Source organism: Cetorhinus maximus, unplaced genomic scaffold, assembly GCF_964194155.1.
Source record: "Cetorhinus maximus unplaced genomic scaffold, sCetMax3.hap1.1 HAP1_SCAFFOLD_969, whole genome shotgun sequence".
NCBI lineage: Eukaryota > Metazoa > Chordata > Chondrichthyes > Lamniformes > Cetorhinidae > Cetorhinus > Cetorhinus maximus.
Window position 1 is genome coordinate 7,875 of NW_027596911.1, and position 72,089 is coordinate 79,963.

At 50.0% G+C, this 72,089-nt stretch overlaps 1 long non-coding RNA gene and 1 pseudogene across 1 annotated transcript; one reads left to right on the forward strand and one right to left on the reverse strand.

Moving 5' to 3' along the window:
* Positions 1-3,647: 3,647 nt before the first annotated feature.
* Positions 3,648-28,403, forward strand: LOC144675359 (CD209 antigen-like protein D; annotated as a pseudogene).
* A 35,954-nt stretch (positions 28,404-64,357) lies between these two features.
* LOC144675358 (uncharacterized) lies at positions 64,358-67,017 on the reverse strand. Its single transcript, XR_013574942.1, has 3 exons — positions 66,998-67,017; positions 65,861-66,003; positions 64,358-64,385 (listed from the first exon to the last, which is right to left on the reverse strand). It is a non-coding gene; the product is annotated as an uncharacterized LOC144675358 (long non-coding RNA).
* Between the last annotated feature and the right edge of the window lie 5,072 nt (positions 67,018-72,089).

Here is a 72,089-nt window from a genome sequence, read left to right on the forward strand (position 1 = left end):
TGCCCTTGGAGTCAGTACAACCAGCCTCTCATTCTGATCTCAGGGGAAGTGTCTTTGTGAAATGGAACCAAGAGGCAGAAATAGTTTTGAGGAAGTTTTCACCCTGACATCGAGTCTGAGGAAAGACTGAGACACATCTGAGAGAGAGAGAGAAGCAGACAGGACAGGGACGGAGGAGAGAGACCCCCTCAGACACAAACCATGGAGCCTGCGGTGTGACCACCTCTCTATACGTCCCTATCCACGATACTCTCCACCTCGCAGATGCTCCACCGTGTCCCCAGCCGCCGCTCCAGCTCCAAATCCCCGGCTTCCAGGAGCTGCAGCTGGAGACACTTCCCGCACACAGGCTGGTCCCGGGCACTGGAAACGTGCCCGGCTTCCCACATAGAGCAGGATGAGCACACCACGGCTTTGAGCTCTCCTGCCATGATTGACCCCTTTAAATTAAATTAAACCTTTTGGAAGATACTTAATATCAAATAATATCAATTACTCTCGGGCCCTTCTTCCCTGCTCCTCGCTGTTACAGAATATAGTCCTTACAAACGATGAACCACAAAATAAGACATTAAAAACGATCAGTAATAAGAGTAGTAAACGCTGCCCCGGCCGCACTCACAGGATCACCTCGTTCCCGCCTCACCGACTCCCTCAGTCACCCCTGTTCACCCGGCTCCTCTCGCGCTTCCCTTCAACTGCCGGCTCCTCTCGAGCGCGCAGGGGGCGGGGTCACACAGAGAGCGCAGGGGGCGGGGCCACCCAGAGAGCGCAGGGGGCGGGGCCACCCAGAGCGCACAGGGGGCGGGGCCACACAAAGCGCGCAGGGGGCGGGGTCACACAGAGCGGGCAGGGGGTTGTTGAATTTGTTGGTGTTTTCTATGTTGAGGTTGTTATTGAATTTGGTGTTTTCAATGTTGAGGTTATTGAGGTTGTTGGTGTTTCTCAATGTTGAGATTGTTGTTGAATCTGTTGGTGTTTTTCAATGTGGAGGTTGTTGAATTTGTTGGTGTTTTTCAATGTTGAGGTTGTTGTTGAATTTGTTGGTGTTTCTCAATGTTGAGGTTGTTGTTGAATTTGTTGGTGTTTCTCAATGTTGAGGTTGTTGTTGAATTTGTTGGTGTTTCTCAATGTTGAGGTTGTTGTTGAAGTTGTTGGTGTTTCTCAATGTTGAGGTTGTTGTTGAATTTGTTGGTGTTTCTCAATACTGGTGTTGTTGTTGAATTTGTTGGTGTTTTACAATGTTGATGTTGAATTTGTTGGTGCTTCTCAATGTTGGGGTTGTTGTTGAAATTGTGGGTCCTTTCCAATGTTGGGGTTGTTGAATTTGAAAAGCACCAACGATGATGGGGTTGTTGTTGAATTTGTTGCTGTTTTTCAAGGTTGAAGTTGTTGTTGAAGTTATCGTTGTTTTGTGATCTTGATGTTTTACAACCTCGCCTCGCACACTGGAAAGGTTGATCTGAAATAAGATCATCTTTCTTCTGCAGAATGTTGGAGAGTTTTTCATCCTGGACACCCAGGACTCTGTGATCACGGATTCGCTCACCAATCCCTGTTTCTGCAAGGACTCACCTGACTGTATAGGTCGGCTTGGAATTATCCAAACGATTCCCCAGGTTGCTACGAGGGCTGGTTAGAATGTGTTCATTGAATTACTAAGTTTCGCTTCGGGATTAAGTGAGTGTCAAAGGTGTTAGAAATGGGCTCAAACCCGCTGTCGACTCCTCTGCCCTTTGACAACGCCATCTGCCACTGGACCTACTGCATCCAGAAGGGTCCTGACCTGAAGCTTCTGCTCTTTCACGTGAAGGCCTGACGCTGCTCAATACTGGAGACAATGGTGTTTCCATAACTCCCACTGCTGGCCTCTCTGCAGGCACTCGGGGCGGTTAAATGGACCAGGTAGGGGCAGGGACTGGTAACCAGGGATGGTCATCCTTTCCTCCCTCCAGATTTCTTCCGTCTTCCATCAATGTGTTACAAGCTGCTATCTAGCTGTTGTCACCCTGAGGTTCCTTCGAGGGCAACCATGTGTTTTACGCATCAATGTCTCCACGGCTGCCACCATGTTATATAATGGTCCTTCCATCTTGGCCTCTAGGCATGGGACTTGGCTATTGGGCACCCTGTAGATTCGCTTTGGTATCTGCTCAACAGTTGTTTACTATTGCGACTTGTGAACAGGTTACAGAGTAGGCACATTACACCTAGGCATGTTTCCAATCCCTCACTCTCTTTCAAGAGTCTAACTCATGACTGATTGAGGTTGTTGATATATCATCATCTATGTCATATATGAGCATATCACACCTGTTAACCATTTATGCTCCAGAGCAGACTACATGGGCACAATCTCTAAAAATATTACTCTGGGGTTGTTCCAGAGGACTGGAGAATTGCGTTACCACCTTGCTCAACACAGGGTGAAAAGATAAACCCAGCAACTACAAGCCAGTTAGTTTAACCTTGACGGTGAGGAAGCTTCTGGAAACAATAATCCAGGAGAAAATTAAATCGTCACAAGGACAAATGCAGGTGAATTAAGGAAAACCAGCACGGATGTGTTCTGGGAAAATACTGTTTAATGAACTTGCTGGAGTTTTATTGATGAGGGAACAGAGAGGGTCGATGAGGGTACCACTGTAGATGTAGTGTACATGGACTTCCAGAAGGCATTCGATACAGTGCCACACAACAGGCTTGTGAGCAAAGTTATAGCTCACGGGATGAAAGGGATAGCAACAATGTGAATAGAGAGGGAGAAACTGTCCCACTGGGGGAAGGAGCGAGGAAGAGAGGGACACAGATTTCAGTTAATCGGTAAAAGAAGCAATTGTGTTTTCCAGCTCGTTGTGGGCACTTTCTGGGTAAATGTCAGGACACCAAACACACCTAAGGGATTGGTCACAGCAAAAGTGCGTAGGTTGGTGTATGAAGGAATTGAGAAGTTAGGAGCAGTATTACAAAGTTGGAGATCTTGTACACATGTCTGAGTTGGTAGGTTCCTCAGAATGAACTATTCCAGACAGGAAAGGGAAAGGCAAACTGTACTTCTGTCTCTCACCAACTGTCCGTATGCAGAAGGTGTTTTGAATTCTTTGTGAAGTATGTTGTGGTGTGTTTTCCCAAACCCTCAGTGTGTCTGATCCGCTTTACTAATCACTCACAACAAACTCAGATTATGATCTACTCGGGCTCGTTTATTTACATTTAAAACCCGGGGCGGGAATGTTCACAATGTCACACTCTCACTCGCACTCACACAACTCACACACCACATGTACACAACACATACACTCACACACAGACACACACAACATATACACAGGAATTCACACAAACACCCACACACACACTCACACGTGGACACATACAGACACTCACACACTCACACAAGCAAACACTCACACACACAAACACACAGACACACAGACATACACACACAAACATATACATACAAAAATACATACACATACAAACACACAAAAAAACAAGCACCCACATACACTCTCTCTCACACACACACACACACACACACAGATGCACACATACACAGACACACATACGCATACACACACACACACACACACACACTCTCACACCGATACAGTAATGGAAGATAGACAAAGGAAAATTTTACAACTATGGATAGTAACAGTACAAGAACCACGGAGATGAAAATGAGTTCACATGATTTCCAGAGTCTGAGAAGAAAAAGTCCAAAGGGTATTTCCGATGTGACCGGGTTCAGTCCCGAGTACAGTGAGAGCTTACTGCATGCAAATTGAATGCCTCTTTTCTGACATGACAACTATGAAAACATTCTAAGGAGTTGCTTCATTGGCTGCAAAAGTACATTGGGGATCTCCTGAATTAGTGAAAGGTGCTAGTGAAATGCAGCGCTTCTCTCCTGTAACATTTCGTCGGATTCCAGCCTGCATTTATAATGGGGTTTTCCAATGTCAACCATCACACTGTCATTCCCCCCATAGCCCTGTACAAATCCCCAACTAATCCCACTGTCCCGCTCTTTCCCCAAAGCCCTGTATCAATCCCCAAACTAATCCCACTGTCCCGCTCTCACCCCATAGCCCTGTATCAATCCCAAACTAATCCCACTGTCCCGCTCTCTCCCCATAGCCCTGTACAAATCCCCAACTAATCACCCTGTCCCGCTCTCTCCCCATATCCCTGTATCAATCCCCAACTAATCCCACTGTCCCGCTCTCTCTCTCCATGCGACGCTGGGACTCACCTCACTGGGGTCCCATCCACCCGTTTCCAGTTTCCTTCACTCTCTCGATCTGTTAGTCCGATCCAGTAATCCCCATGAGTGTTCTCGACAGATTTCTTTATGAAATTCTGCAGCGGATACAATGATGGGGTGTGAACAGTTAGTTTTACGTCCTTAATTCACACTGACACAGACAGACACACACACACACGGACACACTCACTCACTCTCACACACACACACAACTGATACACAAAATGCCCCAAACTCAGGAAATTCTCCCTCATTCCCTCTGATTAAATATCGGGAAGACTGAAGCCGTTGTTTTCCGTCTCTGTTCCAAACTCCATTCCCGAGTTACCGACTCCATCCTGGGAACTCTCTGAGTCTGAACCAGACAGTTCACAACCCTGGGGTTGTGTTTAATCTGGAGATGCGATTCCCACCCCATATCCGCATCATCACCAAGACGGCCTCTTCCCAACTCTGTAACATCGCCGAGAACCACCCCGGTCTCAGCTCATCGACTGTGAAAACCATCGTTCATGTAGTGTAGAGGGAGCTTTACTCTGTACCTAACCCCGTGCTGTATTTGTCCTGGGAGTGTTTGATGGGGACGGTGTAGAGGGAGATTTACTCTGTATCTAACCCCGTGCTGTACTTGTCCTGGGAGTATTTGATGGGGACAGTGTAGAGGGAGCATTACTCTGTATCTCACCCCGTGCTGTACCTGTCCTAGGAGTGTTTGATGGAGACAGTGTAGAGGGAGCTTTATTCTGTATCTAACCCCGTGCTGTCCCTGTCCTGGGAGTGTTTGATTGGGACGGTGTAGAGGGAGCTTTACTCTGTATCTAACCCTGTGCTGTCCCTGTCCTGGGAGTGTTTGATGGGGACAGTGTAGAGGGAGCTTTACTCTGTATCTAACCCCGTGCTGTACCTGTCCTGGGTGTGTTTGATGGGGACGGTGTAGAGGGGAATTTACTCTGTATCTAACCCCATGCTGTACCTGTCCTGGGAGTGTTTGATGGGGACGGTGTAGAGGGAGCTTTATTCTGTATCTAACCCCGTGCTGTCCCTGTCCTGGGAGTGTTTGATGGGGACAGTGTAGAGGGAGCTTTACTCTGTATCTAACCCCGTGCTGTACCTGTCCTGGGAGTGTTTGATGGGGACAGTGTAGAGGGAGCTTTACTCTGTATCTAACCCTGTGCTGTCCCTGTCCTGGGAGTGTTTGATGGGGACAGTGTAGAGGGAGCTTTACTCTGTATCTAACCCCGTGCTGTACCTGTCCTGGAAGTGTTTGATGGGGACGGTGTAGAGGGAGCTTTACTCTGTATCTAACCCCGTGCTGTACCTGTCCTGGGAGTGTTTGATGGGGACGGTGTAGAGGGAGCTTTACTCTGTATCTAACCCCGTGCTGTACCTGCCCTGGGAGTGTTTGATGGGGACGGTGTAGAGGGAGCTTTACTCTGTATCTAACCCCGTGCTGTATCTGTCCTGGGAGTGTTTGATGGGGACGGTGTAGAGGGAGCTTTACTCTGTATCTAACTCTCATCCATTGTATAGTTTCTCTTCCCTTTTCCAGACGATCCGGAGATCTTGTACGTGGAGCTGAATCTTCTTCCTGCCTCAGGGACAACTAAGGTCCGTACAACAGGTCAGTTACAGATATCGTATGTCAGTCGTAAGATACTGATTTGTGCCCAACCTGCTGCACTTTAGTTGTTTTTCAGGTGTGTTGTACATGAGGCATTAGGTAGACCTTGATTCTTTTAGTTTCATCTTAAGTTACACCTGAGTCAATATCGTACCTGATCCATCTCCTCTCTGTTTGTTACACCTTACTTATGTATCTGTTAGACCTTAATTATGGATCTGCTAATCTCTGTTTGAAAATCGAATACCCTCTTCCTAACACAACTGAGCGACACGTCTCTTCCCTGTCATTTACATCTGAGTTACGTTTCCATTGCATCGTAGTTACGTCACAGTTAAGCATGAGTCCTGTCCCTGTTGTACTGTAGTGTGTCACGTGCTGCTTAGTTCCGTGTGTGTTACATCTCAATTGCAGTTAGCTTGCACCACAATCGCACATCCGTTGCATTTTAGCTGCATTTCTGTTGGACCTCAGCCACGTGACGATCGCACCGTATCTATGTGCCTGTTGTTCCTCGGTTTCCATGCCTGCTCGTTTTGTGTTGCACTTGTTGGAGGAGTAAGTTACATGTCATCTGCCTGGAGCTGGTGAAGGAAGCATTTGAGATGCACCTGGCTATGTTCTAGTTAATCTTGGCGTTCTCCAGAGCTGATTGACATGTCGGTGTGTGTGTTGTTGCTCTGTCGTTGTCCTCTGCTTCCCACCTACGTCACACGTACTGACCAAACTGTCCTCACGTTCATCATCCCTCCTCACTCCCTCTTTCCGTCTCTCTCCGACACTTGTAGGTGAACAGGAACCAAGTTACGCCCAAGTCAACTTCACTCCACGGAGTCCGCAGCAGAACCAAGGTGACCCTGGATAAAGGTCAGGCATCCTGGGAGTGTGGGGTCAGAGGTCACAATGGTTCAGGGTAGTCGAGGGGAGGGACGTGGTGAAGGGATTCACCTCCCTATTTCTGCAACCTCCTCCAGCCCCTACAACCCTCCCTAACTCTGTAACCTCCTCCAGCCCCTACAACCCTCCCTATCTCTGTAACCTCTTCCAGCCCCTACACCCCTCCCTATCCCTGCAACCTCCTCCAGCCCCTACAACCCTCCCTATCTCTGTAACCTCCTCCAGTGCCTACACCCCTCCCTATCTGTGTAACCTCCTCCAGCCCCTACACTCCTCCCTATCTCTGTAACCTCCTCCAGAGCCGACAACCCTCCCTATCTCTGTAACCGCCTCCAGCCCCTACAACACTCTCTATCTCTGTAACCTCCTCCAGCCCCTACAACACTCCCTATCTCTGTAACCTCCTCCAGTGCCTACACCCCTCCCTATCTCTGTAACCTCCTCCAGTGCCTACACCCCTCCCTATCTCTGTAACCTCCTTCAGCCCCCTACACCTCTCCCTATCTTTGTAACCACCTCCAGCCCCTACAACACTCCCTATCTCTGTAACCTCCTCCAGTGCCTACACCCCTTCCTACCTCTGTAACCTCCTCCAGACCCGACACTCCTCCCTATCTCTGTAACCTCCTCCAGCTCCTACAACCCTCCCTATCTCTGTAACCACCTCCAGCCTCTACACCCCTCCCAATCTCTGTAACCTCCTCCAGCCCCTACACCCCTCCCTATCTCTGTAACCTCCTGCAGCCCCTATAATGCTCCCTATCCCTGTAACCGCCTCCAGCCCCTACAACACTCGCTCTCTGCCTCGGTCCCGCTCTCTGCCTCGGTCCCGCTCTCTGCCTCGGTCCCGCTCTCTGTCTGTCTCTCCATTTTTCTGTCCCTCTCTCCACTCCTTTAAGACGCTCCTTATACCAATCTCCGTGACTGACCTTTTGGTTACCTGTCCCTAATATCTCCCTGTGTGACTCGGTGTTCGATTCTCTTTGACAACTGTCCTGTACCATGCGCTGGGATGTGAAACGAGGGATATAAACGAGTAACGTGGTTGTTGATAAAAACAAAAAACTGTGGATGCTGGAAATCCAAAACAACAACATAAATACCTGAAAAAACTCAGCAGGTCTTGCAGCATCGGCGGAGAAGAGCAAAGTTGACGTTTCGAGTCGTCATGACCCTTCATCAGAACTTAGTAGAAATAGGATAGGGGTGAAATATAAGCTGGTTTAAGGGTCGGTGGAGGGGGGCGTGGGGAAGAAGGGGGGGTGGGGAGGGGGTTGTTGGGACAAGCAAGCAGTGAAAGGAGGAGATAACCAAAAGATGTCACAGACAAAAGGAAAATGTGGTGCAAAATGTGGTTGTTGTTTCTCTCGATAAGGGAGGTAGATACGTCACCATTGTCTGTTCCATGCAGTTACACAGGCTGCTCAACATGGGTCAATCTTCACTTCTCAATTCCAGATAAAACTGGACTGGAAACACCTGGAGGAAGAAGCTCAAAAAAATCTAGACGTCTCATCGTGGTCGGCCTCATTGTCTTAATCTGCAACTTCACAATTATTACAGGTCTCACAGTCCACGGTACGGGGAGGAACATCTCACTGTAACACCACGATACATCCCACATCCCTCACTGTAACACTCTGATACATCCCACACCCCTCACTGTAACACTCTGATATATCCCACACCCCTCACTGTAACACTCTGATATATCCCACACCCCTCACTGTAACACCCTGATACATCCCACACCCCTCACTGTAACACTCTGATACATTCCACACCCCTCACTGTAACACTCTGATATATCCCACACCCCTCACTGTAACACTCTGATATATCCCACACCCCTCACTGTAACACTCTGATATATCCCACACACCCCTCACTGTAACACCCTGATACATCCCACACCCCTCACTGTAACACTCTGATATATCCCTTAACCCTCACTGTAACACTCTGATACATCCCACACCCCTCAATGTAACACTCTGATATAACCCACACCCCTCACTGTAACACCCTGATATATCCCACACCCCTCACTGAAACACTGATACATCCCACACCCCTCACTGTAACACTCGGATATATCCCACACCCCTCACTGTAAAACTCCGATATATCCCAAACCCCTCACTGTAACACTCCGATATATCCCACACCCCTCACTGTAACACTCCGATTTTTCCCACACCCCTCACTGTAACACTCTGATATATCCCACACCCCTCACTCTAACATTCTGATATATACCACACCCCTCACTGTAACACTCTGATAGATCCCACACCCCTCACTGTAACACTCTGATATATCCCACACCCCTCACTGTAACACTCTGAAACATCCCACACCCCTCAATGTAACACTCTGATATAACCCACACCCCTCACTGTAACACCCTGATACATCACACACCCCTCACTGAAACACTGATACATCCCACACCCCTCACTGTAACACTCAGATATATCCCACACCCCTCACTGTAACACTCCGATGTATCCCAAACCCCTCACTGTAACACTCCGATATATCCCACACCCCTCACTGTAACACTCCGATTTTTCCCACACCCCTCACTGTAACACTCTGATACATCCCACACCCCTCACTCTAACACTCTGATATATCCCACACCCCTCACTGTAACACTCTGATATATCCCACACCCTTCACTGTAACACTCCGAAATACCCCACACCCCTCACTGAAACACTCTGATATATCCCACACCCCTCACTGTAACAGTCTGATATATCCCACACCCCTCACTGTAACACTCTGATATATCTCACACCCCTCACTGTAACACTCTGATATATCTCACACCCCTCACTGTAACACTCTGATATATCCCACACCCCTCACTGTAACACCCTGATATATCTCACACCCCTCACTGTAACACTCTGATATATCCCAAACCCCTCACTGTAACACCCTGATATATCCCACACCCCTCACTGTAACACTCTGATATATCCCACACCTCTCACTGTAACACCCTGAAACATCCCACACCCCTCACTGTAACACCCTGATATATCCCACACCCCTCACTGTAACACTCTGATATATCCCACACCTCTCACTGTAACACTCCGATATAACCCACACCCCTCACTGTAACACTGTTATATCCCACACCCCTCACTGTAACACTCCGATATAACCCACACCCCTCACTGTAACACTGTTATATCCCACGCTCCTCACTGTAACACCCTGATATATCCCACACCCCTCACTGTAACACTCTGATATACCCCACGCTCCTCACTGTTGCACTCTGATATACCCCACACCCCTCGCTGTAGCACTCTGATATACCCCACACCCCTCACTGTAGCACTCTGATATACCCCACACCCCTCACTGTAACACTCTGATATATCCCACACCCCTCACTGTAACACTCTGATATATGCCACACCCCTCACTGTAACACCCTGATATATCCCACACCCCTCACTGTAACACTCTGATATATCCCACACCTCTCACTGTAACACTCCGATATAACCCACACCCCTCACTGTAACACTGTTATATCCCACACCCCTCACTGTAACACTCCGATATAACCCACACCCCTCACTGTAACACTGTTATATCCCACGCTCCTCACTGTAACACCCTGATATATCCCACACCCCTCACTGTAACACTCTGATATACCCCACGCTCCTCACTGTTGCACTCTGATATACCCCACACCCCTCGCTGTAGCACTCTGATATACCCCACACCCCTCACTGTAGCACTCTGATATACCCCACACCCCTCACTGTAACACTCTGATATACCCCACACCCCTCACTGTAACACTCTGATATATCCCACACCCCTCACTGTAACACTCTGATATATCCCACACCCCTCACTGTAACACTCTGATATATGCCACACCCCTCACTGTAACACTCTGATATATCCCACACCCCTCACTGTAGCACTCTGATATATCCCACACTATCTCTCACTCCGGCTCTATCTCTCAGTTCTACAGATGAACAAGGAGTGCGGTGATGCTGACCCCCTGAACCGGATCTTGGCTGTTGCCCCATGGAACGTTGCAGAGCTGAATGGAACGTTCCAGAAATTGTCCGAGACAGCGCGATTGCTCTGCCCAATGCTCCGAATCTGTTCAGGTGAGTGGGAGCTGCCGGCCGTACTCCTGCCCCCTCCCGCAACATCCCACGCTCTGTCCCATTGGGATCACCCCCACCCCTTCTCTCCCCCGCCCCCCACCCGCTGTCTCCCCACCCCCACCCCCACCCCCACCCCCTGTCTCCACACCCCCACCCCCTGTCTCCCCACCCCCACCCCCTGTCTCCCCACCCCCACGCCCACCCCCTGTCTCCCCACCCCCGCCCTCCCCATCCTTCAGTCAAGGCCTCAATCTCCAAGCGGTGGAAGTCCGCACTATCCCGGCCTCTGCCTCCCGGAGTTTGGGACAGGCGAGGGGATGAATCGATCGGGGGGGTGGGGTCTGTCCGACAGATTGAAGGGATTGGATAAGGTGCAGGCGGGCCATCCAAGCTCGAAGCCTGAGGCCTACAGGTGAAACCACGGCGACCGGACCCGAGGCATTGAAAGCAATAAAGAGATTCGATTGGGTCGATGGGGAGAAACTATTTCCTCTGATCCGGTGGGTTGTGGGGGAGCCGGGGAGGGGGAGTCGAGAACAAAGGGGAAGGAGGTTAAAATTCGAGCCAGGACGTTCAGGGGGGACATCAGGAAACACCTCTTCACACAAAGGGGAGCGGAAATCAGGAACTCTCCCCCCACCCCCGCAATAAACTGTGGGGGCCGGAGGTCAAAGGGAATCGTCAAAACTGAGAACGAGGGATCGTTGTTGGGGATGGAGGGTCACGGAACCGAGGGAGTTAAGGTACAGAGCAGATCCAAAAGAATGGTGTAAAATACCCGAGAGGGGCTGAATGGCCTCCTCCTGTTCCTGTGTTCCAGGCTCGAGAGGGGCTGAATGGCCTCCTCCTGTTCCTGTGTAACAGGCTCGAGAAGGACTGAATGGCCTCCTCCTGTTCCTGTGTAACAGACTCGAGAGGGGCTGAATGACCTCCTCCTGTTCCTTATGCCCCGATATATTTCCCTGAATTAAGTCTGTATAATTTTGCAGAGTCTCCCTGTCCGAACAGCTGGAAAGTTCATAATCATCATTGCTATAGATTCTCAACGAAGAGCAAGGATTGGAACTCGGCAAAACGACATTGTGAATCCCTAAGTTCACACCTCATCATCATAAATACAGAACAGGAACAGGTGAGAATGACAGACGCATCTGTCAGAATGAGATAGAGAGAAAATCTCCCTCTGCACCGTCCCCATCAAACACTCCCAGGACAGGGACAGCACGGGGTTAGATACAGAGTAAAGCTCACTCTACAGTGTCCCCATTAAACACTCCCAGGACAGGGACAGCACGGGGTTAGATACAGAGTAAAGCTCCCTATACACCATCCCCATCAAACACTCCCAGGACAGGTACAGCACGGGGTTAGATACAGAGTAATGCTCCCTCTACACTACATGAACGAGGGTTTCAGTAGTCGATGAGCTGAGCCCGGGGTGGTTCTGGGTGATGTTACGGAGTTGGGAAGAGGCCGTCATGGTGACGATGTGGATATGAGGTGGGAAGCCCATCTCCAAGTTAAACACAACCCCAGGGTTGTGAACAGTCTGGTTCAGACGCAGGGAGTTCCCAGGATGGAGTCGGTAACTTGGGAATGGAGTTTGGAACAGAGACGGAAAACAACAGCTTCAGTCTTCCCGATATTGAATCAGAGGGAATGAGGGAGAATTTCCTGAGGAAGGGTTTGGTGTATTTTGGGGATCAGTTGTGTGTGCGTGTTTGTGTGAGTTAAGGCAGTCATACTAACTGATCACATTCCATCATTGTATCTGCTGCAGAATTTCATAGAGAAATCTATCGAGAACAATCCTGGGGATCACTGGATCGGACTAACAGATCGAGAGAGTGAAGGAAACTGGACATGGGTGGATGGGAGCCCAGTGAGGTGAGTCCCAGCATCGCATGGAGAGAGAGAGAGCGGGACAAGGGGATTAGATTGGGATTGATACAGGGCTATGGGGAGAGTGCGGGGCAGTGGGATTAGTTTGGGATTAATACAGGGCTATGGGGAGAGAGTGGGGCAGTGGGATTAGTTTGGGATTGATACAGGGCTATGGGGAGAGAGCGGGACAGTGGGATTAGTTTGGGGATTGATGCAGGGCTATGGGGAGAGAGCGGGATAGTGGGATTAGTTTGGGGATTTGTACAGGGCTATGGGGAGAGTGCGGGATAGTGGGATTAGTTTGAAATTGATACAGGGCTATGGGGAGAGAGCGGGACAGTGGGATTAGTTTGGGATTGATACAGGGCTATGGGGAGAGAGCAGGACAGTGGGATTAGTTTGGGATTGATACAGGGCTATGGGGAGAGAGTGAGACAGTGGGAGTAGTTTGGGATTGATACAGGGCTATGGGGAGAGAGCGGGACAGTGGGATTAGTTTGGGATTGGTACAGGGCTATGGGGAGAGAGCGGGACAGTGGGATTAGTTTGGGATTGATACAGGGCTATGGGGAGAGAGCGGGACAGTGGGATTAGTTTGGGATTGATACAGGGCTATGGGGAGAGAGCGGGGCAGTAGGATTAGTTTGGGATTGATACAGGGCTATGGGGAGAGAGCGGGGCAGTGGGATTAGTTTGGGATTGATACAGGGCTATGGGGAGAGAGTGGGGCAGTGGGATTAGTTGGGGATTGATACATGGCTATGGGGTGAGAGCGGGAAAGTGGGATTAGTTTGGGATTTGTACAGGGCTGCCGGCAATTTGTTGAGTCTGTACAGGAATGTGTTGGATTTTTATCGGTATTTTTTATTTCCTCATTTCCCAGTTTTACCCGATGGGAGCAGGGTCAAGCGAATAATCTATTATTATGAAGACTGCGCTATTTTCAGAACCAATGACTGGAATGATGTCCGTTGCACCCATTACTTCCCTTTCATCTGTGAGAAAAGGGCACTGCCCTGCGTCGAGGCAGCTGATATTGAGAAATATTGTTCCTGAAGAGAGACTGGGACACAGAACGAGAATGTCAGGATTGTCCAAAGATCCCCAGCCCCTCCTCCCTTCCCCACAATCCCCGACTGCCCGAGGCCATGTCCGAAAGGTGAAAGTTCATCTGTTCCTCCTCTCCCCCAGGAGGAGCCCCCTACAGCGCCACCAGTGGTAGGAGGCAGGAATGACAGTGTGACGGTTGACATTGGAAAACCCCATTATAAGTCCAGACAGGAATCCGGTGAAATGTTACAGGCCGGAAGTCCTGCATTTCTCTAGCACCTTTCACGAACTCAGGAGATCCCCAATGTGCTATTGCAGCCAATGAACTTTGCAGCCAAAAACTTTGTTTTCATAGTTGTCATGTCCAAAACGAGGCATTGAATTTGCGTGCAGTAAGCTCCCACTGGACTCAGGATTGAAATCGTTCACATCGGAAATAACCTTTGGACATTTTCTTCTCCGACTTTGGAAATCATGTGAACTAATTTTCATCTCCGTGGTTCTTGTACTGTTACTATCCATAGTTGTAAAAGTTTCCTTTTTCTGTCCTCCATTACTCTGTGTTTGAGTGTGTGTGTGTGTGTGTGTGTGTATGTGTGTGTGTGCATGCACGCACGGGGGGTGGGGGTGTGCGTATGTGCATCTGTGTGTGTGTATGTCTGTGCATGTACATCTGTGTTTCTTTGTCTCTGTGTGTGCGCATTTGGGCTTTTGGGCATGTGTGTGTGCAAGTGTGTGTGCATGTGTTTGTGTGTGTGAATGTGTGTGTGTGTGCATGTGTTTGTGTGTGTGAATGTGTGTGTGTGTGAATGTGTGTGTGTGTATGCGTGTGAGTTTGTGAGTGTTTGTGTGTGTGAGAGAGAGCTTTAGAGTGTGTGTGTGGTCCAGAGTGTGACATTATGAACACTCCTTCCCCGGGTTTTAAATGTAAATAAACTAACCCAAGTTGATCACAATGTAAATTTGCTGTGAGTGATTAGTAAAGTGGATCAGACACACTGAGGGTTTGGGAAAACACACCACAACATTCTTCACAAAGAATTCAAAACACCTTCTGCGTACGAACAGTTGGTGAGAGACAGAAGTACAGTTTGCCTGTCCCTCTCCTGTCCAGAACAGTTCGTTCTGAGGAACCTACCAACTCAGACACATGTACAAGATCTCTAACTTTATAATACTGCTCCTAAATTCTCAATTCCTTCATACACCAGCCTACGTACTTTTGCTGTAACCATTCCTCTCCCGACGCTCTGTTATGACACAGCAGATGATGTGTGCCAGGCGGATCAAATCCACGAGGGAATCCTGATCATGTGGTCACAACTGTTTTGCAATTTATATTTTAATTCGAGATGCCTGCCCTGAATTCAGTAATAATAAGTCCACCAAGACTCTAGAGATTTTTTTACTAACCTAAATTAAACATTCATTAACAAAAGAAATGATTATAAGCACATACACGGGTCGACAAATTACTACTATAATAACTCCAAAAAGCCCCTAATTAATCGAGCTTCCAGCTACACCCCCATTAAGGCAACAGGAAAAATCAATTAGACTTTCAAACAGATCCAGGCAAATCATGACAATACGGTGTACAGTAGAATCCAAAGTGTGTTTTTCCCAGCTTCAGTTTCTGTGGACAGCAGCTTAATGCTGGAGGCTTTTCACACTTCTGGGAGATCTTGCAATGCCTTTCCCTCTGACACACAGCTTCTTCTCCTTTATACACGTTTATCCCTTTTAATGTCAATCCCATTGTTCCCAAAAGTCTTTGGATCTTTACCTTTCTCATAATATAAATCTCTTTATGGTGCTAATACTATCAGTAACCATTGGGAAAAATAAACACACTGCTTGGCCTCGCTTCTCTGGCAAGGCGTGCACGTCTCTTTGAAATTCAAACTACTCTGATTTATCTAAAAATGCAAATTCTCCTCACCGCACATTCTAAAACTTCAGCCATGTTTACCTATTGAGCATTTCAAACTGAGCTTCTTTTCATGAATCTCAGCCTCCAGACCAGCTGTCTCCAAGCCGATTAAACACAGAGAAACTATCCAAACCCCACTATTCACCTACTTTTACAATAAATCACAATAACATTCTGAGAATGATTATATTTCCATTACAGCTCTTTGCCGGTGTCTCCGAGTTTTTATTTATTGGTTCATGGATTGTGGACATCCCTGGCTTGGCCAGCATTTATGCCCATCCCTAATCGCACTTGCTCAGAGGGCATTTAAGGGTCAACCCCATTGCTCTGGGTTTGATGGGGGTGGTCTGCATCTCGAAACTTACAAATTACAAAAATGGGTTGTAACAGTTGTTTCAAGTTTCCGTCTGGGATTTGAATTTGAAGCCCTCGGCCTTTACCCTTGGCTGTGACATAATAAGGTTACATTCAGATCGGACATGGTCTTACTGAATGGTGGGGCAGGTACAACGGGCTGAATGGCCTCCTGCTGCTCCTGGTTCCTATGTTCACATGTTCGTATGGACGTACCTACACTCACTGCCTGGTCGGTGAAGGCAAGGCCTGACCTCAATGCTCACTGGGAGGACCAATGGGAAGAAAAACCTTCCACTTTGGAATAAAATGACAAGTGATATTTGCTGCCAGGTTATTGGTTAGTGTTTCCAGGAGGTTTCAGAGGATCATTCAGTCTGTGTGTGTGTCAGTGTCTGTTTGTGTGAGTGTGTGTCTGTATGTGTGTCAGTGTCTGAGTGTGTGTCAGTGTCTGAGTGTGTGTGTCTGAGTGTGTGTCAGTGTGTGTGTCAGTGTGTGTGTGTGAGTGTCTGTGTGTGTCAGTGTGAGTGTGTATCAGTGTGTGTGTGTGTGTCAGTGTGTGTGTGAATGTGTGGGTGTGTGAGTGTGTGTCAGTGTCTGTGTGTGTGAGTGTCTGAGTGTGTGTCAGTTTGTGTGTATGTCAGTGTGTGCGTGTGAGTCTGTGTGTGTTTGAATGTGAGAGTGTGAGTGTGTGTCAGTGTCTGAGTGTGTGTGTGTGTGCGTGTGAGTGTGTGTCAGTGTCTGAGTGTGTCTGTGTGTGTGTCAGTGTCTGAGTGTGTGAGTGTCTGTGTGTGTGTCAGTGTCTGTGTGTGTGAGTGTGTGTCAGTGTGTGTTGGTGTGTGAGTGTGTGTCAGTGTCTGTGTGTGTGTGTGTGTGAGTGTATGAGTGTGAGTGTGTCAGTGTGTGTGGGTGTGTGTGAGTGTGTGTCAGTGTCTGTGTGTATGAGTGTGAGTGTGTGTGTGTGTGTGTGTGTGTGGGTGTGTGCGCGTGTGAGTGTGTATCAGTGTCTGTGTGTGTTGGTGTGTGAGTGTATAGACCTTTTCCAGTTACAACAAGCAGTCGAGATGCTTGTGAAATGATTTTGAATTCTGCCGATGTTCCCTGAAGCCAGGTTGGCTCTCCCTGTGCTTGGCAAAAATGTAAAGCCTTCGGCAGCTGCTGTACATGGTTAACTGAACCACTTTGTCACACAGGTCTAAGGGGAAGTGGCATTACAAAAATGAAGAAAATAGAAACAGTTTTGAGGAAGTTTACGCCCTGACATTGAGTCTGAGGAAAGATTGAGACACATCTGAGAGAGAGAGAGAGAATCAGACAGGACAGGAACGGAGGAGAGAGACCCCCTCAGACACAAACCATGGAGCAGGACAGCGACTACATGAATATCAGACACATCAAAAACAACACGACAGCCCCCAGTGAACGTAAGTTAAACTGTTCAATGGAGGGAGAGAGAGAATTAAAAAGCGGGACAGCGAGATAGAGAGAGACAGAGAGAGGTGGAGATGGAGAAACAGAAAGAGAAAAAGAGCAAGAATGAGAGAGAGGTCAACAAGAATGAGAGAGAGATTGAAAGAGAGAGTGAGAGAGACACATGCATAGAGAGAGAGAGGGAAAAACAGAAAGAGAGAATAAGAGAGACAGAGAGTCAGAAAGTGAGATAGAGTGTTTGGTAAAGATAGTACATGGGAAGCTTTACTCTGTATCTAACACCATGCTGTACCTGTCCTGGGAGTGTTTGATGGGGACGGTGTAGAGGGAGCTTTACTCTGTATCTAACCCCGTGCTGTACCTGTCCTGGGAGTGTTTGATCGGGACAGTGCAGAGGGAGCTTTACGCTGTATCTAACCCCGTGCTGTACCTGTCCTGGGAGTGTTTGATGGGGACAGTGTAGAGGGAGCTTTACTCTGTATCTAACCCCGTGCTGTACCTGTCCTGGGAGTGTTTAATGGGGACGGTGTAGAGGGAGCTTTACTCTGTATCTAAGCCCATGCTGTACCTGTCCTGGGAGTGTGTGATGGGGACAGTGTAGAGGGAGCTTTACTCTGTATCTAAGCCCATGCTGTACCTGTCCTGGAAGTGTTTGATGGGGACGGTGTAGAGGGAGCTTTACTCTGTATCTAACCCCGTGCTGTACTTGTCCTGGGTGTGTTTGATGGGGACAGTGTAGAGGGAGCTTTACTCTGTATCTAAGCCCATGCTGTACCTGTCCTGGGAGTGTTTGATGGGGACGGTGTAGAGGGAGCTTTACTCTGTATCTAACCCCGTTCTGTACCTGTCCTGGGTGTGTTTGATGGGGACAGTGTAGAGGGAGCTTTACTCTGTATCTAACCCCATGCTGTACCCATCCTGGGAGTGTTTGATGGGGACGGTGTAGAGGGAGCTTTACTCTGTATCTAACCCCGTGCTGTACCTGCCCTGGGAGTGTTTGATGGGGACAGTGTAGAGGGAGCTTTACTCTGCATCTAACCCCGTGCTGTCCCTGCCCTGGGAGTGTTTGATGGGGACAGTGTAGAGGAAGCTTTACTCTGTATCTAACCCCGTGCTTTCCCTGTCCTGGGAGTGTTTGATGGGGACGGTGTAGAGGGAGCTTTACTCTGTATCTAAGCCCATGCTGTACCTGTCCTGGGAGTGTGTGATGGGGACAGTGTAGAGGGAGCTTTACTCTGTATCTAAGCCCATGCTGTACCTGTCCTGGAAGTGTTTGATGGGGACGGTGTAGAGGGAGCTTTACTCTGTATCTAACCCCGTGCTGTACTTGTCCTGGGTGTGTTTGATGGGGACAGTGTAGAGGGAGCTTTACTCTGTATCTAAGCCCATGCTGTACCTGTCCTGGGAGTGTTTGATGGGGACGGTGTAGAGGGAGCTTTACTCTGTATCTAACCCCGTTCTGTACCTGTCCTGGGTGTGTTTGATGGGGACAGTGTAGAGGGAGCTTTACTCTGTATCTAACCCCATGCTGTACCCATCCTGGGAGTGTTTGATGGGGACGGTGTAGAGGGAGCTTTACTCTGTATCTAACCCCGTGCTGTACCTGCCCTGGGAGTGTTTGATGGGGACAGTGTAGAGGGAGCTTTACTCTGCATCTAACCCCGTGCTGTCCCTGCCCTGGGAGTGTTTGATGGGGACAGTGTAGAGGAAGCTTTACTCTGTATCTAACCCCGTGCTTTCCCTGTCCTGGGAGTGTTTGATGGGGACGGTGTAGAGGGAGCTTTACTCTGTATCTAAGCCCATGCTGTACCTGTCCTGGGAGTGTGTGATGGGGACAGTGTAGAGGGAGCTTTACTCTGTATCTAAGCCCATGCTGTACCTGTCCTGGAAGTGTTTGATGGGGACGGTGTAGAGGGAGCTTTACTCTGTATCTAACCCCGTGCTGTACTTGTCCTGGGTGTGTTTGATGGGGACAGTGTAGAGGGAGCTTTACTCTGTATCTAAGCCCATGCTGTACCTGTCCTGGGAGTGTTTGATGGGGACGGTGTAGAGGGAGCTTTACTCTGTATCTAACCCCGTTCTGTACCTGTCCTGGGTGTGTTTGATGGGGACAGTGTAGAGGGAGCTTTACTCTGTATCTAACCCCATGCTGTACCCATCCTGGGAGTGTTTGATGGGGACGGTGTAGAGGGAGCTTTACTCTGTATCTAACCCCGTGCTGTACCTGCCCTGGGAGTGTTTGATGGGGACAGTGTAGAGGGAGCTTTACTCTGCATCTAACCCCGTGCTGTCCCTGCCCTGGGAGTGTTTGATGGGGACAGTGTAGAGGAAGCTTTACTCTGTATCTAACCCCGTGCTTTCCCTGTCCTGGGAGTGTTTGATGGGGACGGTGTAGAGGGAGCTTTACACTGTATCTAACCCTGTGCTGTACCTCTCCTGGGAGTGTTTGATGGGGGACGGGGTAGAGGGAGCTTTAGTCTGTATCTAACCCCGTGCTGTACCTGTCCTGGGAGTGTTTGATGGGGACGGTGTAGAGGGAGCTTTACTCTGTATCTAACCCCGTGCTGTACCTGTCCTGGGAGTGGTTGATGGGGTTGGTGTAGAGGGAGCTTTACTCTATATCTAACCCCAGGCTGTACCTGTCCTGGGAGTGTTTGATGGGGACAGTGTAGAGGGAGCTTTACTCTGTATCTAACCCCGTACTGTACCTTTCCTGGGAGTGTTTGATGGGGACAGTATAGTGGGAATTTTACTCCGTATCTATGTTTATCCCCAGAAGCCTTGAGCTGCCTGGGCCCTGTGATGCAGAGAACTCTCGTTAAACCTCTCCTCCTATATATCTGACTCTCAGTCTCTGTCTCTCTCCATTTCTCTCCCTCTTTATCCGGCTCTCTCTCTCTCTGTCTGTCTCTCTCTCTCTCTACCCTCCTTAAGACGCTCCTTGTACCGATCTCTGTGTCTGAGCTTTTGGTTTCCTGTCCCTAATATCTCCCTGTGTGACTCGGTCTTCGATTCTCTTTGATAACCCTCCTGTACCGTGCGCTGGGATGTGAAACGAGGGATATAAACGAGTAACGTGGTTGTTGTTTCTCTCGATAAGGGAGGTAGATACGTCACCATTGTCTGTTCTTTGCAGTTACACAGGCTGCTCAACATGGGTCAATCTTTACTTCTCTATTCCAGGTAAAACTGGGCAGGAAACAGCTGGAGGAAGAAGATCAATAACTTCAACACATCTTGGCATCGCCTGCTTCATTGTCTTAATCATCAGTTTGGCTATTGCAATAGGGCTGGGAGTCCAAGGTAGGAAGCTGAACCTCACATTGAAACTGATACAGTGAGTGAACGGCAGCAATACTGAACTCCTTTATTTTCTCACCCTCTGTCCGTAAGCAGGGGTGTTTTCATATCGGAAATAGGCTGTGGTGCGTTTACCCAAACCCTCAGTTTGTGAGGTCAGATTTTAAGGGAGAAGCAGCAACATCTCTCTAGGTTTAAATCAGCAGTGTAGTTTATTCATACATTCAAACCCGGGGGGGTCATCACAACTTCATACACACACATAAGCACATAACAGGAACATCGGAAAAAGCTTTTTTACGGCTTTCAATAACTTAATCGAAGTTGTTTGGTTGAAGAAGGGCCACTTTTCAAATAAAGCAAAAGCAAAAGTTTACGATCCCTTTCAAACACGACACAGCCAATGATATATCACACACTCCTCACTGTAACACCCTGATAAATCCCACACCCCTCACTGTATCACCCTGATATATCCCACAGCCCTCACTATAACACTCTGATGTATCCCACACCCCTCACTGTAACACTCTGATATATCCCACACCCCTCACTGTAACACCTTGATATATCCCTCACCCCTCAATGTAAGACCCTGATATAACCCACACCCCTCACTGTAACACCGATATATCCCACACCCCTCACTGTAACACTCTGATATATCCCACACACCTTACTGTAACACACTCTGATATATCCCACACCCCTCACTGCAACACTCTGATATATCCCGCACTCGTCACAGCAACACTGTGATATACCTCACATCCCTTACGGTAACACTGTGATGTACCCCACACCCCTCACTGTAACACTCTGATATATCCCACACCCCTCACTGTAACACTCTGATATATCCCACACCCCTCACTGTAACACTCTGATATATCCCACACCCTTCACTGTAACACTCTGATATATCCCGCATACCTCACTGTAAATCTCTGATAAATCCCACACCCCACATTGTAACACTCTGATATATCCCACACCCCTCACTGTAATACTCTGATATATCCCACACCCCTCACTGTAACACTCTGATATATCCCACACCCCTCACTGTAACACTCTGATATATCCCACACCCCTCACTTTAACACTCTGATATATCCCTCAACCCTCACTGTAACACACTGATATATCCCGCATACCTCACTGTTACATTCTGATATATCCCGCATACCTCACTGTAAATCTCTGATATATCCCACATCCCACAATGTCACACTCTGATATATCCCACACCCCTCACTGTAACACATTAATATATACCACACACCCCACTGTAACACACTGATATATCCCACACCCCTCGTTGTAACATTTTGAAATATCCCACACCCCTGAATGTAACACTCTGATATATCCCACACACCTCACTATTACATGCAGATATAACCCACACCCCTCACTGTAACACACTGATATATCCCACACCCCTCACTGCAACACTCTGATATATCCCATATCCCTCACTGTAAGTCTCTGATATATCCCACACCTCTCACTGCAACACTCTGATATATACCAGACCCCTCACGGCAACACTGTGATATACCCCACATCCCTCACGGTAACACTGTGATGTACCCCACACCCCTCACTGTAACTCTCTGATATATCCCACACCCCTGACTAACACTCTGATATATCCCACACCCCTCACGGTTACAGTCTGGTATATAACCCACACCTCATTGTAACACCCTTATATATCCCACACCCCTCGCTGCAACACTCTGATATACCTCACACACCCACTGTAGCTTTGTGGTATATCACAGATCACTCACTTTAACACTGCAATATATCCCACCCGCCTCTCAGTAACATTGTGATATATCCCATACCCAAGACTTTACCTCTGTGATATATCACACACTCCTCACTGTAACACTCTGATATGTCCCATTCCCCTCACTGCAACACTCTGGTATATCCCACACCCCTCACAGTTACAGTCTGGTATATAACCCACACCTCACTGTAACACCCTGATATATCCGACAGCCCTTGCTGCAACACTCTGATATACCTCACACACCCACTGTAGCTTTGTGGTATATCACAGATCACTCACTTTAACACTGCAATATATCCCACCCGCCCGTCTGTAACATTGTGATATATCCCATACCCATGACTTTACCTCTGTGAGAAATCACACACTCCTCATTGTAACATTCAGATATATCGCAGACACCTCACTGTAACACCCTGATATATCCGACAGCCCTTGCTGCAACACTCTGATATACCTCACACACCCACTGTAGCTTTGTGGTATATCACAGATCACTCACTTTAACACTGCAATATATCCCACCCGCCCGTCTGTAACATTGTGATATATCCCATACCCATGACTTTACCTCTGTGAGAAATCACACACTCCTCACTGTAACATTCTGATATATCGCACACAACTTACTGTAACACCCTGATGTATCCCGTGCCCCTCACTGTAACACACTGATGTATCCCGTGCCCCTCACTGTAACACCCTGGTGTATCCCGCGCCCCTCACGTTAACACCCTGGTGTATCCCGCGCCCCTCACGTTAACACCCTGGTGTATCCCGCGCCCCTCACGTTAACACCCTGGTGTATCCCGCGGCCCTCACGGTAACACCCTGCTGTATCCCGCGGCCCTCACGTTAACACCCTGGTGTACCCCGCGGCCCTCACGTTAACACCCTGGTGTATCCCGCGCCCCTCACGTTAACACCCTGGTGTATCCCGCGGCCCTCACGTTAACACCCTGGTGTATCCCGCGGCACTCACGTTAACACCCTGGTGTATCCCGCGCCCCTCACGTTAACACCCTGGTGTATCCCACGCCCCTCACGTTAACACCCTGGTGTATCCCGCGCCCCTCACGTTAACACCCTGGTGTATCCCGCAGCCCTCACGTTAACACCCTGGTGTATCCCGCGGCACTCACGTTAACACCCTGGTGTATCCCGCGCCCCTCACGTTAACACCCTGGTGTATCCCGCGCCCCTCACGTTAACACCCTGGTGTATCCCACGCCCCTCACGTTAACACCCTGGTGTATCCCGCGCCCCTCACGTTAACACCCTGGTGTATCCCGCGCCCCTCACGTTAACACCCTGGTGTAATCCGCGCCCCTCACGTTAACACCCTGGTGTATCCCACGCCCCTCACGTAACACCCTGGTGTATCCCACGCCCCTCACGTTAACACCCTGGTGTATCCCAAGCCCCTCACGTTAACACCCTGGAGTATCCCACGCCCCTCACGTTAACACCCTGGAGTATCCCACGCCCCTCACGTTAACACCCTGGTGTATCCCACGCCCCCCACGGCAACACCCTGGTGTATACCACGCCCCTCACGGTAACACCCTGGTGTATCCCACGCCCCTCACGGTAACACCCTGGAGTATCCCACGCCCCTCACGGTCACACCCTGGTGTATCCCACGCCCTTCACGGTCACCACCTGGTGTATCCCACGCCCCTCACGGCCACACCCTGATGTATCTCACGCCCCTCACGGCCACAATCTGATGTATCCCACGCCCCTCACGGCAACACCCTGATGTATCCCACGCCCCTCACGGCCACAATCCGATGTATCCCACACCCCTCACTGTAACACCCTGGTGTATCCCACGCCCCTCACGGCAACACCCTGATGTATCCCACACCCCTCACTGTAACACTCTGATATATCCCACACCCCTCACAGTAACACTCTGATATATCCCACACCCCTCACTGTAACACCCTGGTGTATCCCACGCCCCTCACGTTAACACCCTGGTGTATCCCACGCCACTCACGGCAACACCCTGGTGTATCCCACGCCCCTCACGCCAACACCCTGGTGTATCCCACACCCCTCACGCCAACACCCTGGTGTATCTCACGCCCCTCACGGCAACACCCTGGTGTATCCCACGCCACTCACGGCAACACCCTGGTGTATCCCACGCCCCTCACTGTAACACCCTGGTGTATCCCACGCCCCTCACTGCAACACCCTGGTGTATCCCACGCCCCTCACGGCAACACCCTGGTGTATCCCACGCCCCTCACGGCAACACCCTGGTGTATCCCACGCCCCTCACGGCAACACCCTGGTGTATCCCACGCCCCTCACGGCAACACCCTGGTGTATCCCACGCCCCTCACGGCAACACCCTGGTGTATCCCACGCCCCTCACGGCAACACCCTGGTGTATCCCACGCCCCTCACGGCCACACCCTGGTGTATCCCACGCACCTCACGGTCACACCCTGGTGTATCCCACGCCCCTCACGGTCACACCCTGGTGTATCCCACGCCCCTCACGGTCACACCCTGATGTATCCCACTCCCCTCACGGTCACACCCTGATGTATCCCACGCCCCTCACGGTCACACCCTGATGTATCCCACGCCCCTCACTGCAACACCCTGACGTATCCCACGCCCCTCACTGCAACACCCTGACGTATCCCACGCCCCTCACTGCAACACCCTGATGTATCCCACACCCCTCACTGCAACACCCTGATATATCCCACGCCCCTCACTGCAACACCCTGATATATCCCACGCCCCTCACTGCCTCACCCTGATATATCCCACGCCCCTCACTGCAACACCCTGATATATCCCACGCCCCTCACTGTAACACTCTGATATATCCCACTCCCCCCATTGCAACACCCTGATATATCCCACGCCCCTCACTGCAACACCCTGATATATCCCACACCCCTCACTGTAACACCCTGATATATCCCACGCCCCTCACTGTAACACCCTGATATATCCCACACCCCTCACTGTAACACTGATATATCCCACACCCCTCACTGTAACACTCTGATATATCCCACACCCCTCACTGTAACACTCTGATATATCCCACACCCCTCACTGTAACACTCTGATATATCCCACACCCTTCACTGTAACATTCTGATATATCCCACATCCACATCACTCCAGCTCTGTTGTGACATAGACAGGTGTCGGAGTGGGCAGGTATGGGATTGACAAATTTTGACACAGAGAAGTGTGAAGTGATTGATTTTGGCTGGAAGAATATGTAGAGGCAGGTTCAATCGAGGCATTCAAGGGGGCATTGGATAGTTATTTGAACAGATATAATGTGCAGGGGTACAGGGGGGAAAAGGCAGGGCGATGGCACTGGGTCCTAACGCTCATTCGGAGAGCCAGTGCGGACAAATGGCCTCCTTCTGTGCGGTTCAGACCCTGTGGTCCTTTAATCCTGTGAGTTCTGTGACCCTGTGATTCTCTCAGTCCTACAGATGGACAAGAACATGACGGGGTTAAACGGAAAGATCCAGAACATTTCCGAGACCCTTGAAAAGATGCTCCGGAACCTCAGATCCCTCTGCACCGTTCTCCGAAACTGCTCGGGTGAGTTGGCGCTGAATGGGCCTCCACCTGCTCCCATGTAACAAGCTCGAGAGGTGCTGAATAGCCTCATCCTTTTCCTGTGTAATAGGCTCGAGAGGAGCTGAATGGGCCTCCTCCTGTTCCTGTGTAACAGGCTCGAGAGGTGCTGAATGGGCCTCCTCCTGTTCCTGTGTAACAGGCTCGAGAGGAGCTGAATGGTCCTCCTCCTGTTCCTGTGTAACAGGCTCGAGAGGTGCTGAATGGGCCTCCTCCTGTTCCTGTGTAACAAGCTCGAGAGGGGCTGAATGGCCTCCTCCTGTTCCTAATGTCCTGATGTATTTCTCTGAACTAAGTCTTCATAAATTTGCAGAGTCTCTCTGTCCTAGCGGCTGGAAAGTTCATAATCATCATTGCTATAGATTGTCAACGAAGAGCAAGGAATGGTACTCGGCAAAACTACAATGTGAATCCCGAACTTCACACCTCATCGTCATAAATACAGAACAGGAACAGGTGAGAATGACAGACGCATCGGTCAGAATTAAATAGAGAGAAAATATTACTCTACACTGTCCCCATCAAACACTCCCAGGACAGGTACAGCACGGGGTTAGATGCAGAGTAAAACTCCATCTACACCATCTCCATCAAACACTCCCAGGACAGGTACAGCCTGGGGTTACAGATTATAGCTCCCTCTACACTGTCCACATCAAACAATCCCAGGACAAGAACAGAACGGGGTTAGATACAGATTAAAGCACCCTCTACACCGTCCCCATCAAACACTCCCAGGACAGGTACAGCACGGGGTTGGATACAGAGTAAAGCTCCCTCTACACCGTCCCCAACAAACACTCCCAGGACAGTTACAGCACGGGGTTAGATACAGAGTAAAGCTCCCTCTACACTGTCCCCATCAAACACTCCCAGGACAGGTACAGCACAGGGTTAGATACAGAGTAAAGCTCCCTCTACACCGTCCCCATCAAACACTCCCAGGACAAGTACAGCACGGGGTTAGATACAGAGTAAAGCTCTCTCTACACTACATGGACGAGGGTTTCAGCAGTCGATGAGCTGAGCCCGGGGTGGTTCTGGGAGATGTTACGGAGTTGGGAAGAGGCCGTCTTGGTGACAATGAGGATATGAGGTGGGAATCCCATCTCCAGGTTAAACACGACCCCGGTTTGTGAACAGTCTGGTTCAGACTCAGAGAGTTCCCAGGATGGAGTCGGTAACTCGGGAATGCAGTTTGGAACAGAGACGGAAAACAACAACTTCAGTCTTCCCGATATTTAATCAGAGGGAATGAGGGAGAATTTCCTTAGAAAGGGTTTGGTGTATTTTGGGTATCAGTTGTGTGTGTGAGTGAGTCAGTGTATCCCTGTGTGTGTGTGTGTGTGTGAGAGTGTGTCGGTGTGTGTGTGTGTGTGTCTGTGTCACTGTGAATTAAGGCCGTAAAACTAACTGCTCACACCCCATCATTGTATCCACTGCAGAATTTCATAGAGAAATCTATCGAGAACAATCCTCGGGATTACTGGATCGGACTAACAGATCGAGAGAGTGAAGGAAACTGGAAATGGGTGGATGGGACCCCAGTGAGGTGAGTCCCAGCGTCGCATGGAGAGAGCGGGACAGTGGGATTAGATTGGGATTGATACAGGGCTATGGGGAGAGATTTGGACAGTGGGATTAGTTTGGGGATTTGTACAGGGCTATGGAGAGAGGGCGGGACAGTGGGATTAGTTTGGGATTTGTACAGGGCTATGGGGAGAGAGCGGGACAGTGGGATTAGTTTGGGATTGATACAGGGCTATGGGGAGAGAGTGGGACAGTGGGATTAGTTTGGGATTTGTACCAGGCTGTAGGAATCTTGTTGATTCTGTGCAGAATGTGGTGGATTTTTATCGGTATTTTTTATTTCCCCAATTCCCAGTTTTACTCGATGGGAGCAGGGTGAACCGAATAATGGGAGTGGTAATGAAAACTGTGCCATCATCAGAATAAACGGCTGGAATGATGTCAGTTGTACCGATCGCCTCTCTTTCATCTGTGAGAAAAGGGCACTGCCCTGCATCGAGGCAGCTGATATTGAGAAATATTGTTCCTGAAGAGAGACTGGGACACAGAACGAGAGTGTCAGGATTGTCCAAAGATCCCCAGCCCCTCCTCCCTTCCCCACAATCCCCGACTGCCCGAGGCCACGTCCGTAAGGTGAAAGTTCATCTGTTCCCCTTCTCCCCCAGGAGAAGCCTCCTGCAGCGCCACCAGTGGTAGGAGGGGTGGAATGACAGTGTGACGGTTGACATTGGAAAACCCCATTATAAATCCAGGCAGGAATCCGACAAAATGTTACAGGACAGAAGCCCTGCATTTCTCTAGCACCTTTCACTAACTCAGGAGATCCCCAATGTACTTTTGCAGCCAATGAAGTAACTCCTTACAATGTTTTCATTGTTGTTAAGTCAGAAACGAGACATTCAATTTGCGTGCAGTAACCTCTCACTGGACTTGGGACTAAACTCCGTCACATCGGAAATAGCCTTTGGACTTTTTCTTCTCATACTCTGGAAATCATGTGAACTCATTTTCATCTCCGTGGTTCTTGTACTGTTACTATCCATAGTTGTAAAAATTTCCTTTGTCTATCCTCCATTTCTGTGTGTGTGTGTGTGAGTGTGTGTGTGTGTGTGTGTGCGTATGTGTGTCTGTGTATGTGTGCGCCTGTGTGTATGTGGGTGCATTTTTTTTGTGTGTGTTTGCATGTGTATGTATTTTGGTATGTATATGTTTGTGTGTGTATGTCTGTGTGTCTGTGTGTGAGTGTTTGCTTGTATGAGTGTGTGTGTGTCTTTATGTGTCCGTGTGTGAGTGAATGTGTGGGTGTGTGTGTGAACGTGTGTGTATATGTTGTGTGTGTCTGTGTGTGAGTGTTATGTGTTGTGTATATGTGGTGTGTGTGTGTGGGTGTGTGAGTGTGTGTGTGTGTGTGTGGGTGTGAATGTGGAGGTTGACATTGTGAACATTTCTGCCCCGGGTTTTAAATGCAAATAAACTAACTCGAGTTGATCATAATGTGAGTTTGCTGTGAGTGATTAGTAAAGTGGATCAGACACACTGAGGGTTTGGGAAAACACACCACAACACACTTCACAAAGAATTCAAAACACCTTCTGCGTACGGACAGTTGGTGAGAGACACAAGTACAATTTGAACAGAACAGTTCATTCTGAGGAACCTACCAACTCAGACATGTGTACAAGATCTCCAACTTGGTAATACTGCACCTAACTTCTCAATTCCTTCATACACCAACCTACGCACTTTTGCTTTAACCAATCCCTTAGGTGTGTTCGGTGTCCTGATGTTTACCCAGGAAGTGACCACAATGAGCTGGAAATCACAATTGCTTCTTTCACCGATTAACTGAAATCTGTGTCCCTCTCGTCCTCGCTCCTTTCCCCAACGCGGCAGTTTCTCCCTATCTATTCACGTTGTTGCTATCCCTTTCATCCCGTGAGCTATAACTTTGCTCACAAGCCTGTTGTGTGGCACTGTATCGAATGCCTTCTGGAAGTCCGTATACACTACATCTACAGTGGTACCCTCATCGACCCTCTCTGTTCCCTCATCAAAAAAACTCCAGCAAGTTCATTAAACAGTATTTTCCCAGAACAAATCTGTGCTGGTTTTCCTTAATTCACCTGCATTTGTCCTTGTGATGATTTAATTTACTCCTGGATTATTGTTTCCAGAAGCTTCCCCACTGTCGAGGTAAAATTGACCGGCCTGTAGTTGCTGGGTTTATCTTTTCACCCTGTGTTGAGCAAGGGTGTAATGCTTGCAATTCTCCAGTCCTCTGGAACAACCCCAGAGTAATGTTTTTAGAGACTGTGCCCATGTCGTCTGTTCTGGAGCATAAAAAAAAGAGTTAACAGGTGTGATATGTTCATGTATGACATAGATGATGATATATCAATAACCTCAATCAGTCATGAGTTAGACTCTTGAAAGAGAGAGAGGAGTTGGAAACAGGCCTAGGTGTAATGTGCCTACTCTGTAACCTGTTCACAAGTCGTACTAGTAAACAACTGTTGATCAGATACCAAAGAGAATCTACAGGGTGCCCAATAGCCAAGTCCCATGCCTAGAGGCCAAGATGGAAGGACCATTATATAACATGGTGGCAGCCGTGGAGACATTGATGCGTAAAACACAAGGTTGTTCTCGAAGGAACCACAGGGTGACAGCAGCTCGATAGCAGCTTGTAACACATTGATGGAAGAAGGAAGAACACTGGAGGGAGGAAAGGATGACCATCCCTGGTTAGCAGTCCCTGCCCCAACCTGGTCCATTTAACCGCCCCGAGTGCCTGCGGAGAGGCCAGCAGTGGGAGTTATGGAAACACCATTGTCTCCAGTATGGAGCAGCATCAGGCCTTCACGTGAAAGAGCAGAAGCTTCAGGTCAGGACCTTTCTGTATGCAGTAGGTCCAGTGGCAGATGGCATTGTCATAGGACAGGGGAGTCGACAGCGAATTTTAAGCTCACACTAAACACCTTTGACACTCACTTAAGCCTGAAGCAAGACTTCGTAATTCAACAAACACATTCTAACCAGCCCTCGTAGCAACCTGGGGAATCTATTGGATTATTCCTAACCGACCTATACATTCAGGTGAGTCCTTGCAGAAACAGGGAGCTGACTGATGAGCGAATCCGTGATCACAGGGTCGTGGTGTCCAGGATGAAAAACCCTCCAACATTTTGCAGAAGAAAGATGATCTTATTTCAGATCAAGCGTTCCAGTGTGCGAGGCAAGGTTGTAAAACATCAAGATCACAAAACAACGATAACTTCAACAACAAGCTCAACCTTGAAAAACACAAACAAATTCAACAATCTCAACATTAGAAAGCACCAATAAATTCAACAACCCCAACACTGAAAAGCACCAACAAATTCAACAACAACCTCAACACTGGAAACACCAAGAAATTCAAAAACTCCAACGTTACAAAACACCAACCAATTCAACAACATCAACATTGAAAAACACCAACAAATTCAACAACAATCTCAACATTGAAAAGCACCAACAAATTCAACAACAATCTCAACATAGAAAAACACCAACAAATTCAACAACAATCTCAACATTAAAAACACCAACAAATTCAACAACAACCCCAACATTGAAAAGCTCCAACAAGTTAAACAACAACCCCAACATTGAGGAGCATCAACAAATTCAGCCACGTCAACGTTGAAAAACACCAACAAATTCAGCAAAAACCACAACTTTGAAAAACACCAATTAAATTCAATAACAACCTCGACATTGGGAAACACCAATAAATTCAACAACAACCTCAACCTTGAGAAACACCATCAAATCCAATAACAACCTCAAAATTGAAAAAGACCAACCGATTAAACAACCTCAAAATTGAAAAAGACCAACCGATTAAACAACCTCAACATTGAAAAACACCAACAAATTTAACAACAACCCCAACATTGAAAAACACCAACAAATTTAACAACAACCCCAACATTATAAAGCACCAACAAATTCAAAAACAACCCCAACGTTGAAAAACAGCAACAAATTCAACAACAACCCCAACATTGAGAAGCACCAACAAATTCAACAACCTCAACATTGAGAAGCACCAACAAATTCAACAACCTCAACATTGAGAAACACCAACAAATTCAACAACCTCAACATTGAGAAGCACCAACAAATTCAACAACAACCCCAACATTGAGAAGCACCAACAAATTCAACAACAACCCCAACATTGAAAAGCACCAACAAATTCAACAACAACCTCAACATTGAGAAGCACCAACAAATTCAACAACAACCCCCACATTGAGAAGCACCAACAAGCTGGACTCGAGCTCTTGGTCGCTGCCCTCCTTGTATCACAGTCGGGGGTGGGGGGGGGGTTGTGTTGTGGGGGGGTTGTGTTGGGGGTGGGGGGTTGTGTTGTGGGGGGAGTTGTGTTGGGGGGGGTTGTGTTGGGGGGGGTTGTGTTGGGGGGGGTGTGTTGGGGGGGGCGGTGTGTTGGGGGGGGCGGTGTGTTGGGGGGGTGTGTGGGGGTGGTGTGTGGGGGGGGGTGTGTGGGGGGGGCTGTGTTGGGGGGGTGGTGTGTGAGGGGGGGTGTTGGGAGGGGTTGGGGGGTCGGGGTCGGGGGGTCGGGGGAGTGGCGGGTTTTGGGGTTGGGGGAGGGGGGTGTTTGGGGTCAGGGGGAGGGGCGGGTTTGGGGGTCGGGGGCAGGGGGGTTTTGGGGTTGGGGAAGGGGGGGTTTGGGGGTCGGGGGAGGGCGCGTTTGGGGTCGGGGGGCAGGGGGGTTTTGGGGGTCGGGGTGAGGGGGTCAGGGGGGTTTGGGGGGAGGGGGTCAGGGGGGTTTGGGGGTCGGGGTTTGGGGGGTTTGGGGGTCGGGGGTTGGGGGGGTTTGGGGATTTGGGGGTCGGGGGGAGGGGGGGTTTGGGGGTCGGGGGGAGGGGGGGTTTGGGGGTCGGGTGGGGTTTGGGGGTCGGGGGGTTTGGGGGTCGGGGGGTTAGGGGGTCGGGGGTTTGGGGTCGGGGGGAGGGGCGGGTTTGGGGGAGGGGCGGGTTTGGGGGTCGGGGGGCAGGGGGGTTTTGGGGGTCGGGGGAGGGGGTCAGGGGGGTTTGGGGGTCGGCGGTTGGGGGGGTTTGGGGGTCGGGGGTTGGGGGGGTTTGGGTGTCGGGGAGAGGGGCGGGTTGGGGGTCGGGAGGCAGGGGGGTTTTGGGGGTCGGGGGGAGGGGGGTCAGGGGGATTGGGGGTTGGGGGTTGGGGGGGTTTGGGGGTTGGGGGTTGGGGGGGTTTGGGGGTCGGGGAGAGGGGCGGGATTGGGGGTCGGGGGAGGGCGGGTTTGGGATTTGGGGTCGGGGGGAGGGCGGGTTTGGGGATTTGGGAGTCGGGGGAGGGGGGGGTTTGGGGGTCGGGGGGGTTTGGGGGTCGGGTGGGGTTTGGGGTTGGGGCGTTTGGGGGTCGGGGGGTTTGGGGGTCGGGGAGTTTGGGGGTCAGGGGGAGGGGGGGTTTGGGGGTCGGGGGGAGGGGGGGTTTGGGGGTCGGTGGGTTAGGGGGTCGGGGGGGTTTGGAGGTCGGGGGGAGGGGCGGGTTTGGGGGAGGGGCGGGTTTGCGGGTCGGTTTGGGGGTCGGTGGGGGGCTTTGGGGGTCGGGGGGGTTTGGGGTTCGGGGAGGGGTTTGGGGGTCGGAGGAGGGGGGGATGGGGGGTTAGGGGGTCGGGGGGAATTTGGGGGTCGGGGAGAGGGGGGGTTTGGGGGTCGGGGGGCTTTGGGGGTCGGGAGGAGGGGCGGGTTTGGGGGTCGGGGGGAGGGGCGGGTTTGGGGGTCGGGGGGGGTTGGGTGCCGGGGGAGGGCGGGTTTGGGGGTCGGGGGGAGGGTCGGGTTTGGGGTCGGGGGGGTTTTGGGGTCGGGGGAGGGGGGGTTTGGGGTCGGGGGGAGGGGGCGGGTTTGGGGGTTGGGGGGAGGGTGTGTTTGGGGGTCGGGGGGAGTTTGGGGTCGGGGGGTTTTGCGGGTCGGGAGGGAGGGGGGTTTGGGGTCGGGGGTGCTTGGGAGTCGGGGGGTTTGGGGTTCGGGGGGGTTGGGGTTCGGGAGGGGTTTTTTGGGGGTTGGGGGGGCGGGTTTGGGGGTCGGGGGAGGGGGGTTTGGGGGTCGGGGGGGTTTTGGAGGTCGGGGGAGGGGGGTTTGGGGGTTGGGGGGAGTTTGGGTGTCGGGGGGGCTTTGGGGTTCGGGGGGGGGTTGGGGTTCGGGAGGGGGGGTTTGGGGGTCGGGGGGTTTGGGGGTCGGGGGGATTTGGGGGTCGGGGGGGTTTGGGGGTCAGGGGCGTTTTGGGGGTCGGGGGGGTTTGGGGGTCGGGGGGAGGGGGGTTTGGGGGTCGGGGGGGTTTGGGGGTCGGGGGGGTTTGGGAGTCGGGGGGTTTGGGGGTCTGGGTGGTTTGGGGGTCTGGGGGGTTTTGGGGTCGGGGGGGTTTTGGGGGTCGGGGGTTTGGGGGTCGGGGGGAGGGACGGGTTTGGGGTCTGGGGGGTTTGGGGGTCGGGGGGTTTTGGGGGTCGGGGGGAGGGGCGGGTTTGGGGGTCAGGTGCTTCAGTCAGGCTCTCAATGTGGACGGAATGAGGAGGCTCCACGTTTTGGAGCCTCCACGCCGGAACGGTCGCTCTTCCCGACATTGTCAGCCCAAACTCCCGGCAGGACCGGGAGAAACCAATCCACAAAATGCAGAGACAGAGAGAGACAGGGAGAGAGAGAGAGAGGGAGAGATAGAAACAGAGAGAGTGAGTGAGAGAGAGGGAGGGAGATGGAGGGAGAGGGAGAGAGAGAGGGAGGGAGAGAGAGGGAGGGAGAGTGAGAGAGAGAGAGAGGGGTGGGGAGGGAGGGAGTGAGAGAGGGAGGGAGTGAGAGAGAGGGGGAGAGAGAGAGAGGGAGAGAGAGAGGAGTGAGAGTGAGAGAGAGGGAGGGAGAGAGAGGGAGGGAGGGAGGGAGACAGAGAAAGTGAGAGAGAGTGAGAGAAAGAGAGGGAGGGAGAGAGAGAGAGGGAGGGAGAGTGGGAGAGGGAGGGAGAGAGGGAGGGGGAGAGAGAGAGGGAGAGAGGGAGGGAGAGAGGGAGTGAGAGAAAGAGAGGGAGGGAGAGGGATTGAGAAACAGAGAGAGAGACAGAGAGAGAGGGAGAGAGAGAGAGGGAGGGAGAGAAAGGGAGTGAGAGAGGGAAAGAGAGAGGGAGAGAGAGAAAGAGAGAGAGGGAGAGAGAAGAGAGGGAGACAGAGAGAGGGAGACAGAGAGAGGAGAGGGAGAGAGAGACAGACAGACAGAGTGAGGAGAGAGTGAGGCAGAGAGAGAATGAGAGAGAGATGGTGAGTGAGATTGCAAGTGAGAGAGACAGAGAGAGATGGTGAGAGAGACTGGGAGCGAGACAGAGAGAGAGAGAGAGACAGAGAAAGAGACAGAGAGAGAGACGTGAGAGAGATTGAGAGAGAGGGAGACAGAGAGAGAGATGGTGAGAGAGATTGAGAGAAAGGGAGACAGAGAGAGAGATGGTGAGAGAGATTGAGAGAGAGGGAGACAGAGAGAGAGATGGTGAGAGAGATTGAGAGAGAGGGAGACAGAGAGAGAGATGGTGAGAGGGACAGAGAGAGGGAGACAGAGAGAGAGATGGTGAGAGAGATTGAGAGAGGGGGAGACAGAGAGAGAGATGGTGAGAGAGATTGAGAGAGAGAGAGACAGAGAGAGAGATGGTGAGAGAGATTGAGAGAGAGGGAGACAGAGAGAGAGATGGTGAGAGAGATTGAGAGAGAGGGAGACAGAGAGAGGATGGTGAGAGAGATTGAGAGAGAGGGAGACAGAGAGAGAGATGGTGAGAGAGATTGAGAGAGAGGGAGACAGAGAGATGGTGAGAGAGATTGAGAGAGAGGGAGACAGAGAGAGAGATGGTGAGAGAGATTGAGGAGAGGGAGACAGAGACAGAGAGAGGGATGGTGAGAGAGATTGAGAGAGAGGGAGACAGAGAGAGACAGAAAGAATGAAAATTATAGAGAAACCGAGAGACAAAAGGATTGAAAAAGAGAGAGACAGTCAGACAGAGAAAGAGAGATGGGGAGAGACAGATGGTGAAAGAGATTGTTAAAGAGAGAGGCATATTGATTATGGACATATTGAGAGAGGGAGACAGAGAGAGAGATGGTGAGAGAGATTGAGAGAGAGGGAGACAGAGAGAGAGATGGTGAGAGAGATTGAGAGAAAGGGAGACAGAGAGAGAGATGGTGAGAGAGATTGAGAGAGAGGGAGACAGAGAGAGAGATGGTGAGAGAGATTGAGAGAGAGGGAGACAGAGAGAGAGATGGTGAGAGGGACAGAGAGAGGGAGACAGAGAGAGAGATGGTGAGAGAGATTGAGAGAGGGGGAGACAGAGAGAGAGATGGTGAGAGAGATTGAGAGAGAGAGAGACAGAGAGAGAGATGGTGAGAGAGATTGAGAGAGAGGGAGACAGAGAGAGAGATGGTGAGAGAGATTGAGAGAGAGGGAGACAGAGAGAGGGATGGTGAGAGAGATTGAGAGAGAGGGAGACAGAGAGAGAGATGGTGAGAGAGATTGAGAGAGAGGGAGACAGAGAGATGGTGAGAGAGATTGAGAGAGAGGGAGACAGAGAGAGAGATGGTGAGAGAGATTGAGAGAGAGGGAGACAGAGACAGAGAGAGGGATGGTGAGAGAGATTGAGAGAGAGGGAGACAGAGAGAGACAGAAAGAATGAAAATTATAGAGAAACCGAGAGACAAAAGGATTGAAAAAGAGAGAGACAGTCAGACAGAGAAAGAGAGATGGGGAGAGACAGATGGTGAAAGAGATTGTTAAAGAGAGAGGCATATTGATTATGGACATATTGAGAGAGGGAGACAGAGAGAGAGATGGTGAGAGAGATTGAGAGAGAGGGAGACAGAGAGAGAGATGGTGAGAGAGATTGACAGAGCGGGCAGGGGGCGGGGTCACACAGAGCGGGCAGGGGGCGGGGTCACACAGAGCGGGCAGGGGGCGGGGCCACACAGAGCAGGCAGGGGGCGGGGTGACACAGAGCGGGCAGGGGGCGGGGTGATGCAGGGCCGGCAGGGGGTGGAGTCACACAGGGCGGGCAGGGGGCGGGGCCACACAGCGGGCAGGGGGCGGGGTGACACAGGGCGGGCAGGGGGCGGGGTGATACAGGGCGGGCAGGGGGCGGGGTGACACAGAGCGGGGAGAGGGCGGGGTCACACGGAATGGGCAGGGGGAGGGGTGACACAGGGCGGGCAGGGGGCGGGGTTACACAGGGCGGGCAGGGGGCGGGGTCACACAGAGCGGGCAGGGGGCGGGGTCACACAGACCGGGCAGGGGGCGGGGTCACAGGGCGGGCAGGGGGCGGGGTCACACAGAGGGGGCGGGGTGTTAGGTGCCTGAGATGTTGTTCCACGATATGAACACCTATCTCCATGTCCATTACAAGCCCACCGACTCCCACAGCTACCTCGGCAACAGCTCCTCACACCCCGCTTCCTGTAAGGACTCCATCCCATTCTCTCAGTTCCTTCGCCTCCGCCGCATCTGTTCTGATGATGCTACCTTCAAAAACAGCTCCTCTGACATGTCCTCCTTCTTCCTTAACCGAGGTTTTCCACCCACACGGGTTGCCAGGGCCCTCAACTGTGTCTGGCCCATCTCCCGCGCATCCGCCCTCACTCCTTCCTCTTCCTCCCAGAACCATGATTGGGTCCCCCTTGTCCTCACTTATCACCCCACCAGCCTCCGCATTCAAAGGATCATCCTCTGCCATTTCCGCCAACTCCAGCATGATGCCACCACCAAACACATCTTCCCTTCACCGCCCCCCCCCGGCGGCATTCCATAGGGATCATTCCCTCCATGACACCCTGGTCCACTCCTCCATCACCCCCTACACCTCAACCCTCTCCCACGGCACCTTCCCAGGCAACCGCAGAAGGTGCAACACCTGCCGCTTTACTTCCCCCTCTCCTCACCATCCAAGGGCGCAAACACTCCTTTCAAGTGAGGCAGCATTTCACTAGCACTTCCCTCAATTTAGTCTACTGCATTTGCTGCTCCCAATGCGGTTTCCTCTACATTGGAGAGACCAAACGCAGACTGGGTGACCGATTTTTGGAACACCTTCAGTCTGTCCGCAACCATAACCCAGGCCTCCCTGTCGCTTGCCATTTTAACACTCCACCCTGCTCTCATGCCCACATGTCCATCCTTGGCCTGCTGCATTGTTCCAGTGAAGCTCAACGTAAACTGGAGGAACAGCACCTCATCTTCCGACTAGGCACTTTACAGCCTTCCGGACTGAATATTGAGTTCAACAAATTCAGATCATGATCTCTCTCCTCCATCCCCACCCCCTTTCCCATCCCCCCCTTTTTCCAATAATTCATCATTTAAAAAATATATATTTCTCTTTCCCACCTATTTTTAATTTATTTCGATATATGGTTTTATCTCCTACCTTTAGCCCATTCTAATCGCTTCCCCCCACCCCACCCCCCACTAGGGCCATCTGCCACTAGCTTGTCCTGCTTTCTACCCTCAATGTCCCTATTAGCACATTCCTTAGATAATATCACCACCCTCAACACCCCTTTGTCCTCTTGTCTGTGACATCTTTGGCAATCTCTTCATTGCCTCCACCTATCACTGGCCCCTCTATCCAGCTCTACCTATCCCACCCCCCTCAAACAGCTGATATTTCACCTCATTTCTCTATTTCCTTAGTTCTGATGAAGCGTCATACGGACTCGAAACGTTAACTATGTTCCTCTCCGCAGAAGCTGCCAGACCTGCTGAGTTTTTCCAGCTATTTTTGTTTCTGTCCGTCTACAGGGGGCGGAGAGACACAGTTTGATCCCAGACTCCTGCAATGACAAACTCCGTCCCCAGGGGGCACTCTGTGTGACCCCGCCCCTGCCCGTGCTGTGTGACCCCCGCCCCCTGCGCGCTCTGTGTAACCCCGCCCCCTGCCCGCTCAGTAGCACCCCGCCCCTGCCCGTTCAGTGTCACCCCGCCCCCTGCGCGCTCTGTCTGACCCCGCCCCCCGCCAGCTCTGTGTGGTCCCGCCCCCTACCCGCTCAGTATCACCCCGCCTCCTGCCCGTTCAGTGTCACCCCGCCCCCTGCCCGCCCGCCCCCTGCACGGTCTGCGTCACCCCGGCCCCCTGCCCGCCACGTTTCACCCCGCCCGCTGCACGCTCTGTGTCACCCCGCCCCCTGCGCAAACAGTGTAACCCCGCCCCCTGCCCGCCCCGTATCACCCCGCCCCCTGTGCGCACTGTGTGACCCCGCCCCCTGCGCGCTCGAGCGGAGCCGGCAGTTGAAGGGAAGCGCGAGAGGAGCCGGGTGAACAGGGGTGACTGAGGGAGTCGGTGAGGCGGGAACGAGGTGATCCTGTGAGTGCGGCCGGGGCAGCGTTTACTACTCTTATTACTGATCGTTTTTAATGTCTTATTTTGTGGTTCATCGTTTGTAAGGACTATATTCTGTAACAGCGAGGAGCAGGGAAGAAGGGCCCGAGAGTAATTGATATTATTCGATATTAAGTATCTTCCAAAAGGTTTAATTTAATTTAAAGGGGTCAGTCATGGCAGGAGAGCTCAAAGCCGTGGTGTGCTCATCCTGCTCTATGTGGGAAGCCGGGCACGTTTCCAGTGCCCGGGACCAGCCTGTGTGCGGGAAGTGTCTCCAGCTGCAGCTCCTGGAAGCCGGGGATTTGGAGCTGGAGCGGCGGCTGGGGACACGGTGGAGCATCCGCCAGGTGGAGAGTATCGTGGATAGGGACGTATAGAGAGGTGGTCACACCGCAGGCTCCATGGTTTGTGTCTGAGGGGGTCTCTCTCCTCCGTTCCTGTCCTGTCTGCTTCTCTCTCTCTCTCAGATGTGTCTCAGTCTTTCCTCAGACTCGATGTCAGGGCGAAAACTTCCTCAAAACTGTTTCTGCCTCTTGGTTCCATTTCACAATGACACTTCCCCTGAGATCAGAATGAGAGGCTGGTTGTACTGACTCCAGGGGCAGCAGTCCCTCTCTCACAATCTCTCTCACCATCGCTCTCTCTGTCTCCCTCTCTCTCAATCTCTCTCACCATCTCTCTCTCTGTCTCCCTCTCTCACAATCTCTCTCACCATCTCTCTCTCTGTCTCCCTCTCTCACAATCTCTCTCACCATCTCTCTCTCTGTCTCCCTCTCTCTCAATCTCTCTCACCATCTCTCTCTCTGTCTCCCTCTCTCAATCTCTCTCACCATCTCTCTCTCTGTCCCCCTCTCTCTCAATCTCTCTTGCCATCTCTCTCTCTGTCTCCCTCTCTCACAATCTCTCTCACCATCTCTCTCTCTGTCTCCCTCTCTCAATCTCTCTCACCATCTCTCTCTCTGTCTCCCTCTCTCACAATCTCTCTCACCATCTTTCTCTCTGTCTCCCTCTCTCTCAATCTCTCTCACCATCTCTCTCTCTGTCTCCCTCTCTCACAATCTCTCTCACCATCTCTCTCTCTGTCTCTCTCAATCTCTCTCACCATCTCTCTCTCTGTCCCTCTCTCTCAATCTCTCTCACCATCTCTCTCTCTATCTCCCTCTCTCACATTCTCTCTCACCATCTCTCTCTCTTTCTCCCTCTCTCTCAATCTCTCTCACCATCTCTCTCTCTCTGTCTCCCTCTCTCTCAATCTCTCTCACCATCTCTCTCTCTGTCTCCCTCTCTCTCAATCTCTCTCACCATCTCTCTCTCTGTCTCCCTCTCTCTCAATCTCTCTCACCATCTCTCTCTCTCTGTCTCCCTCTCTCTCAATCTCTCTCACCATCTCTCTCTCTGTCTCCCTCTCTCTCAATCTCTCTCACCATCTCTCTCTCTGTCTCCCTCTCTCTCAATCTCTCGCACCATCTCTCTCTCTGTCTCCCTCTCTCTCAATCTCTCTCACCATCTCTCTCTCTGTCTCCCTCTCTCTCACCATCTCTCTCACCATCTCTCTCTCTGTCTCCCTCTCTCTCAATCTCTCTCACCATCTCTCTCTCTGTCTCCCTCTCTCTCAATCTCTCTCACCATCTCTCTCTCTGTCTCCCTCTCTCACAATCTCTCTCACCATCTCTCTCTCTGTCTCCCTCTCTCACAATCTCTCTCACCATCTCTCTCTCTGTCTCTCTCAATCTCTCTCACCATCTCTCTCTCTGTCCCTCTCTCTCAATCTCTCTCACCATCTCTCTCTCTATCTCCCTCTCTCACAATCTCTCTCACCATCTCTCTCTCTGTCTCCCTCTCTCTCAATCTCTCTCACCATCTCTCTCTCTGTCTCCCTCTCTCTCAATCTCTCTCACCATCTCTCTCTCTGTCTCCCTCTCTCTCAATCTCTCTCACCATCTCTCTCTCTGTCTCCCTCTCTCTCAATCTCTCTCACCATCTCTCTCTCTGTCTCCCTCTCTCTCAATCTCTCTCACCATCTCTCTCTCTGTCTCCCTCTCTCTCAATCTCTCTCACCATCTCTCTCTCTGTCTCCCTCTCTCTCAATCTCTCTCACCATCTCTCTCTCTGTCTCCCTCTCTCTCAATCTCTCTCACCATCTCTCTCTCTCTCTGTCTCCCTCTCTCTCAATCTCTCTCACCATCTCTCTCTCTGTCTCCCTCTCTCTCAATCTCTCTCACCATCTCTCTCTCTGTCCCCCTCTCTCTCAATCTCTCTCACCATCTCTCTCTCTGTCTCCCTCTCTCTCAATCTCTCTCACCATCTCTCTCTCTCTCTCCCTCTCTCTCAATCTCTCTCACCATCTCTCTCTCTGTCCCCCTCTCTCAATCTCTCTCACCATCTCTCTCTCTGACTCTCTCTCTCAGTCTCTCTCACCATCTCTCTCTCTGTCTCCCTCTCTCTCAATCTCTCTCCTCATCTCTCTCTCTTGCTCTCCTTCTCTCTGTCTCTAGTCTAACACCTGACTGTCATACATTGGCATATCCCACCTCTTAACCCGTTTTATTACACCTCCCCCAGGTCAACTAACCCACTTTCAATGATGACATGAACTTATGCCTTTAGCTACCAACATATTAGCTTCCTTTTTGCAGCCACGGGTTTGAGCCAACTCCAGCCCCTCCTCTACGCACACCCCTCCCCCCCCCCCCCCCCCCCCTCCTCCCCAGCAAGTTACAGCCCCGGGGGATTCAATCACCCACAGAATTCTGGGCCCTGAGGCACGGTGTCTCAGAGGCAGGTGTGGGTGTTCCTCCCATGTCTGGCAGGACATCATCCTTCGCGGAATGGGAGACCGTGTCAGCAGCCGTTCCAGGAAGCAGAGTATAGCTCGCAGGGTGTCCGAGCTGCAAGAGACTGGCATAGGATCCCATCTCTGAGACCAGGTGGTCTGTTGGATGTCACTGGCTAATGAGCAATCGCAGAGACTTAGATGTGCCTGAACAGTCACTGGTTATGAACGTCACTCCGGACAGAAACACAAGGCAACAGGCTTTCCCCAGTCTAAGGCATGAGTTTCTCCTCCCCCACCCTTCACCAGGCGCATCTACCAATTCGGGGCAGGAGCAGGCCACTCGGCCCCTCCAGCCTGCTCCGCCATTCAATACGATCGTGGCTGACCTGATTGTGACCTCGCCCCACATTCCTGCCCACCCCCCGATAACCTTTCACTCCCCCCGTCAATCATGAATCCATCTCGCTCGGCCTTAAAAAGATTCAAAGGCTCTGCTTCCACCGCCTGTTGAGGAAGAGAGTTCCAAAGACTCACCACCCTCAGAGAGAAAAAAATCATTCTCCTCCTCTCCCTCTGAATCGGGCGACCCATTATTTTTAAACAGTGACCCCGAATTCTAGATTCAACCCCAAGAGGAAACATCCTCTCCACATCCACCCTCTCAAGACCCCTCAGGATCTTATTTGTGTCAATCAAGTCACCGCTCACCCTTCTAAACTCCAGCAGATACGAGCCTAACCTGTCCAACCTTTCCTCCTAAGACAACCTGCCCAATCCTGGTATTAGCCCAGTAAACATTCTCGGAACTGCTCCCAATGCATTTACATCCACCCTTAAATAAGCAGACCAATACCATACACGGTACTCCAGATGTGGTCTCACCAGTGCCCTGTATAACTGAAGCATAACCTCCCTACTTTTGTATTCAATTCCTCCTCACAATAAACGATAATGTTCTATGAGCTTTCCTAATTACCTGCTGTACTTGCAGACTAACCTTTTGCGATTTTTGGACTAGGACACCCGGATCCCTCTGCATCTCAGAGCTCTTCAATCTCTCACCATTTAGATAATGTGCTTCTCTTTTATTCTTCCTGCCAAAATGGACAATTCCACACTTTCCCACATTATCCGTCATGTGCCGGGTCTTTGTCATGTGACTCTTACTTCATCATGGGGTGGGCTATACTGTCCCTCCCGTCCCACGTGATAATCCTTTCAACCCCGAGCACCCTCACGTGACAAAAACAATGAAGGCTCTGCAAGGGAAGAGTCACCTCAGAGGGAAGACTGAAGAACATCGACCTTCGGAGCGTGTGGGATGAGAAGGTGATGTGATGGCGTAGTGGTATTTTCACCGGATTGGTAATCCAGTGACCCAGGTTGATGCCCTGGGAAACCTGGTTTCGAATCTCAACCCGGCAGAGGGTGGCATTTGAATTCAATAAAAATCTGGAGATTAAGTGATCATGAAACTATTGGCGATTGTCCTAAGAAACCCATCTGGTTCACGAATGCCCTTGAGGGAAGGAAATCTGCCGCCCTTACCTGGTCTGGCCTGCACATGACTCCAGACCCACAGCAATGGGGTTGACCCTTAAATGCCCTCTGAGCAAGTGCGATTAGGGATGGGCAATAAATGCTGGCCAAGCCAGGGGTGTCCACAGCCCATGAACTAATAAATAAAAACTCAGGGACACTGGCAAAGAGCTGTAATGGAAGTACAATAATTCTCATAATATTAGTGTGATTTATTGTAAAAGTAGGTGAATAGTGGGGTTTGGATCGTTTTTCTGTGTTTAATCGGCTTGGAGTCAGCTGGTCTGGAGGATGAGATCCATGAAAAGAAGCTCGGTTCGAAATGCTCGATAGGTAAACATGGCTGAAAAGTTTTAGAATGTGCGGTGAGGAGAATTTGCATTTTTAGATCAATCAGAGTGGTTTGAATTTCAAAGAGACGGTGGGATGTTTACGCCTCGCCAGAGAAGCGAAGCCCAGCAGTGTGTTTATTTTTCCCAATGGTGACTGATAGTATCAGCACCATAAAGAGATTTCTATTATGAGAAAGGTAAAGTTCCAAAACTTATGGGAACAATGGGATTTACATTGAAAGGGAGAAACGTGTATAAAGGAGAAGAAGCTGTGTGTCATAGAGAAAGGCATTGCAAGATCTCCCAGAAGTGTGAAAAGCCTCCAGTATTTGTGCAATAAGCTGTCTACAGAAACTGAAGCTGGGAAAAGCGACTTTGGATTCTACTATCCAGCGTAATGTGATGAATTGCATGGATCTGTTTAAAATCAAATTGCTTTTTCCTGTTGCCTTAAAGAGGGTGTAGCTGGAAGCTCGATTAATTAGGGGCTTTTTGGAGTTATTACAGTAGTAATTTGTCGACCTGTGTATGTGCTTGCAATCTTTTGATTTGTTAATGAATGTTTAATTTAGGTTTGTAAAGAATCTCTAGAGTCTTGGTGGACTTATTATTACTGAATTCAGGGCAGACATCTCGAATTAAAATATAAATTGCAAAACAGTTGTGACCACATGATCAGGATTCCCTCGTGGATTTGATCCGCCTGGCACACATCATCTGCTGCATCATAACAGAGCGTCGGGAGAGGAATGGTTACAGCAAAAGTGCGTATGTTAGTGTATGAAGGAATTGAGACTTTGAGAGCAGTATTACAAAGTTGGAGATCTTGTTCACATGTCTGTGTTGGTAGGTTCCTCAGAACAAACTGTTCCAGACAGGAGAGGGACAGGCACACTGTACTTCTGTCTCTCAACAACTGTCCGTATACAGAAGGTGTATTGAATTCTTTGTGAAGAACGTTGTGGTGTGTTTTCCCAAACCCTCAGTGTGTCTGATCCACTTTACTAATCACTCACAGCAAACTCACATTGTGATCAACTCGGGTTAGTTTATTTACATTTAAAACCCGGGGAAGGAGTGTTCATAATGTCACACTCTGGACCACACACACACTCTAACACACTCTCTCTCACACACACAAACACTCACAAACTCACACGCATACACACACACACACACACATGCATGCCCACACACTCTCACACACAAACACATGCACACACACTTGCACACACACATGCCCACAAGCACAAATGCGCACACACAGAGACAAAGAAACACAGATGTACATGCACAGACATACACACACACACACACTACACACACACACAGAGTAATGGAGGACGGAAAAAGGAAACTTTTACAACTATGGATAGTAACAGTACGAGAACCACGGAGATGAAAATGAGTTCACATGATTTCCAGAGTCTGAGAAGAAAAAGTCCAAAGGTTATTTCCGATGTGAACGAGTTCAATCCTGAGTCCAGTGGGAGCTTACTGCACGCAAATTCAATGCCTTGTTTTGGACATGACAACTATGAAAACACTGTAAGGAGTTGCTTCATTAGCTGCAAAAGAACATAGGGCATCTCCTGAGTTAGTGAAAGGTGCTAGAGAAATGCATGACTTCTGTCCTGTTACATTTCATCGGATTCCAGCCTGGATTGATAATGGGGTTTTCCAATGTCAACTGTCACGCCGTCATTCCCGCCTCCCAACACTGGTGGCACTGCAGGAGGCTCCATCTGAGGGAGAAGGGGAACAGATGAATTTTCACCTTATGGACATGGCCTCGTGCAGTCGGGGATTGTGGGGAAGGGAGGAGGGGCTGGGGATCTTTGGACAATCCTGACACTCTCGTTCTGTGCCCCAGTCTCTCTTCAGGAACAATATTTCTCAATATCAGCTGCCTCGATGCAGGGCAGTGCCCTTTTCGCACAGATGAAAGGGAACTGATCAGCACAACTGTAATCATTCCAGTCGGCTCCTCTGGTAATGGCGCAGTTTTCATTATGATGCATATTATTCGGTTCCCCCTGACCCCACCGAGTAAAACTGGGAAATGGAGAAATAAAAAATACCGATAAAAATCCGACACATTCCTGCACAGAATCAACAAGATTCCTACAGCCCGGAACAAATCCAAAACTAATCCCACTCCCCCACTCTATCCCCATGTCCATCTATCAATCCAAAACCAATGCCACTGCCCGATTCTCTCCCCATCGCCCTGTACAAATCCCCAAACTATTCCCACTGCCCCGCTCTCTCCCCATAGCCCTGAATCAATCCCAAAGTAATCTCACTGCCCCGTTCTCTCCCCATTGCCCTGTATCAATCCCTAACTAATCCCACTGTCCCACTCTCTCCCCATAGCCCTGAATCAATCCCAAACTAATCCCACTGTCCCGCTCTCTCCCCATAACCCTGTACAAATCCCAAACTAATCCCACTGCGCCGCTCTCTCCCCATGTCCCTGTATCAATCCCAAACTAATCCCACTGCCCCACTCTCTCCTCATAGCCCTGAATCAATCCCAAAGTAATCTCACTGCCTCGTTCTCTCCCCATAGACCTGTACAAATCCCAAACTAATCCCACTATCCAGCTCTCTCCCCATAACCCAATATCAATCCCAAACTAATCCCACTGTCCCGCACTCTCCCCATAGCCCTGTATCAATCCCAAAGTAATCTCACTGCCTCGTTCTCTCCCCATAACCCTGTACAAATCCCAAACTAATCCCACTGTCCCGCTCTCTCCCCATAGCCCTGTATCAATCCCGAACTAATCCCACTGTCCCGCACTCTTCCTATAGCCCTGTATCAATCCCAAACTAATCCCAATGCCCCACTCTCTCCCCATAGCCCTGTATCAATCCCAAACTAATCCCATTGCCCCACTCTCTCCCCATAGCCCTGAATCAATCCCAAACTAATCCCACTGCCCCGCTCTCTCCCCATAGCCCTGTATCAATCCCAAACTAAACCCAGTGCCCGATTCTATCCGCATCGCCCTGTACAAATCCGCAAACTAATCCCCCTGTCCTGCTCTCTCTCTCCATGCGACGCTGGGACTCACCTCACTTGGGTCCCATCCACCCATTTCCAGTTTCCTTCACTCTCTTGATCTGTTAATCCGATCCAGTAATCCCCAGGATTGTTCTCGATAGATTTGATTATGAAATTCTGCAGCAGATACAATGATGGAGTGACATCACTTAGAATGACTGCCTTAACTCACACACACACGCACACAACTGATGCACAAAATGCCCCAAACCCTTTCTCAGGAAATTCTCCCTCATTCCCTCTGATTAAATATCGGGAAGACTGAAGCTTTTGTTTTTCGTCTCATTTCCAAACTCCATTCCCGAGTTACCGACTCCATCCTGGGAACTCCCTGAGTCTGAACCAGACTGTTTACAACCCTGGGGTCGTGTTTAATCTGGGGATGGGATTCCCACCTCATATCCACATCGTCACCAAGACGGCCTCTTCCAAACTCCGTAACATCACCCAGAACCACCCCGGGCTCAGCTCATCGATTGCTGGAACCCTCGTTCATGTGGCATAGAGGGAGCTTTACTCTGTATCTAACCCTCTGCTGTACCTGTCCTGGGAGTGTTTGATGGGGACAGTGTAGAGGGAGTTTTACTCTGTATCTAACCCTCTGCTGTACCTGTCCTGGGAGTGTTTGATGGGGACAGTGTAGAGGGAGCTTTACTCTGTATCTCACTCCGTGCTGTATCTGTCCTGGGAGTGTTTGATGGGCACGATGTAGAAGGAGCTTTACTCTGTATCTAAACCCGTGTTGTACCTGTCCTGGGTGTGTTTGATGGGGACAGTGTAGAGGGAGCTTTACTCTGTATCTAACCCTGTGCTGTACCTGTCCTGGGAGTGTTTGATGGGGACGGTGTAGAGGGAACTTTACTCTGTATCTAACCCCGTGCTGTACCTGTCCTGGGATTGTTTGACGGTGACAGTGTAGAGGGAGTTTTACTCTGTATCTAACCCCATGCTGTACCTGTCCTCTGGGTGTTTGATGGGGACAGTGTAGAGGGAGCTCTACTCTGTATCTAACCCCGTGCTGTACCTGTCCTGGGAGTGTTTGATGGGGACAGTGCAGAGCGATATTCTCTCTCTATCTCATTCTGACAGATGCCTGTGCTATTCTCACCTGTTCCTGTTCTGTATTTATGAAAATGAGGTGTGAATTTTGGGATTCACATTGTCGTTTTGCCGAGTCCCAGTTTACTCTCTCCGTTGAGAATCTATAGCAATGATGATTATGAACTTTCCAGCCACTCAGACAGAGAGACTCTGCAAAATTATGAAGACTTAATTCAAAGAAATACATCGGGACATTAGGAATAGGAGGAGGCCATTCAGTCCCTCTCGATCCTATTACACAGGAACTGGAGGAGGCCATTCAGTCCCTCTCGATCCTATTACACAGGAACTGGAGGAGGCCATTCAGTCCCTCTCGATCCTGTTGCACAAGAATAGGAGGAGGCCATTCAGCCCCTCTCGATCCTGTTACACAGGAACAGGAGGAGGCCATTCAGCCCCTCTCGAGCCTGTTACACAGGAACAGGAGGAGGCCATTCAGCCCCTGTCGAGCATTTTACACCATTCTATTGGATCTGCTCTGTATCTTAACTCCTTCGGTTCCGTGACCCTCCATCCCCAACAACAATCTCTCAATCTCAGTTTTGATGTTTCCCTTTGACCTCCGGCCCCCACAGTTTATTTCAGGGGTTGTGGGGGAGAGTTCCTGATTTCCGCTCCCCTTTGTGTGAAGTGGTGTTCCCTGATGTCCCCCCTGAACGTCCTGGCCCAAATTTTAACCTTCTTCCCCCTTGTTCTTGACTCCCCCTCCCCGGCTCCCTCACAACCCACCGGATCAGAGGAAATAGTTCCTCTCCATCGATCCAATCGAATCTATTTATTGCTTTCAACGCCTCGGGTGCGGTCGCCGTGGTTTCGCCTGTAGGCCTCAGGCTTCAAGTTTGGATCGACCACCTGCACCTTATCCAATCCCCTCAATCTGTCGGACAGATCCCCCCCCCAGATCGATTCATCCCCTCGCCTGTCCCAAACTCCAGGAGGCAGAGGCCAGGATAGTGCGGCCTTCCTCCGCTTGGAGATTGAGGCCTTGACTGAAGGATGGGGAGGATGGGGGTGGGGAGACAGGGGGTGGAGTTGGGGGTGGGGAGACGGGGGGTGGGGGTGGGGAGACAGGGGGTGGGGGTGGGGAGACAGGGGGTGGGGGTAGGGAGACAGGGGGTGGGGTTGGGGAGACTGGGGGTGGGGGTGGGGAGACAGGGGGTGGGGGTGGGCAGACAGGAGGTGGCAGTGACCCCAAAGGGGCAGAGCATGGGATGTTGCGGGTAGGGGCAGGAGTACGGCCGGCAGCTCCCACTCACCTGAACACCTTCGGAGCATTGGGCAGAGCGATCGTGCTGTCTCGAACAATTTCTGGAACGTTCCATCCAGCTCTGTCAAGTTCCGATGGGCAATGGCCAAGGTCCGATTAAGGGGGTCAGCACCACCGCACTCCTTGTTCATCTTTAGAACTGAGAGACAGAGTCAGAGTGAGTGATAGTGTGGGTTATATCAGAGTGCTACAACGAGGGGTGTGGGATACATCAGAGTGTTACAGCGAGGGGTGCGGGATATATCAGTGTGTTACAGTGAGGGGTGCAGGATATATCAGAGTGTTACAGTGAGGGGTGTGGGATATATCAGAGTGTTACTGTGAGGGGTGCAGGATATATCAGAGTGTTACAGCGAGGGATGCAGGATATATCAGAGTGTTACAGCGAGGAGTGCGGGATATATTCGAGTGTTACAGCGAGGAGTGCGGGATATATTCGAGTGTTACAGCGAGGGATGCGGGATATATCAGAGTGTTACAGCGAGGGGTGCGGGATATATCAGAGCGTTACAGCGAGGGGTGCGGGATATATCAGAACGTTACAGCGAGGGGTGCAGGATATATCAGAGCGTTACAGCGAGTGGTGCGGGTTATATCAGAGCGTTACAGCAATGGGTGCGGGATATATCAGAGCGTTACAGCGAGGGGTGCGGGATATATCAGAGCGTTACAGCGAGGGGTGCGGGATATATCAGAGCGTTACAGCGAGGGGTGCGGGATATATCAGAGCGTTACACGAGAGGTACGGGATATATAAAAGCGTTACAGCGAGGGGTGCGGGATATATCAGAGCGTTACAGCGAGGCGTGCGGGATATATCAGAGCGTTACAGCGAGGGGTGCGGGATATATCAGAGCGTTACAGCTAGGGCTGTAGGATATATCAGAGTGTTACAGCGAGGGGTGCGGGATATATCAGAGCGTTACAGCGATGGATGCAGGATATATCAGAGTGTTACAGCGAGGGGTGCGGGATATATTCGAGTGTTACAGTGAGGGGTGCGGGATATATCAGAGCGTTACAGCGAGGGATGCAGGATATATCAGAGTGTTACAGCGAGGGGTGCGGGATATATTCGAGTGTTACAGCTCGGGCTGTAGGATATATCAGAGTGTTACAGTGAGGGGTGCAGGATATATCAGAGTGTTACAGCGAGGGGTGCGGGATATATTCGAGTGTTACAGCGAGGGATGCGGGATATATCAGAGCATTACAGCGAGGGGTGCGGGATATATCAGAGTGTTACAGTGAGGGGTGTGGGATATATCAGAGTGTTACAGCGAGGGGTGCGGGTTATATCAGAGTGTTACAGCGAGGGGTGTGGGATATATCAGGGTGTTACAGCGAGGGGTGCGGGATATATCAGAGCATTACAGCGAGGGCTGTGGGACATATCAGAGTGTTACAGTGAGGGGTGTGGTATATATCAGAGCGTTACAGCGAGGGCTGTGGGACATAACAGAGTGTTACAGTGAGCCAATTTCCAACAGCATTCACGGCACAAAGGTCCCCCCTCATCCTTGTGGAACCTCACACCTTGTACTGTGAGGAAACCTTATGATTAACAACACCAGGGACCAGTGGACAACCTTTCTCCGCAGCCTCGCCTTATAATAACGGGAAAGACTTGGACACTCATTATACCTGCAGATGTGCTAAACACAATCCTCTATCTCCAATGTTGGACAATGGATTTTGACCAGAGGCATAGAAACTTATTGTTAGGCTCCTTAATGGGCAACATCACATGACCTAAGCTTCTGGCCTTTGGAAGGATTTGATATTACATTATTACATTCACAACTCAGTGTTCTGTTGAAACTCCTGCTAGCAATCATCAAAGCAAGACTCCAGGCTGATCGACAGCCTGTGTCATTTCTAAGCCTGCTCGGAGCATGTTTCTCTGGAAAATTCCTTCAGCCACCTCATGGGCAGTCCAACTCTTTGTGGCCCAACCTCATCTCACTGCATCCCGATCAACTTGAAAGAGATTCTGTAAATCCTGCTTCAGTGAGCCAGACCCGCCTGAACTGTATCTCCTCTGTGAAGGAACGCTCGACGGACTCGGACTTTCTGAACTCTGGCCATCCCACCTTTTTCCTATGTTCCTGTTGTGTGCATATGTGTGTGTGAAGTTGTGATGATCTCCCGGGTTTGAATGTATGAATAAACTACACTGCTGATTTACATCTAGAGAGTTGTTGGTGCTTCTCCCTTTAAAGTCTGACCTCACAAACTGAGGGTTTGGGTAAACGCACCACAGCCTATTTCCAACATGAAAACACCCCTGCTTACGGACAGAGGGTGAGAAAATAAAGGAGCTCAGATTTGCCTCCGTTCACTCTCTGTAACAGTTTGAGTGTGAGGTTCAACTTCCTACCTTGGACTCTTAGCCCTATCGCAATAGCCAAACTGATGATTAAGACAATGAGGCAGGCGATGCCGAGATGTGTTGAAGTTATTGATCTTCTTCCTCCAGCTGTTTCCTGTCCAGTTTTATCTGGAATAGAGAAGTGAAGATTGGCCCATGTTGAGCAGCCCATGTAACTGCACGGAACAGACAATGGTGACGTATCTACCTCCCTTATCGAGAGGAACAACAACCACGTTACTCATTTATATCCCTCATTTCACATCCCAGTGCACGGTACAGGAGGGTTATCAAAGAGAATCAAACACCGAGTCACACAGGGAGATATTAGGGACAGGAAACCAAAAGCTCAGACACAGAGATTGGTACAAGGAGCGTCTTAAAGGAGGAGATATAGAGAGAGAGACAGAGAGAGAGAGGGAGAGAAACTAAGAGAGAGGCAAATAGAGACAGGGAGAGCGCATGAGAGGTGAGTGAGAGACAGAGAGTGAGAGAGAGAGTGAGAGTGATGAGGGGGAAGGCTGAATGAAGTCAGCATGTGCATGATACAGAGTAAAGCTCCCTCTCCACCATCCCCATCAAACACTCCCAGGACAGGTACAGCACGGGGTTAGATACAGAATAAAGCTCCCTCTACACCGTCCCCATCAAACACTCCCAGGACAGGTACAGCATGGGGTTAGATACAGAGTAAAGCTCCCTCTACACCATCCCCATCAAACACTCCCAGGACAGGTACAGCATGGGGTTAGATACAGAATAATCTACCTCTACACCGCCCCCATCAAACACTCTCAGGGCAGGTACAGCACGGGGTTAGATACAGAGTAAAGCTCACCCTGTCCTGGTATTTCTCTCTGTTTCTCCCGCTCTCTCTTTCCCTATCACTCTCTCTCTGTTCTCTTTCCCTCTCTCTAAATCTCTCCCAATGCTTCTCTCTTTCAATTTCCCTCACTATTTCTCTCTCGCTCTCTCACTCTCAATCTTTCTCTCTCACTATCAATCTCTCTTAATCTCTATCACCACCTGTCTCTCTCACCATCTCTCTCTGCCCCAGCCTCTCTCTCTCTGCCTCAGCCTCTCTCTCCATCTCTCTCTTTCTTAATCTCTCTCACCATCTCTCTGTCTTTCTCAGCCTCAATCTCTCTCACCACCTCTCTCAGTCTCTCGCATTCGCAATATCACTCTCCATTTCTCTGCCTCTCTCTCAATCTCTCACTCTCTCTGTCTCTCTCCCTCTGTTGAACAGTTTAACTTACGTTCACTGGGCGCTGTCGTGTTGTTTTTGATGTGTCCCATATTCATGTAGTCGGTGCCATGCTCCATGGTTTGTGTCTGAGGGGGTCTCTCTCCTCCGTTCCTGTCCTGTCTGCTTCTCTCTCCCACTCTCTCAGATGTGTCTCAGTCTTTCCTCAAACTCGATGTCAGGGCGAAAACTTCCTCAAAACTGTTTCTATTTTCTTCCAATTTTGTAATCCCACTTCCTCTGAGATCTGTGTGACAAAGTGGTTCAATTAACCATGTACAGCAGCTGCCGAAGGCTTTACAATTTTGCCAAGCAATGGGAGAGCCAACATGGCTTCAGGGAACATCGGCAGAATTCAAAATCATTTCACAAGCCTCTCGACTGCTTGTTATAACTGGAAAAGGTCTATACGCACACACACACACACTCACACACTCACAAGCACACTCAACCACACACTCTCACACTCACCCACTCACACACACGTACAAGCACACACATACACACAGATACACATACACACACTCACACGCACAAAATCAAACACCACACACTCACACATACACACACTCACACGCACAAAATCAAACACCACACACTCACACATACACACACTCACACGCACAAAATCAAACACCACACACTCACACATACATACACACACACGCACACATACATGCAGACCCACACACATACACAAACACAGGCATGCACACACAGACACACACACTGATATACACACACACACACGCAGAGAAACAAAGACAGGCACATACAGACACACACACACACGCAGACATGTACACGCAGACATGCACACACAGACACACTCAAAAACAAACACACACACAAACACACTAATGGTGGACAGAAAAATAAGCTTTAACAAATATGGATAGTAACAGTACCAGAACCAAGGAGATGAAAATGAGTTGACATGATTTCCAGAGTCCGAGAAGAAAAAGTCCAAAAGATATTTCCGATGTGACCGAGTTCAATCCCGAGTCCAGCAGGAACTTATTGCATGCAACTTGAAAGCCTCGTTTCTGAGATGACAACTATGAAAACACTGTAAGGAGTTGCTTCATTGGCTGCAAAAACAGGTTGGGGGATCTCCTGAGTTAGTGAAAGGTGCTAGAGAAATGCAGGACTTCTGTCCTGTTACATTTTGCCGGATTCCTGCCTGGATTTATAATGGGGTTTTCCAATGTCAACCGTCATACTGTCATTCCCACCGCCCACCACTGGTGGTGCTGCGGGAGGCTCCTCCTGGGGGAGAAGGGGAACTTTCACCTTACGGACATGGCCTCGGGCAGTCGGGCATTGAGGGGAAGGGAGGAGGGGCTGGGATCTTTGGACAATCCTGACACTCGTTCTGTGTTCCAGTCTCTCTTCAGGAACAATATTTCTCAATATCAGCTGCCTCGATGCAGGGCAGTGCCTTTTTCTCACAGATGAAAGGGAAGCGATCAGAACAACAGTAAGCATACCAGCCACTTGTTCTGATAAGGGCATAGTTTTCATTACTTTTTCCCATTATTCGATTCACCCTGATACCATCGAGTAAAACTGTGAATTGGAGAAATAAAAAATACTAATAAAAACCTGACACATTCCTGCACAGAATCAACAAGATTCCTACAGCCCTGTACATATCCCAAACTAATCCCACTGCCACGCTGTCTCCCCATAGCCCTGTATCAATCCCAAACTAATCCCACTGCCCCACTCTCTCCCCATAGCCCTGTATCAATCCCCAAACTAATCCCAATGCCCCACTCTCTCCCCATAGCCCTATATCAATCCCCAAACTAATCCCACTGCCCCGTTCTCTCCCCATAGCCCTGTATCAATCCCAAACTAATCCCCCTGCCCCGTTCTCTCCCCATAGCCCAGTATCAATCCCCAAACTAATCCCACTGCCCCACTCTCTCCCCATAGCCCAGTATCAATCCCAAACTAATCCCCCTGCCCCGTTCTCTCCCCATAGCCCAGTATCAATCCCAAACTAATCCCACTTTCCCAATCTCTCCCCATAGCCCTGTACAAATAGCCAAACTAATCCCACTGTCCCGCTCCCTCTCCATGCGACTCTGGGACTCACCTCACTGGGGTCGCATCCACCCATTTCCAGTTTCCTTCAGTCTCTCGATGTGTTAGTCCAATCCAGTAAGTCAAAAGATTGGTCTCGATAGATTTCTTAATGAAATTCTGCAGCAGATATAATGTTCCAGTCCTACTCCGGCCCCCTCCCACAACTCTTTCTCTGGTACATCGATGATTACTTCAGTGCTGCTTCATGCTCTCATCGGGACCTGGTAAAATTTATTAATTTTGCTTCCAATCTCCACCCCTCCATCATTTTCACATGGTCCATCTCTGACACTTCCCTTCCCTTCCTTGACCTCTCTGTCTCAATTTCTGGTGATAGAATGTCCACCAATATCCATTACAAGCCTACCGACTCCCACAGCTACCTCGACTACAGCTCCTCACATCCCGCTTCCTGTAAGGACTCCATCCCATTCTCTCAGTTCCTTCGCCTCCGTTGCATCTGCTCTGATGATGCTACGTTCATAAACAGTTCCTCTGACATGTCCTCCTTCTTCCTTAACCGAGGTTTTCCACCCACGGTAGTTGACAGGGCCCTCAACCGTGTCCGGCCCATCTCCTGCGCATCCGACCTCATGCCTTCTCCTCCCTCCTAGAAACATGATAGGGTCCCCCTTGTCCTCACTTATCACCCCACCAGCCTCCACATTCAAAGGATCATCCTCCGCCATTTCCACCAACTCCAGCATGATGCCACCACCAAACACATCTTCCCTTCACCACCCCCCCCCCCCCCCGGCGGCATTCCGTAGGGATCTTTCCCTCCGTGACACCCTGGCCCACTCCTCCATCACCCCCTACCTTCAACCCCCTCCTATGGCACCACCCCATGCGAACGCAGAATATGCAACACCTGCCCCTTTACTTCCCCTCTCCTCACCGTCCAAGGGCCCAAACACTCCTTCCAAGTGAAGCAGCATTTCACTTGCACTTCCCTCAACTTAGTCTACTGAATTCGTTGCTCCCAATGCGGTTTCCTCTACATTGGAGAGACCAAACGCAGACTGGGTGACCGCTTTGCATAACACCTTCGGTCTGTCTGCAAGCATTACCCAGACCTCCCTGTCGCTTGCCATTTTAACACTCCACCCTGCTCTCTTGCCCACATGTCTGTCCTTGGCTTGCTGCATTGTTCCAGTGAAGCTCAACGCAAACTGCAGGAACAGCACCTCATCCTCCGACTAGGCACTTTACAACCTTCTGGACTGAATATTGAGTTCAACAATTTTAGATCTTGAACTCCCTCCTCCATCCCCACCCCCTTTCAGTTTCTTCCCCCTCCTTTTTGTTTTTTCCAATAATTTATATAGATTTTTCTTTTCCCACCTATTTCCATTATTTTTAAATGTATTCCACCCATTGTTTATTTCACCCCACCCTCACTAGAGCTACCTTGCTTGTCCTGTTCGCCACTCTTAATTAGCACATTCTTTTAGATAATATCACCACCTTCAACACCTCTTTGTTCTTTTTTCCGTGACATCTTTTGGTTATCTCCTCCTATCACTGCTTGCTTGTCCCAACAACCCCCCACCCCCCACTTCTCCCCACCCCCCTTAAACCAGCTTATATTTCACCCCTTTCCTATATTTACTTAGTTCTCTTGAAGGGTCATGTGGACTCGAAATGTCAACTTTGCTTTTCTCTGCCGACGCTGCCGGACATGCTGAGTTTTTCCAGGTATTTCTGTTTTTGTTTTGGATTTCCAGTATCCGCAGTTTTTTGTTTTTATCCCTGCAGTTCCAATCCTCGCCGCTAGGAGGAGGAACCACTGAGTCAACACTGCCCACAACCCACACCTGCAGTTCCAATCCTCGCCGCTAGGAGGATTAACCACTGAACAACACCATCCACAATCCACACCTGCAGTTCCAATTATCGCCGCCAGGAGGATTAACCACTGAGTCAACACTGCCCACAACCCACACCTGCAGTTCCAATCCTCGCCGCTAGGAGGATTAACCACTGAGTCAACACTGCCCACAACCCACACCTGCAGCTCCAATTATCGCCGCCAGGAGGATCAACCACTGAGTCAACGCTGTCCACAACCCTCACCTGAAGTTCCAATCATCGCCGCTAGGAGGGTTAACCACTGATCAACACCATCCACAACCCACACCTGCAGTTCCAATCCTCGCCGCTAGGAGGAGGAACTACTGAGTCAATACTGTCCGCAACCCAGAGATAAAAGCAAAGAACTACGGATGCTGGAAATCCAAAACAAAAATAAAAATACCTGGAAAAATTCAGCAGGTCTGGCAGCATCGGTGGAGAGACTCGAAAAGTCAACTGTGCTCCTCTCCACCGATGCTGCCAGAACTGCTGAGATTTTCCAGGTATTTTTGTTTTTGTTTCTGTGCACAACCCACACATGCAGTTCCAATCATCGCCGCTAGGAGGAGGAACCACGCTCGGTATCACCTCGCACCCTGTCCGCACTGTGTGACCCCGCCCCGTCCCCGCTCTGTATCACCCCGCCCCCTGCGCGCTCTGTATCACCCCGCCCCCTGCGCGCTCTGTATAACCCCGCCCCCTGCTCTGTATCTCTCGGCCCCTGCGCGCTCTGTGTGACCCCGCCCCTGCCCGCTCAGTGTAACCCCGCCCCTGCCCGCTCTGTGTCACCCCGCCCCCAGCCCGCTGTGTGACCCCGCCCCCTGCGCGCTCTGTGTCAGTTGAAGTGAAGCGCGAGAGGAGCCGGGAGTTGAGAGGGAGCAAAGGTCACTAAGGGAGTTCAGTGAGGCGGGAACGAGGTGATCCTTCGAGGACAATGAGTGCGGCCGGGGCAGCGTTTACTGCTTTTATTGCTGAGAGTGTTTAAGATCTTATTTTGTGGTTCATCGTTTGTAAGAAACTATATTCTGTAACAGCGAGGAGTAGGGATGAAGGGCCCGAGAGTAATTGATATTATTTGATATTAAGTATCTTCCAAAAGGTTTAATTTAATTTAAAGGGGTCAGTCATGGCAGGAGAGCTCAAAGCCGTGGTGTGCTCATCCTGCTCTATGTGGGAAGCCGGGCACGTTTCCAGTGCCCAAGGCCAGACTGTGTGCGGGAAGTGTCTCCAGTTGCAGCTCCTGGAAGCCGGGGTTTTGGAGCTGGAGCGGCGGCTGGGGACACGGTGGAGCATCCGCGAGGTGGAGAGTATTGTGGATAGGGACGTATAGAGAGGTGGTCACACCGTAGGGTAAGAGTCCACAGGCAGGAAGGGAATGGGTGATCACCAGGCAAAGCAAGGGGCTAGGTAGGTAGTGCAGGAATCTCCTGTGGCTATTCCTCTGCAAAACAGGTATACCGCTTTGGATACTGTTGGGGGGGAATGGCCTCTCAGGAGAAAGCAGCAACAGCCAAATTTGTTGCACCATGGTTGTCTGGGCTGCACAGGGGAGGAGTAAAATGTGTGGGAATGCAACAGCTACAGGGGATTCAATTGTAAGGGGAATAGAGAGGCATTTCTGTGGCTGCAAACGAGACTCCAAGATGGTACGTTGCCTCCCTGGTGCTCGGGTCATGGATTGTCTCAGAGCGGCTAGAGGACATTCTGAAGCTGGAGGGTGAACACCCAGTGGTCGTGGTGCACATTGTTACAAACGACACAGGTGAGAAAAGGGATGAGATCCTAAAAGCAGAATATATGGAGTTAGGAAGTAAGTTGAAAAGTAGGACCTCAAAGGTAGTGATCTCAGGATTACCACCAGTGCTACGTGCTAGTCAGTGAAGAGATAGCAGGATATATCAGATAAATACGTGGCTGAAGAGATGGTGTGAAAGGGATGGTTTCAGGTTCCTGGGGCATTGGGACTGGTTTTGGGGGAGGTGGGACCAGTACAAACCGGATGGGTTACACCTGGACAGGGCCGGGACTGATGTCCTGGGGGAACATTTGCTAGAGTGGTTGGGGAGGATTTAAACTAAAATGGCAGGGGAATGGGAACCAATGCAAGGAGTCAGAGAAAGGGGAATCAAAGACAAGAACAAAAGACAGAAAGCGGAATAAGAAAAGTGATAGTCAAAGAAATCAAGGGCCAGAATCAAACAGGGCCTCAGTGAAAAATAGTGGGAACGGGACAAGTAATGTTAAAAAGGCAAGCCTTAAGGCTTTGTGCATTAATGCGAGGAGCATTCGCATAAAGTGGATGAATTAACTGCGCAAATAGATGTAAACAGGTATGATATAGTCGGAATTACGGAAACATGGCTGCAGGGTGACCAGGGAAGGGAACTGAACATCCAGGGGTATTCAGTATTTAGGAAGGACAGACAAAGAGAAAAAGGTGGTGGAGTTTCATCGCTGGTTAAAGAGGAAATTAACGCAATAGTGAGGAAAGACATTAGCCCCGACGATGTTGAATCTGTATGGGTAGGGCTGAGAAACACTAAGGGGCAAAAAACGTTAGTGGGGGTTGTATATAGACCCCCAAACTGTAGTGGTGATGTTGGGAATGGCATTAAACAGGAAATTAGAGAAGCATGTAATAAAGGAACATGTGTAATTATGGGTCACCTTAATCTGCATATAGATTGGGCAAATCAAATTAGTAACAATACCGTAGAAGAGGAATTCCTGGAGTGTATATGGGATGTTTTTCTGGACCAATGCTTTGAGGAACCAACGAGAAAACAGCCCATCCTCGACTGGGTATTGTGTAATGAGAAAGGAATAATTGGCAATCTAGTTGTGCGAGGCCCCTTGGGGATGAGCGACCATAATATGATAGAATTCTTCATCAAGATGGAGAGCGATGTAATTGATTCTGAGACTTGGGTCCTGAAACTTAATAAAGGAAACTACGATGGTGTGAGGTGCAAGTTGGCTATGATGGATTGGGAAACGTTGCTTAAAGGGATGACGTTGGATAGGCATTGGCAAACATTCAAAGAGTGCATGGGTGAACTGCAACAATTATTTATTCCTGTCTGGCGCAAAAGTAAAACAGGAAAGATGGCCAAACCATGGCTTACGAGGGAAATTAGAGAGAGTATTAGATGCAAGGAAGAGGCATACAAGTTGGCCAGAAAATACAACAGACCTGAGGATTGGGAGCTGTTTAGAATTCAGCAAAGGAGGACCACGGGATTGATTAAGAAGGGGAAAATAGAGCCCGAGGGTAAGCTTGCAGGGAACATAAAAATTGACTGTAAAGGGTTGTATAGGTATGTGAAGAGAAAAAGATTAGTGAAGACAAATGTAGGTCCCTTACAGTCAGAAACAGGGGAATTTATAATGGGGAACAAAGAAATGGCTGTCCAACTAAATACATACTTTGGTTCTGTCTACACAAAGGAGGACACAAATAACATACCAAAAATATTGGGGAACAAAGGGTTTAATGAGAAGGAGGAACTGAAAGAAATCAGTATTAGTAGGGAAATGGTGTTGGGGAAATTGATGGGATTGAAAGCTGTTAAATCTCCGGGGCCTGACAATCTACATCCCAGAGTACTTCAGGAAGTGGCCCTAGAAATAGTGGCTGCATTGGTGGTCATCTTCCAAGATTCTATAGACTCTGGAACAGTTCCTACAGATTGGAGGGTAGCTAATGTAACCCCACTATTTAAAAAGGGAGTCAGAGAGAAAACAGGGAATTATAGACCAGTCAGCCAGACATCGGTAGTGGGGAAAATCCGAGAGTCCATTATAAAAGACTTAATAGCTGAGCACGTGGAAAACAGTGGCAGAATCGGACAGAGTCAGCATGGATTTACGAAAGGGAAATCATGCTTGACAAATCTACTGGAATTTTTCGAGGATGTCACGAGTAGAGTTGATGAGGGGGAGCCAGTGGATGTGGTTCATTTGGACTTTCAGAAGGCTTTCGACATTTCCCACATAAGAGATTGGCGTGTAAAATTAAAGCGCGCAGGATTAGGGGTAGTATTGAGATGGATAGAAAACTGGTTGGCAGACAGGAAACAAAGAGAAGGAAGAAACGGGTCTTTTTCCGAATGGCAGGCAGTGACTAGTGGGGTACCGCAGGGATCGGTGCTGGGACCCCAGTTATTCACAATATATATTAATGATTTAGATGTGGGAATTAAATGTCATATCTCCAAATTTGCAGATGACACAAAGCTGGGCGGGAGGGTGAGCTGTGAGGAGGATGCAGAGATGCTTCAGTATGATTTGGACAAGCTAAGTGGGCAAATGCATGACAGATGCAGTATAATGTGGATGAATGTGAGGTTATCCATTTTGGTAGCAAAAACAGGAAGACAGACTATTATCTGAATGGCTATAAATTGAGAGAGGGGAATGTGCAACGAGACCTGGGTGTCCATTGTACACCAGTCGCTGAAGGTAAGCATGCAGGTGCAGCAGGCGGTAAAGAAGGCAAATGGTACGTTGGCCTTCATAGCCAGAGGATTCGAGTACAGGAACAGGGATGTCTTGCTGCAATTGTTCAGGGCTTTGGTGAGACCACACCTGTAATATTGTGTGCAGTTTTGGTTTCCTTATCTGAGGAAGGATGTACTTGCTATTGAGGGAGTGCAGTGAAGGTTTACCCGACTGATTCCTGGGATGGCGGGACTGACATATGTCGATAGATTGAGTCGATTAGGATTATATTCGCTGGAGTTCAGAAGAATGAGGGGGGGATCTCATAGAAACCTCTAAAATTCTAACAGGACTAGACAGGGTAGATGCAGGAAGGATGTTCCCAATGGTGGGGGAGTCCAGAACCAGGGCTCACAGTCTGGTGCTATGGGGTAGACCATTTAGGACTGAGATGAGGAGAAATTTCTTCATCCAGAGAGTGGTGAGCCTGTGGAATTCGTTACCACAGAAAGCAGTTGAGACCAAAACATTGTATGTTTTCAAGAAGGAGTTAGATATAGCTCTTGGGGCGAAAGGGATCAAAGGGTATGGGGAGAAAGCGGGAGCAGGCTATTGAGTTGGATGATCAGCCATGATCATAATGAATGGCGGAGCAGGCTCGAAGGGACGAATGGCCTGCTCCTGCTCCTCATTTCTATGTTTCTCTGAAAGGGATAGCAGCATCGTGGATAGATCAGGAGAAACTGTCTCGTTGGCTTAAGGAACGAGGACGAGAACGACACAGATTTCAGTTAATCGGTAAAAGAAGCAATTGACCAAGAAGAGGCGCGAAAGATGTGGCTCGTGCAAGAGAGAAAAACGGAGAAAGAGAAATACTGGGATAGGGAGAGAGAGAAAAATATACCGGGATAGGGAGAGAGAGAAAAATATACCGGGATAGGGAGAGAGAGAAAAATATACCGGGACAGAGAGAGAGAGAGATACTGAGATTTTCCTGCTCATTGTGGTCAGTTTCTGGGTAAATGTCAGGACACCGAACATGTTTAAGGGATTGGTTAAAGCAAAAGTACATAGGCTGGTGTATGAAGGAATTGAGAATTTGGGAGCAGTATTACAAAGTTGGAGATCTTGTACACATGTCTGAGTTGGTAGGTTCCTCAGGAACAAACTGTTCCAGACAGGAGAGAGATAGGAAAACTGTACTTCTGTCTCTCACCAACTGTCCGTACGCAGAAGGTGTTTTGAATTCTTTGTGAAGTGTGTTGTGGTGTGTTTTCCCAAACCATCAGTGTGTCTGATCCACTATACTAATCACTCACAGCAAACTCACATTATGATCAACTCGGGTTAGTTTATTTACATTTAAAACCCGGGGCAGGAATGTTCACAATGTCAACCTCCACATTCACACCCACACACACTCGCACACACCCATCCACACTCTCACGCACACTCGCACAAACATATTCTCACAAACACACATACACGCCTACTCACACACGCTCACACACACGCTCACACACACGCTCACACTCACGCTCACACACTCACACTCACACACTCACGCTCACACACTCACACACTCACATTAAAACACCTCACACTCTCACATTCAAACACACACACGCACACACACATACACAAATGCACAGACACAGTAATGGAGGATAGAAAAAGGAAACTTTTACAACTATGGATAGTAACAGTACAAGAACCATGGAGATTGAAATGAGTTCACACAATTTACAGAGTCCGAGAAGAATAAGTCCAAAGAATATTTCTGATGTGACCGAGTTTAATTCTTAGTCCAGTGAGAGCTTACTGCACGCAAATTGAATGCCTTGTTTCTGACATGACAACTATGGAAACACTGTAAGGAGTTGCTTCATTGGCTGCAAAAGCAGGTTGGGGATCATCTGAATTCGTGAAAGCTGCTAGAGAAATGCAGGACTTCTATCCTGTTACATGTCGCCGGATTCCTGCCTGGATTTATAATGGGGTTTTCCAATGTCAACCGTCATGCTGTCATTCCCGCCTCCCACAACTGGTGGCACTGCAGGAGGCTCCACCTGGGAGAAAAGGGGAACAGATGAACTTTACCCTTACGGACGTGGCCTCGGGCAGTTGGGGATTGTGGGGAAGGGAGGAGGGGCTTGGGATCTTTGGACAATCCTGACAATATTGTTCTGTACCCCAGTCTCTCTTCAGGAACAATATTTCTCAATATCAGCTGCCTTGACGCAGGGCAGTGCCCTTTTCTCACAGATGAAACGGAACTGATCGGTACATCTGACATCATTCCAGTTGGCTCTTCTGATAATGGCGCAGTTTTCATTTTCTTTTGCATTATTCGGTTCACCCTGACCCCATCGAGTAAAACTGGGAAATGGGGAAATAAAAAATACCGATAAAAATCCGACACATTCCTGCACAGAATCAGCAAGATTCCTACAGCCTGGTACAATCCCAAACTAATCCCACTGCCCCGGTCTCCCTCCATAGCACTGTACAAATCGCCAACTAATCCCACTGTCCCGGCTCACTCCCTATAGCCCTGTACAAAACCCAAACTAATCCCACTGTCCCACTCCCTCCCCATAGCCCTGTACAAATCCCAAACCAATCCCACTGCCCCACACACTCCCCATTGCCCTATATCAATCCCAAACCAATCCCACTGTCCCGCTCTCTCCCCATATCCCTGTATCAATCCCAAACTAATCCCACTGTCCTACTCCCTCCCCATAGCCCTGTACAAATCCCAAACCAATCCCACTGCCCCACACTCTCCCCATTGCCCTATATCAATCCCAAACCAATCCCACTGTCCCGCTCTCTCCCCATATCCCTGTATCAATCCCAAACTAATCCCCCTGTCCTGCTCTCTCTCTCCATGCAAAGCCTGGACCCACCTCACTTGGGTCCCATCCACCCATGTCCAATTTCCTTCACTCTCTCGATCTGTTAGTCCGATCCAGGAAACCCCAGGATTGTTCTCGATAGATTTCTTTATGAAATCCTGCAGCAGATACAATGATGGAATGTGATCAGTTAGTATGACTGCCTTAACTCACACAAACACGCACACACAACTGATACCCAAAATGCCCCAAAACCTTCCTCAGGAAATTCTCCCTCATTCCCTCTGATTAAATATCGGGAAGACTGAAGCTGTTGTTTTCCGTCTCTGTTCCAAACTCCATTCCCGAGTTACCGACTCCATCCTGGGAACTCTCTGAGTCTGAACCAGACTGTTCACAACCCTGGGGTTGTGTTTAACCTGGAGACGGGATTCCCACCTCATATCCACATCGTCACCAAGACGGCCTCTTTCCAACTCCGTAACATCGACCAAAACCACCCCGGTCTCAGCTCATCGACTGCTGAAACCCTCGTCCATGTAGTGTAGAGAGAGCTTTACTCTGTACCTAACCCTGTGCTGTACCTGTCCTGGGAGTGTTTGATGGGGACAGTGTAGAGGGAGCTTTACTCAGTATCTAACCCCATGCTGTACCTGTCCTGGGAGTGTTTGATGGGGACGGTGTAGAGGGAGCTTTACTCTGTATCTAACCCCGTGCTGTACCTGTCCTGGGAGTGTTTGATGTGGACAGTGTAGAGGGAGCTTTACTCTGTATCTAACCCCGTGCTATACCTGTCCCCTGAGTGTTTGATGGGGACAGTGTAGAGGGAGCTTTACTCTGTATCTAACCCCGTGCTGTACCTGTCCTGGGAGTGTTTGATGTGGACGGTGTAGAGGGAGCTTTACTCTGTATCTAACCCCGTGCTGTACCTGTCCTGGGAGTGTTTGATGGGGACGGTGTAGAGGGAGCTTTACTCTGTATCTAACCCAGTGCTATACCTGTCCTGTGAGTGTTTGATGGGGACGGTGTAGAGGTAGCTTTACTCTGTATCTAACCCCGTGCTATACCTGTCCTGTGAGTGTTTGATGGGGACGGTGTAGAGGTAGCTTTACTCTGTATCTAACCCCGTGCTGTACCTGCCCTGAGAGTGTTTTATGTGGACAGTTTAGAGGGAGCTTTACTCTGCATCTAACCCCTTGCTGTACCTGTCCTGGGAGTGTTTGATGGGGACAGTGTAGAGGGAGCTTTACTCTGTATCTAACCCCGTGCTGTACCTGTCCTGGGAGTGTTTACTGGGGACGGTGTAGAGGGAGCTTTACTCTGTATCTAACCCCGTGCTGTACCTGTCCTGGGAGTGTTTATTGGGGACGGTGTAGAGGGAGCTTTACTCTGTATCTATCCCCGTGCTGTCCCTATCCTGGGTGTGTTTGATGGGGACAGTGTTGAGGGAGCTTTTCTCTGCATCTAACCCCGTGCTGTACCTGTCCTGCGAGTGTTTGATGGGGACAGTATAGAGGGAGCTTTACTCTGTATCTAACCCCGTGCCGTATGTTTGATGGGGACGGTGCAGAGGGATATTCTCTCTCTATCTCATTCTGACCGATGCATCTGTCATTCTCACCTGTTCCTGTTTTGTATTTATGATGATGAGGTGTGAATTTAGGGATTCACAATGTCGTTTTGCCGAGTCCCAGTTTACTTTATGCGTTGAGAATTTATAGCAATGATGATTATGAACTTTCCAACCGCTCGGACAGGGAGACTCTGCAAAATTATAAAGACTTAATTCAGAGAAGTACATCGAAACATAAGGAACAGGAGGGGGCCATTCAGCCCCTCTCGAGCCTGTGACATAGGAACAGGAGGAGGCCATTCAGCCCCTCTCGAGCCTGTTACACAGGATCAGGAGGAGGCCATTCAGCGCCTCTCGAGCCTGTTACACAGGAACAGGAGGAGGCCATTCAGTCCCTCTTGAGCATTTTACACCATTCTATTGGATCTCCTCTTTACCTTAACTCCCTCGGTTCCGTGACAACAACAATCTCTCAATCTCAGTTTTGACGTTTCCCTTTGACCTCCGGCCCCCACAGTTTATTTTGCGGGTGGGGGGGTGGGGTGGTGGAGAGTTCCTGATTTCTGCTCCCCTTTCTGTGAAGAGGTGTTTCCTGATGTCCCCCATGAACATCCTGGCTCGAATTTTAACCTCCTTCCCCGTTGTTCTCGACTCCCCCTCCCCGGCTCCCCCACAACCCACCGGATCAGAGGAAATAGTTTCTCCCCATCGACCCAATCGAATCTATTTATTGCTTTCAACGCCTCGGGTCCAGTCGCCGTGGTTTTGTTTGTCGGCGTCAGGCTTCGAGACTGGATTGCCTGCCTGCACCTTATCCAATCCCTTCAATCTGTCGGACAGACCCCCCTCCAATCGATTCATCCCCTCGCCTGTCCCAAACTCCGGGAGGCAGAGGCCGGGATAGTGCGGCCTTCACCCGCTTGGAGATTGAGGCCTTGTCTGAAGGATGGGGAGGATGGGGGTGGGGAGTCAGGGGGTGGGGGTGGGGAGTCAGGGGGTGGGGGTGGGGATACAGGGGGTGGGGGTGGGGGTGGGGAGACAGGGGGTGGGGGTGGGGAGACAGGGGGTGGGGGCGGGGAGACAGGGGGTGGGGGCGGGGAAACAGGAGGTGGGGGTGATCCCAATGGGGCAGAACGTGGGATGATGCGGGAGGGGGCAGGAGTACTGCCGGCAGCTCCCACTCACCTGAACAGCTTCGGAGCATTGGGCAGAGCGATCGCGCAGTCTCGGACAATTTCTGGAACATTCCATCCAGCTCTGTCAGGTTCCGCAGGGCAATGGCCAAGGTCTGGTTCAGGAAGTCAGCACCACCACACTCCTTGTTCATCTGTAGAACTGAGAGCGGGAGCCGGAGTGAGAGATAGTGTGGGATATATCAGAGTGTTACAGTGAGGGATGTGTGATATATCAAAGTGTTACAGTGAGGAGTGTGGGATTTTTCAGAGTGTTACAGTGAGGGGTGTGGGATATATCAGGGTGTTACAGTGAGGGGTGTGGGATATATCAGAGTGTTACAGTGAGGGGTGCGGGATATATCAGAGTGCCACAGTGAGGGGTGTGGGATATATCAGAGAGTTACAGTGAGGGGTGTGGGATATATCAGAGTGTTACAGTGAGGGGTGTGGGCTATATCAGGGTGTTACAGTGAGGGGTGTGGGGTATATCAGAGTGTTACAGTGAGGGGTGTGGGATATATCAAAGTGTTACAGTGAGTGGTTTGGGATGTATCAGGGTGTTACTGTGAGGGGTGTGGGATATATCAGAGTGTTACAGTGAGGGGTGTGGGATATATCAGTGTTACAGTGAGGAGTGTGGGATGTATCAGAGTGTTACAGTGAGTGGTTTGGGATGTATCAGGGTGTTACTGTGAGGGGTGTGGGATGTATCAGGGTGTTACTGTGAGTGATGTGGGATATATCAGAGTGTTACAGTGAGGGGTGTGGGATATATCAGAGTGTTACAGTGAGGGGTGTGGGATATATCAGGATGTTACAGTGAGGAGTGTGGGATATATCAGAGTGTTACAGTGAGGGGTGTGTGAAATATCAGAGTGTTACAATGAGGGGTGTGGGATATATCAGGGTGTTACAGTGAGGGGTGTGGGTTATATCAGAGTGTTACAGTGAGGGGTGTGGGATGTATCAGAGTGTTACAGTGAGGGGTGTGGGTTATATCAGAGTGTTACAGTGAGGGGTGTGTGATATATCAGAGTGTTACAGTGAGGGGTGTGGGATATACCAGAGTATTATAGTGAGGGGTGTGGGATATATCAGGGTGTTACAGTGAGATGTTCCTCCCCGTACCGTGAACTGTGAGACCTGTAATAATAGCGAAGTTGCAGATTAAGACAATGAGTCCGACCACGATGGGCCATCTGGATTTTTTTGATCTTTTTCCTCCAGCTGTTTCCTGTCCAGTTTTACCTGGAATAGAGAAGTAAAGATTGACCCATGTTGAGAAGCCTGTGTTACTGCACGGAACAGACAATGGTGACGTATCTACCACCCTTATTGAGAGAAACAACAACCACGTTACTCGTTTATATCCCTCGTTTCATATCCCAGCGCACGGTACAGGAGGCTTATCAAAGAGAATCAAACACCGAGTCACACAGGGAGATATTAGGGACAGGAAACCAAAAGCTCAGACACAGAGATCAGCACAAGGAGCGTCTTAAAGGAGGAGAGAGAGAGAGACAGACAGAGGGAGAGACAGAGAGAGAGAGAGTAAGAAACAGACAGTGGGAGAGGCAGGGAGACAGATACAGCAAGACAGAGAGTGAGACAGAGAGAGAGAGAGGAAGGGAGAGTGAAACAGAGAGAGAGTGAGCAAGACACAGAGAGAGAAGCAGAGAGGAAATTTCAGAGTTTAGGGCCCCAGGCAGCTGAAGTCCCGGTCACCAATGGCGGAGCTATGGGAATTGGGGAACGCTCGAGAGGCCGGAATTGGAGGAACACAGAGATCTCAGAGGGCTGCAGGAAGTTACAGAGATAGTGAGGGGTGTAGGGGCTGTAGGAATTTACAGAGATAGTGAGGGGTGTAGGGGCTGTAGGAATTTACAGAGATAGTGAGGGTTGTAGGGGCTGGAGGAGGTTACAGAGATAGGGAGGGGTGTAGGGGCTGGAGGAATTTACAGAGATAGGGATGGTTGTAGGGGCTGTAGGAATTTACAGAGATAGTGAGGGTTGTAGGGGCTGGAGGAGGTTACAGAGATATGGAGGGGTGTAGGGGCTGGAGGAGGTTACAGAGATAGGGAGGGGTGTAGGGGCTGGAGGAGGTTACAGAGATAGGGAGGAGTGTAGGAGCTGGAGGAGGTTACAGAGATAAGGAGGGTTGTAGGGGCTGGAGGAGGTTACAGAGATAGGGAGGGTTGTAGGGGCTGGAGGAGGTTACAGAGATAGGCAGGGTTGTAGGTGCTGGAGGAGGTTACAGAGATAGGGAGGGGTGTAGGGGCTGGAGGAGGTTAAGAGATGGGGAGGGTTGTAGGTGCTGGAGGAGGTTACAGAGATAGGGAGGGGTGTAGGGGCTGGAGGAGGTTACAGAGATAGAGAGGGTTGTAGGGGCTGGAGGAGGTTACAGAGATAGGGAGGGGTGTAGGGGCTGGAGGAGGTTAAGAGATGGGGAGGGTTGTAGGTGCTGGAGGAGGTTACAGAGATAGGGAGGGGTGTCGAGGCTGGTGGAGTTTACAGAGAAAGGGAGGGGTGTAGTTGTTGGAGGAGGTTACAGGGATAGGGAGGTGAATCCCCTCACCCTTCACCACATCCCTCCCCTCGACTGTCCTGAACCATTGTGACCTCTGACCCCACACTCCCAGTGTGACTCCTTTGCCTGGGGTCACCTCCGGGCCTTTTTTCTACTGCGGATTCTGTGGAGTGAAGTTGACTTGGGCGTAACTTGATTCCTGTTCACCTACGAGAGTCGGAGAGAGACGGAGTGAGAAAGGATGAAGAACATGAGGACACTTTGGTCAGTACGTGTGCCGTAGGTGGGAAGCAGAGGACAACGACAGAGCAACAATATGCAAACCGACATGACACTCAGCTCTGGAGCACGCCAAGACCTAACTAGAACGTAGCCAGGTGCATCTCAAATGCTTGCTTTACCAGCTGCAGGCAGTTGACATGTAAATGCGACTTAGCAAAGACTTAACTCACCAATAGAACAAGTGGAACACAAAACGAGCAGGCATGGAAACCGAGGAACAGCAGGCACATAGATACAGTGTGATCATCACGTGGCTGAGGTCTTAACAGAAACACAGCTAAGATACAACGGATGTGCGATGGACATGTAAGCAAAGTGTAATTGAGATGTAACACACACGCAACTAAGAAGCAAGTGACACACTACAGCAGTACAACAGGGACAGGGCTCATGCTTAACTGTGACGTTACTACAATGCAACAGAAACGTAACTGAGATGTAAATGACAGGGAAGATACGGGTCGCACAGTTGTGACAGTCGGAGGGTATTCGATTTCCAAACAGAGATTAGCAGACCCATAACTAAGGTCTAACAGATACGTAACTAAGGTGTAACAAGCAGAGAGGAAATGGATCAGGTACGATTTTGACTCAGGCGTAACAAGATGAAACTGGAAGAATCAAGGTCTACCTAATGCATCATGTAAAACACAATTGAGAAACGACTAAAGTGCAGCAGGTTTGACACAAATAAGTATCTTACGACTGACATACGATATCCGTAACTAACCTGTTGTATGGACCTTAAATGTCCCGGAGGCAGGAAGAAGATTCAGCTCCGCGTACAAGATCTCCGGAACCTCTGGAAAACGGCAACAGAAACTATACAATGGATGAGAGTTAGATACAGAGTAAAGCTCCCTCTACACTGTCCACATCAAACACTCCCAGGACAGGTACAGCACGGGGTTAGATACAGAGTAAAGCTCCCTCTACACTGTCCACATCAAACACTCCCAGGGCAGGTACAGCACGGCGTTAGATACAGAGTAAAGCTCCTTCTACACTGTGCCCATCAAACACTCCCAGGACAGGTACAGCATGGGGTTAGATACAGAGTAAAGCTCCCTCTTCACCGTCCACATCAAATAGTCCCAGGACAGGTACAGCACGGGGTTAGATACAGAGTAAAGCTCCCTCTACACTGTCACCATCAAACACTCCCAGGACAGGTACAGCACGGGGTTAGATACAGAGTAAAGCTCCCTCTTCACCGTCCACATCAAACAGTCCCAGGACAGGTACAGCACGGGGTTAGATACAGAGTAAAGCTCCCTCTACACAGTCCCCAATCAAACACCCCCAGGACAGGTACAGCACGGGGTTAGATACAGAGTAAAGCTCCCTCTACACCGTCCCCATCAAACACTCCCAGGACAGGTACAGCACGGGGTTAGATACCGCATAAAGTTCCCCCTCTCAATCTCACTATGTTCCCCCTCTCACTCTCTCCCTCTCACCCTCTCTCTTTCTCTCACTCTCAATCTGAATCTCTGTCACCATCTCTCTCTGTCTCACTCACTTTCAACCTCTCCATTTCTCTGCCACTCTCTTTCTGAATCTCTGCCTCTCTCTCTCTCCCTCTCTCTCTCTCCCGCTATTGAACAGTTTAACCTACGTTCACTGGGGGCTGTTGTGTTGTTTTTGATGTGTCTCGTATTCGTGTAGTCGCCGTCCTGCTCCATAGTTTGTGTCTGAGGGGTTTCTCTCCTCCGTTCGTGCCCTGTCTGCTTCTCTCTCTCTCTCTCTCAGATGCGTCTCAGTCTTTCCTCAGACTCGATGTCAGGGCGAAAACTTCCACAAAACTGTTTCTGCTTCTTGGTTCCATTTCACAATGACACTTCCCCTGAGATCAGAATGAGAGGTTGGTTGTACTGACTCCAGGGGCAGCAGTCCCTCTATCTCAACCTCTCTCAGCATCTTTCTCTCTGTCTCCCCATCTCTCAATCTCTCTCACCATCTATCTCTCTGTCCCTCTCTCTCAATTTCCCTCACCCTCTCTCTCTCTGTCCCTCTCTCCCTCACCATCTATCTCTCTGTCCCTCTCTGTCAATCTCCCTCACCATCTCTCTCTCTCTCTCTCAATCTCTCTCACTGTCTCTCTCTCTATCTCTCGCACTCTCAATCTCTCACTGTCTTTCTCTCTGTCTCTCTCAGTCACAATCACTCTCACCATCTCTCTCTGTTTCTCTCACTGTCAATCTCTCTCACCATATCCCACTCTGTCTCTCTCGGTATCAGTCTCTCTCACTATCTCTCTCTCAGTCTCTCTCTCTCAATCTCTCTCACCGCC